This window comes from Topomyia yanbarensis, chromosome 3 (assembly GCF_030247195.1).
Source record: "Topomyia yanbarensis strain Yona2022 chromosome 3, ASM3024719v1, whole genome shotgun sequence".
Classification (NCBI taxonomy): domain Eukaryota; kingdom Metazoa; phylum Arthropoda; class Insecta; order Diptera; family Culicidae; genus Topomyia; species Topomyia yanbarensis.
Genome location: NC_080672.1, coordinates 104,360,404 through 104,421,351, shown reverse-complemented (window position 1 = coordinate 104,421,351; position 60,948 = coordinate 104,360,404). Strand labels below are relative to the sequence as shown.

Sequence of the window (60,948 nt, the reverse complement as noted above, 5' to 3'; positions counted from 1 at the left end):
GCCTATACACTCACTCTTCTGTCTTGCTTCGGGGTGGCTGGGTTTACCCCTTACGCGGTTGCCATTCGCTGCGCCAACCTACCTCGGCATGAACAGACCATTCACTCTCTTATTTTGCGCTTGGCCTTTTTCGCTCCAGCTAACCAATCACTAGTTAGCCGTGCCCGTTGTCTGTTGCTCGGTTCGCCAGATTACCTGTAGCCTACTGGCAATCTGGATGGTAGCAGCCGAGACTGCGTTCCACTTCTCCACCGTTTGACACATCCGCTGGATAAGGGTATCCGGGGTTGTGTCCCAGCCACAGACGTCAAGCATTGCTCTTCTTTCGACGTCGAACCGATGACATACGAACAGTATGTGTTCGGCAGTTTCATCTACACCTGGGCAGTCCGGGCAGACTGGGACCTCCGCGTGCCCGAACCTGTGGAGGTACTGTCGGAAACAGCCATGGCCTGACAGGAATTGTGTCAGGTGGAAGTGAACTTCCCCATGGGGTCTTCCCACCCAGCTCGATATGCTAGGTATCAGCCGGTGGGTCCACCTACCTTTCGAGGAGTTATCCCACTCACGCTGCCATCTGGCGACCGAGGTCACCCTGGTGCGCTCGCGGGCTCCCCTATTTCCACGTAGCTCAAAGCACTCCTCATCTTCCCGAATGACCAGCCCGACTGGCATCATGCTCGCTATCACGCAGGATGCATCGTGTGATACCGTGCGGTAGGCAGATATCACTCTGAGGCACATCACGCGGTAGGTGCTCTCCAGTTTCTGTAGGTAACTGGTTGCCCTCAGTGCTCTTGACCATGACGGGCCGCCGTACCTGAGGATAGATACGGCAACGCCTGCCAGTAACCTACGTCTACTGGCGCACACCTTTGAGCTGTTGGACATCATTCTCGATAGTGCCGCAACAGCAGTCGACGCTCTCTTGCACGTATAGTCGACATGGCTGCCGAAGGTCAGCTTGTCGTCTATAATGACTCCGAGAGACTTCAGACTTCGCTGTGAAGTGATCGCGACTTCTCCCACATGGATAACTGCATGTTGTGCCGACTTGCGGTTGTTGACGATAACTACCTCCGTCTTATGATGAGCGAGCTCCAGGCCTCTCGCGCTCATGCATTCCTCCACCGTGCTAATCGCGTGTTCTGCGGTTAGTTCTACCTCAGGAATTGACTCCCCGTAGACCTCCAAGGTTACGTCGTCGGCAAAGCCGACGATCTTGACCCCAGGAGGGAACTTCAGTCTCAGAACCCCGTCATACATGAGGTTCCATAGCACCGGGCCTAGGATCGAGCCCTGCGGGACTCCGGCGGTAATCGGAACCCTTTTCTGACCGGCATCGGTCTCGTATATCAGTACACGGTTTTGGAAGTAACTTTCCAGGATCCGGTACAGACCCACCGGTAGGCTAAGCCGGTGTAACGAGAGCGCGATGGCATCCCAGCTTGCGCTGTTGAATGCGTTCTTCACGTCAAGTGTCACTAACGCACAGTATCGAATACCTCGCCTTTTTCGTTGGATCGCTATCTCGGCAGTATTTATCACTGAGTTGAGAGCGTCCACTGTGGACTTACCCTTCCGAAAGCCAAACTGGTTGCTTGACAGACCGTCCGTACCTTCCGCGTACGGGGTGAGCCTGTTGAGGATAATCCTCTCAAGTAGTTTGCCAGTCGTGTCTATCAGACAGATTGGTCTGTACGCCGATGGGTCGCCTGGCGGCTTCCCGGGCTTCGGCAACAGCACCAGTTTCTGCCTTTTCCATCTATCGGGGAAACGGCACTCGTCAAGGCATCTCTGCATAGCTAGCCTGAACATGTTCGGGTTCGCTATGATCGCTGCCTTGAGAGCGTTGTTTGGAACTCCATCCGGCCCTGGAGCTTTATTCATTGCTAGGGATTTAGCCACTGCGAGTAGTTCTTCATTCGTCACTGGAGCCACCATTTCGACCGTGTCCGCACTGTCTCGTAGTGCAGGTGGCCAGGGGCTTGTGGCTCGAGACGGGAAGAGTACTTCGATAATCGTTGCCAACCGGTCCGGAGACCGTTCTGGGGGTGAGGAGCCCCCTTTGGTCTTGGCCATCACAATCCGGTAGGCGTCACCCCACGGATTCGCGTTGGCACTCTCACACAGGTTGTCGAAACACGCTCTCTTGCTGCTCGGGCGTGTACGAATAAGTATTTGTATACGTACCCGCCCGGGAAGTAGAGATTGATGGTGTAGCCTCTGGGAGGGGCATTAATTGCGAAATATGGGAGAACCCTTCGCTTCAGTCAATGAAAATTCTGGTATGCAAGCAATTGCGTTAGGCAACAATCGAGGAGTATAAGAAAACAACTTATTTCTCATTGGCCTCATTTCGAGCCTTTCGCCGGATCTATTCTTCCCTACATTGTTCTTTTGACCGGGGCTCGTCCAGCTGTTCGGATGAATTACCGACGTTGCAAACAATAGGGTTATATAGTTACCCATTGTAGAAACAAGGCACGGAGTGGAAAATGCAGAGAGAATCGTGAAAAATTTTCCTTTTGCGGAGAGACTCCGCATGAACTGTTAACATATCCCACATATAAATTAGACGGGGAAACATTGAAGCATTCTTTTGAGGTCCACTCCGAGAAGAAATGCTAAAGAGGGCCACGCCACCGGCCACGACTAATTTCTACGCTGACTAAAGAGCAAGATAAATTTTCGAAACAGAATCATTTTCTCTCCTGAGAGTCCTCGTAAACGCCTGAAAGTGTCCCTCGATGGGTGCTGTTACAAAACCGAAGTTATTATTTTCCTAAGTTTTACACAATGTATTTACATTATAGAAAACCTAGTTAACTTTCTTCCACAATTTTAACATTATTCTTCAGAGCCGCAAAAACACTATGTAGGAGCGTTTTAGGGATCAAAATGCGCACCTCAGCTGGTTCTAAGTAACTTCAACTTCCACGGTATGCCACGCGTTTGGCTTCACGATGATAACCGATCTATCTTAATGTATGACATTCGCGACAATTTCAATATCACCATCTTGAGTACGATGGAAATGACACGAACGCCAACTCCAACGCCAGCTCGGCCTAGCGCGTTAGATTTATCATTGTACTCGACCTCGCTACATTTTGTGTGCGCATTGATTCAAAGAGTTACGCGCCCACTATATCCGAAACAATCGAATCAAAACAAGAAATTCCTCCGTTGGAAGCGACAACGTTTTGACTGGCTTGATTCAGACAAACCGAAAAATCGTACCAGATTACCAGATCTGGTCGTGCGGCTAGTGTTATCCGATCCTGTATGCCTGTCATACACGTATTTTTAAAGCCCCGATAGATATCCGAATTAAGTTCTCTTCTCTTTTGGTTGACATGCTAACAGCTACCTAGAAATCTAATCCCAAGAGTTCCCGGCGGATTATTATGGACGAATAGGTCCCAATTGGATGCAATTCAGGCCAGTTCAGTGGATTTATGTACGTGGGGATAAAATGCATCAAATTAGCCCCATCCATATCATTCCAGTCCGTCCGATAAGGTCATGCATTGAGCTTAGCAAAACCTAGACACAAAAAGTTAGTTTTCTTTGTTATATGCCGGTATCAACCCTATTGAATTGGAACTGATGGAAAATTCTCTCTGAGAACCGAGTAGACCTCTGCATGTGGTTGTCTAAATCAACAGCAAAATATAGTCGATAATAAAAAGCACAACTGGAAGGCTCGTCTCCAATGCATTATGCAAGTTTAGTTTCTGTGTTAAATATTAAAACGATAAACGTAATGCTTTTCTGGATGCGTTTCTTTTTTTTATTGAGATATTGTTTGTGGCACTATAAACTGGATTCTAACCGCACTGCGCATTTGCTATTCTTCTATTAAATTCTTCTCATAGACTGGTTAGCTCGACTGGTCTGTCTATCAAAGTACCATCTCTATCACTTGAAATACATGTGTTTTGACAGCTCGCAGTTTTCAGTAGCAGTTTGATCACTCGCACTTTGAAAGTGCGGAGTCCAGGTTGGTGGGAAGTGCGCAATATCTGACGTTTAAAATGCGCACACTGAGATCTCGCATTTTTATACTACCGCCCTCCCCTTAAGCACACAAGCGGTTTGTTTTCCTCCCAATTTGCAGTGCAAATGATTTGTTTTCCTCCCAATTCAGGCACGTAGCCAGAGGGGGGGCTAGGGGGCTAAAGCCCCCCCCCCGAAATTTTTCAAAAATAAATTTAAAAAACCGGTGACTTAACAAAACTTGTTGCTTATTTGGTTTGAACAAATTATTGAGAAAAAGTTAAAGAAGGCTATTTCTAACCACCGAAGACAATGGTCACGAAATTCAGTGTGCTTTATGCTTTTGCTCGAGCCAGTGCGAAGCGAACAACAAAAAAGTAACTTTTATATTGTGTGCCTTGTCTGAAGAATACAAGAGACTGTTACTTTAATTGTAGCTGTAATAATCTGTCGAGATTAGTGATTAGCAGAAGCAAGAATTGGTGCTCCAGCCAAATGCGGTGATTATAAAATTATTGATCATTCGCATCCTGAAGGTGTAAATAGAGATTAGACTTTCGGAAACCGGCTCTATCCAGTTCTATCATGGCAGGCATTTAGCGCTCAACAAATTAGTGCAGACGAAACCATTCATTTCGCACAACTTAAAGCACAAGGTTGTGTGTGACAATGCTATAATTAAGATCCTTCTGTATATGGACTATGAGAAAATGAATGTTCCGCTACAAGATCGGATACCGCTTACTCGCAGATTAATGTCACATTTGGGAGAAATGGAATCTATTTGGAAGGGCAATTATTGAGGGCGAAAAGCAAGGAAGATATTCGCGAACATAAAGGCAGCAACTACGATGATGACACGGAAATGTACAATAGCGAGATAGAAATGAACTACTCCCCCCCAAGACATAGTTGGTGAGGAAAAAAATATTTCCTCGCCTCGTAAACAGGTTTCCACGTGCAATGGCTAAGCGCTTGCGCGAGATCTGTAGGACAACCACATAAACTCGTTATATTATTTTTATTGTTTACATAAGGAAATATATAAAAGACCCACGACCCAGTTTGTTATTTTTAAATGATAAGTTTTTGAATTGCGCACAATTTTGAATTTCTGTATTAGGTCAGTGCACACTGTACACTCTGTTCTCTGTACACTACTCTGCGCTACACAAAAAGTATTTCAATTTATCTGAGAACGATTGAGCCGAGAATAGAATTTTCATTTCGCGTCATTTTAACGCAATACCATTTTTATTAACGCTTCATTTCATTGTTACGAGTAATTCGTTCCGTACTAATACACTGTTAATCCGTAAATCCGTGATATCTTCGACAAACGTGCAAAAAAAATTCTTTTAAAAGTGGACCGGGCAAAAAGTGGTAAAATAATAGGCAATCACGAAGAGGGACTAAAATGTTGGGACTGATTGAATCTATAAGTCAATAAGTTGGGATAACAGTTTCGATTTCATGTCTTAAGTATGTGACAGTCTTTCGTTCCGTTTTTGCTCGTCTTGGAATAAAATGAGAGAGATAATCTTAAATAAGAGAGCAAAGAGAGGAAAAAATCAACCAATCTAAATCGACTCAAGATCACTCTTCTATCTTTACTATACACTCAACACGAGTTCTTTCCGAATTGCGCTCTGATCTTCTCATTTCGTCTTCGTTGCGTTAGGTGCAACAACTTTAATTGAAACTTTTTCCCAAATAGTGATAAAACAAACATGTAATCAGACAAACATTACAACTTTCTTCAAGAAATCATACATCTCTTCCAATCTTGATGATGATTGAAAAAAATCAAGAGCTAATTATTTTTATTCACAAACAAACCTATTACTAAACAGATTAGTGTTCATATTTGTTTAATGAATTGGCAAAGAGTTTTGCAAACGTTTTACAGGAAACGGATAATTTGCTGTAATTTAAAACAGACAACTCTAAAAGAAAGCCTCGGCAAATTAGGTGCAAGTGCGATGTGTTCTCTTCCATGTGTCGGAAGCAAGTGATGCTGAAATTATTATCTATGTTTATAGTCTCTAGTTATATTGGTGTCATCAATGTTATATTTACCAAATTTTATGTAAATTAGAAACATTGAGTGATCAGTGCTAAGTAATTTTCTTTCGATTTGTGAATAGATTCTGAGCAGTTTCGCTCAGTAGATTAAATTCTGGGTAGTTTCCATTAGTAGATTAAATCATTGAAATATATATTTGACATTGTCCAAAACCCCACGAATTCCGAAATAAAACCTTCAAATAAATAAATAAAACCAAAATGTTCAAATATAATATTTACTTAATCTAGGTAATCTTCTCAAGTTACAACGGTTTTGCAAGATTGTCAAAAGTCAATAGAGCTAAGGCATTCTTGCTTTGTAGTGAAATCAGTAGTTTTTGCACTCACTTTACATTTTGACTTTTACTATAGTTTTAGGGATCTAGGAAAATCAGTCTACGATATTTTTAATTCATAAGTACAATGATATAAAAAGTACCTAAAAAGAATCAACTTAAATAGATAAAAAGATAGTTATTCTGAGTTGCCTGATAATGTTGTCGAAGATAGTCTTTAACCCATTACCTATGAGAGTCAAATGAAAAAACATGTGTTTTTTTCAGGATTGCTTTGATTACGACATGATCAGTATCATTTAAATTGAAAATTTCATAAAGTCGAGTTAACGCAAACTTCGGATGAAGTCAAAGAGCTAGTAATAGTAGAAAGAAACCTGATCATGAAAATAGGAGTTGAACCTATTTTCTGCATCTACAAATCGCCTGCCTTATCAGAAGATTTGAAGCAAATTTCGACATTCACTTTGTTCGGACATTCTTTGCAACGGTAAACTTTGATTTCACACTGATATATTCCTATTCATGGGGACAACCTTGACGTTGGTTTCGTTCTTCTGATTAGCAAATGCGTGTAAAGTTTCATGAGACGGGTTTTTGGATATTTTTCTACTCATTCCAATTTAGCGTCTTCTACAAATTGTAAAGGTGTATCGAATGTGTAGCATTTTCAAGCAGCGTAGCATGCAGCGTAGCATTTTCAAGCAGCCCTTAATACTTTGAGCTCTTGACTATTCATTTTTGTAACTAGAGAAATTTCTAACTTGTAAATCAAAAATAATCAAATTTAATTCGTCGATGCACTATAGCCTTTCTTGTAACAGGCAACATATTATTAGAGTTTTTAGTGTCTATTGTCTTATTTTTGGAATTGTTTTCACTAAGAACTTTTCATAATTACGTTCAGTTTCCAGTGATTGTTTCAAGTCATCAGAATTAATACATTTATGCAATAATTTTTAAGCCCCTCCCGAAACAAAATCCTGGCTACGGGCCTGTCCCAATTTAAACGTCAAAACGGCACAATACCAACGCAGCTGGATAAGTCTATGTATTCAATTCGTTTATTTGATAAAGCACGTTTGCGTTAGCTTAAAGGTGCCAATTTTCTTTTGTTTTACATTTTAAATTACAACTAGGGGATTACATATTGATTTTAAAAAAAAATGAAACTAAGGAGATTTCTCTCCGGCATTTTTCGAGAAGCGAAAATATCTCCATTAAAATACTAAGGTTGTTTCCTTTAAAAAGAGTGGTGAATTGTAATTTTCTGAGTGCTACTTTATATGTTATAGCATTTAATATATTTTTCCTCCATATTTTCCCATAGTACCAATTTTAAAAAACTTCAAGAGAGGTGGGCGGGGGTCTAAAATTGTCCAAATGATGTGAAATTTGGCATATGAGCTTCCCTTGATATTTATCACAATATAAAAGGGGGGGGGGGGGGTGCTTTGAGAAATCAAAAATTAGCGATTTTTTACAATGCCCTATTGTCAATAAAACGAATTTCACTTGCTACTACTTCGCCGATAAGACGAAATTCGAGTGTATTTTTGGACATACTTTTTTAATTAATAGTAACGTTAAATACCGGGGTGGAGATAGCGTAATTGGTAAATCGATTGACTTTTACGTAGCTTATATGGGTTCAATTCCCAGCACCGCACATAGGATTAGAGATTTTTCTAAAGAGATTTCTCTAACCCGACAAAGAGGCGAATGATCGTAAGGCTAAAACTTCTATAACCAAAATAAAAAAAAGTTAAATACGGGGTGACTTTGATCACTCGAAACTTTTTTCGTAGATCGCTTATTAAACCAGAATAGTCGACCGAATCATTTTTATTTAGAATGATTTTTACTCTAGACTTATAAAATATTGATTTATTATACTTTTTGATTATATTGTTCGGTTTTTGGGTACAAAAACTACAAAAAACCGAAACTTGACTTTACCTTATTTTTACGAAGCTTCGTGAAGTGTCGATATTTTATAAAACAAATAAATCTCAGATTTTAGCAAAGGTAATAAATTACAAGAGAGTTTTTATTTTCCTTTAGATTGGGATATGCCAAATTTAGTTTTAAGAGTTTGTTTATTTTTAATATATTTTTTTGTAAAACTAGTTAACAATTATTTCAAATTATTTTAAGCTAAAATTCATAGCATTTTTTTATTGTTCAATATTCTAATATGTTAAAATGAATGAAACTTTTTGTACATTAATAAAGCACTGAAATAAAACAATTTTAGCAGTTTTAAAGGTTTTCAGAATCTTTTATTCTAGTTGGACACAAATTATACGAATATTGGTTACTCGAATTTTAAGTACATTTGAATACTTTGTATAATACCAATTAACATCTATTTAACAATGAGTATCTTTCCAGAATTAGTTTAAACAAACATTTGAATAAAAACATTGACATCGATAACTTAATGTGGGTGAACATGCAGGTTATCAAAGTCACCCCGGAATACGAAATCATTTTTTAAAAAATAGCTTCAAGCGGACAATTTTAGGTAAAATCATCCAATCTTGTTCTCCATACATCAGTACATGGTTTAAAAATATTAAACTTGAAAAAAATGTGTTGCGTCTAAAAATATGTAATGATTACTTCGAAAACTGATCAATGTCACCCCTGTTTACGGTACCACAGAAAACCGCTTTAGGCCATTGGGAATCACTTTTGCTGGTATGCGTTTTCCCAAAGCCATCGTGTGCTTTTGCTATTGTTGCGTCCTTTTTTTGTTTTTCGCGACGCGATTAACCATGATTTCCTCCGGAAATATAGGACCTAAAATATTGCTTCATAAACCAATATGTTTGTAAATTAATGGAAAAATATAAACAAACGCAAGATTTGGCAATTTTCAACATACAGTTTCTTTTTTATACGTGACGAATGAAACCACATTTAAAGTGACGTAAATAAAAACAAACTAAAAGAAAAACGTCAAAATCAAGACGGAATATTTACCTTGATGGAAATATGGTTGGCACTGGGTCAAAAAGGTTTAAATTGCAATTTTTGAAAAATTCTCACAATAAAACTATTCCACTTCTCGCCTAAATGACAGCATCAGCTTAGAGTTTCGAAAAAAAAAATAATTTCGAAAAATTAGAGGTTATACGACTTTGAATATCCACCCTTCAATATATGTGTCCAGATTTTGTCGTGAAAGTCGCCTTGATTTTGCAACTTTTTGTGTTACTAATCGATTGATTTTTATTACATCGACTTAAAAAATAATGTTTCCATTCATCACGTAATATTTTTGTGTTAAAATTAGTATCGGTACTTTACAATATAAAATTTTGAAAACTTTAAAACCAAAAAATAAAACTTTATTTTTTTCAAAAATCATCAAATTTAATCAATTTTGTTTTATTATTGTTTTGGGCTAGCAAAACTTTTTCGTTACATAGTTTGGTCCATATTATTTTTAAAACGATGAATAATCCGAAATAGTGACAAATGCTAAATATTTAAATATTCTGATAGTTAGTAATCTGTAACATAATTTGTTAAGCATTTTTTGAAGGCAACATTAAAAAAATATAGAGCATGTGTAAGAATTTGACGCTTAGTAGTATGCGTAGAAAAAAATGTGTTCAGCTTTGTCACCTGTTTATCCATATTTCAAAACTCTAAAAGAAGAATATCAGTCGATTTATTAGATAATTACGATTCAAATTATGTCACTTTTCAAAAGCACCATTCCGATCGGTTAATTGCTTTTCCACCAACTATTTCGCGTAATTTGCATCGTGGTGATCTAATAAATCGACTGATATTCTTTTTTTAGAGTTTTGGAAAGGTTTTATATGGATAAACCGGTGGCAAAGCCGAACACAATGTTTTCTACGAATACTACTAACCGTTTAATTCCTACACATGCTCAAAAAAGGTGAACCTTAAACAAGACTGCATCAGGTGTTTCAACCAGCGCACCCATAATGCTGAAAAGTTGGCGGTAGCTTACAGCTTGAGCGCTGCTGAGCATTGTTCATATCTCGACAAGCATATGATTAGGGCTCAAAACTCACATTTCAAAATTCACTTTGAGAAGAAATTCTGGAGAAATCGCTATTACCCAAGCACGGTGCTTAGCAATCAACAAAAGAGACTACTCGACAAACATATGATTACGTCGTAACAGCCAACTATCAAAATTCTCTTTGAAAGAAAATTCCGGACAAACCTTTACTCGCCAATCACAAATGCTGATAGTAAACAAAAGAGAAAAGTTTTCTCTTTCATTGGCTGCTGTGAACTGTGTTTGACCTATAACGGTTTATCCGGAATTTCCTTTCAAAGAGAATTTTGGCAGTTGGCTTTTATGCCGTACTCATATGTTTGTCGAATTTTCTTTTGTTTGTTATTAACGGCTGTGTTGAACGATTAACGGTTCGTCCGGAATTTCCCCCTAAAAAGTAAATTTTGACAGTTGGCTTTTGAGCCCTAATAATATATGTTTGTCGAGATATGGTGCATTTAAAGATACGGCAATACGATCGCTGTTTGCCAACTGAATTGAGGGACGTTATTTCAAAGCAAAGAATATAAGCGAAACTTATCAAATTACCGGAAAAAGTGATTCAGACCTGGGAGAAAGCCATGTGCAGGCTTTAGCTTCTGATCCGAGCCAGCCACATGAAGAATAGATTTCATGCAGTTGATGAACATAATGAAGACTGAAAATTCCGAACGATACCGACGATTGGAATGCATGAGGTAAGTGAATAAGCCATATTTTTGAAAGGTTGAAGTGGAGGATAAGTTATAGAAATTGTAGTATGCTATGTTGTAAGTCAAGGAACTCGTATCATCCCTGCATATTACGGTAGGTTATAATCAATCTATTTCGTTTAACAAAATCAATTATTCTGTTGCTTCTTGCGGTCTTTCAGTGTCACCGGAAGATAAAACTTCCCCTGTTGTTTGTTTGGATATGCGTCGTAACTTTGTCCCGAAGCAGTCCTGAGATTTTGTTTAGTTTGTATCGATTTCACTACTCACCCAATGACACACCGACACGCCATCTATGCAGTGGTTACCATGCGAAATGTGGTTCCATGTTAATAAATCAAAACTCTGCACGTGATGCGCCCAACGATTTGACGGGAGTTCACCGAAGACGGGTGGGTGGTAAAGTTTTTACGACTTTCAAGGTGGAAGGGAAAACTTTCTGCGTTCTTTCTGGTCGTCGCTTTGTGGGTACGTTGCGACTAATAATAGACAGCGTATCGTAAGAATCTTCGCACCAGAAGACCGCGAATGTAGCTTTTAACAGTGACCACAAAATCGGCCAATTAAACTTTCAAGGTAGTTCATAAGTGAATAAAACTTTGAACAATAGAGCCATATGAATCGATTCCAGCATAAGTCACCGACATGCGGGCGTGCGACACAACTGGACAGTCTTTATGACAGCATGCTTCATGTTGTCTCGTTTTACGATGACAAATGGCTGCGATGCTGTGTTGTCCGTGGAACCGAACCAGCTTGAGAAGTATGTCACTTTACATTATCTCACCACACAAAGCGCTCGGTTGTGGAGCATTGCTTCTACCAAATGCGGTATATGGAAATGACAATTTAGCCTGTGTACGATATGTACCTATCCAACTGAATTTTCGGATTGTTTACATTTCCCAAATTTTCTCGCTTTACAGTACGCTTGGTTGCAAAATGGAAGAGGAAACAAGACGCAATTAGCACACTAGAAATAATTACGTGAGTCAACATTTTAGTCGCATAGTTTGCTGCTTGTTGAACTGTGTGACCGCGGCTTTGAGTCGAAGTTGATCATATTAAATTTCACTTTCATTTCCTTACATTGTCAATTTAGATTTTGAACTGGTTTATGTGTTATGCGTTTATTTTCCCTTTTTACGGGTTCACAATTATCAACTAAATATGAGCAAGGGTGCCTAGCTATTCTATGCCTATTCGAAGACATTTATGCCTTCTTTTTGTTGATGTGACAGGGGTTGTCTCCGCACTGCAAGGTTACACTCGGTGAAGTATGAAATTATAGCTCTAATGGCAAATGGCTGGACTGGGTGTGTTGGATTTTCGACCTAGTCAAGCTGTGGTGTGAATTGTTAGCTACTGTAACTATAATGGCAAGGAATTTGTTTCGCTATGTCACATCTGCAGTAAGGTTGGCGAACAACAGAATTGCCTATGTGGGATCTCTGTGTAGCACCTAACTTAATGTTACAAGGTCAAATTTCAAATTGTCCGTGTTGTGTCTAACTTGTCGGAAACCAGGAATCAACCTCATGTACAATGTCTTCACATCGTATCCCTGTTTGGCAAGTGATTAAGGAAGAGATACTACCCAACAAAATAGGAGGAAAATATCAATACTCCCCAGACGGAATCAATATGTCCAGCTCAAAATAATTTAACAATTAAACTACCAACATCCCTGAAGGGATATTACAATTTACATAAAGTTTCATCCAATTAAACCCTAGTACGTTGCACTTGCTTTTTCCACCCTAGAACGTTGCACTGGGGTACAAACCTACCCCACGCGTTTGATCGTAATTTTCGCAGATAAAAATGCAAACAAAAGAAATGTATAATACATCATTCTCTTCGTTTTTTAATTGCGAAAACAGCTGTGTAAGTGAAAGTACGGAATTTATTAAATCAATGATACATAAATTGGTTTGAACAAAAAGAAAAGGAGTGAAAAAAATCGCAGTTTCGACTTTTTTCATAAAAATTGCTATAACTTTGCGAATTTTCAACCGATTTAAAAAAAAAAATTAAATGATTCTAAAAGTTGAAAGAATGGTCTAGAAAGGTATGAAATGGAATGTCGACATTTTTGAAAAAAAAAATGCAATTATTTGGAAGAGTGAAAATTTAAAAATCGGAATTTGGAAAATACCTCGAAATGGGGTGGAAATTGAAATGTAAAAAATATTTCTGACCCGTGATACTTTGGTAACACGCAACGTTACTGTTACATCTGTTACTGTGCTCAAATTATACTTGCGAGCCATTGTTATGATAAACTATAAAAATAAACAATAAAATAATAAAAATCAACGAAAATAAGAACGATTTTTTTCCTACTCCAAAATTAATTTAAATTAATTTAATAAATGATTAAAAACGATTATATAGTACTAATTATTACTTACGTGGTAAAACAACCAGTGTTTAAACTGGTTTTCTCACGCGTCACATTTCCACTGAAAGCACGAAACCTGACGAAACGCTAACGGCAACCGTAAACTGGGGTACAAATGAGAGGCTGAGAGCAAGAGTGGGTTAAAAATTCACTGCGAGCAAAAGAGGTATACGTTTTATTGAGAACAAAACCGGTTTAAGTACCAGTCAGAGCAGAAATGGGATAAAAAAACCTTAGCGCAAAAATGGGTTAAAAAGATATACCACTTTTTCCAAGATGGCGACTTCCGGTTACCACAAAATAGCGAGAACCAGTATCGATATGAGTGTCATTTGAAAGGGGGTGGAAAGAAAGAACTGAATAGCATTAATTTATATAACAGGTTTGGAAGCATTAATACCTACCAAATACCAAATTCGTTAATTTTCGGTATCTGATGACCACCCCCTTTCAAATGACATCCATATTGATGGTGGTTCTTACTATTTTGTGGTAACCGGAAGTTGAAATCTTTAATTTCAAAATGGCGGTAATTGTTAATTTTCGGTGTCTGCTGACCACTCCCTTTCAAATGACACCCATATCGATGGTGGTTCTTACCACTTTGTGGTAACTGGAAGTCGCCATCTTGGATTTCAAAATAGCGCTAATCGTCAATTTTTGGTGTCTGCTGATCAAGCTCTTTCAAATGACACCCATATTGATAGCGGTTCTCGCTATATTGTGGTTACCGGAAGTCGCCATCTTGGATTTTAAAATGGCGGTAATCGTCAATTTTCGGTGTCCACTGACCACCCACTTTCAAATAACATGGTGGTTCTCCCTACTTTGTGGTAACCGAAAGTCGCCATCTTCGATTTCATAATGGCGGTAATCATTAATTTTCGGTGTCCACTGACCACCCCCTTTCAAATGACACCCATATTGATACCGGTTTTCACTATTTTGCACACCAAAAAAATATAAATTTTATCACTGACGTAATTGCAAACATGACACAATTTAATAACCCGTAATTCACGAAATGACGAAACATTACCATGTTCCATTTAATTTTACATGAAACAAATACTTTACTTGCGCAATGACATAAAATTACACTTACTGCCATTCAAAACAAACACCATAGGCGGAGTAAAATTACATGATTTACGAAAATCAACGTCATGTAAAATTAAAATCTAACGTAAAACTGAATCATTTTTGATGCTCGTATATGTCAGGGTCAACAGACGTAAATTTACACGATTTTTTCTAGGTGTGTGTGATTACCGGAAGTCGCCATCTTGGATTTCAAAATGGCGTAAAATTTTCCATTTCCGATGTCTGCTAAGCTTTGCGGATACTATATCTCATTATGTCTAAGGCATCGAAACATTGACCAAAATTTCATTATCTATAAGTCCGAATAAGAAATATCTGATTCTTTTCTTAGCGCAAAAGTGGGTTATTATTCTATACCAGTCTTGCTCTGAAAATTTTGTCGAACCACTTTTGCGCGAATTAATATTTGACCCGCTTTTGTCTGAGGTTGTGATGAATATACCATTTCTGATCTAACAGAATATTTTAACCCACTTTTGCTCTGAGCAAAATTTTAACCCACTCTTGCTCTCAGTCTCTCAAATGTACCCCACGCCAACTTTGACACCTGCTTCCACGAAGGCTGGGTATTAGAGTGGGACATGGTTATATGGAAAAAATAAAATAAAAATTTGCTCCGAGTAACTTTTTGGGTCCCATTTAGATCCCAGAACAACTCTGCAAATTTGTAGCTCGATCGGTGAAACTATATTTTTGCACCCACGGTTTAAAGTGTTTATGGGATTTCGTATGGGAAAATTGTCTTTTGCAAGATAATTCTTCTCAGCGTCGCCCCCAGCCTCCAAAAGATAAATAGATGTCTGATTTTTATATGAAATTTGTCAAGGAAACAAAGTCTTGAAGACCACGAAACGATCCAATGCTTGTGGAAAAAGTTATTTAGCAAATACCGATTGATGTCCTGAAGATTGATGAAAATTTCACTTTTTATAGCATCACTGTCGAGTTATATACAAAATTTTTAACTTTCTCTTATTATGTACAAAAGAAGCCTTAATTTATTTCTCAAAACTCTTGCGAAGTGGCCAAAGAGTATAGATAAAAGATTTAGACACATTAAAAGAAGATCATAAAAAAAATTGCATATAATTGGAGAACGAACTGCAGTGGTGCTAGAAAAAACGAATATTTTATCAATCGTCAGATCATCAATCGGTTTCTGCTTAATAACTTTTTTCTCGAGCATCAAATCGGTTCATAGTCTTCTAGACTTTGTTTTTTTGTTAAATTTCCTATAAAAGCCACATAACGATTTATTTTTAGGAGGACATGGATGACTCATGTAGGAATTATTTTGTGAAAGGTGATTTTCCCATACAAAATTCCATGTAAACTTTAAACAGTGGGCGCAAAAATAAAGTTTCAGAGATTGAGCTAAGAATTTGCATAGTTGTTTTAGGACCCAAATGGCACCTAAAAAGTTGCTCGGAGCTGGAATCTATTTTTGTCCCACTCTACTGGCTATACCACGTATTTCCTACTCTTTCTAAAAACTTTAAATTGAATTATGGTTAGGGTCCCGTGTCGGTAAATGCCGAATTCTCATCTTCTCACCGCTCCACACAAGGCGTGGGGTACATTTGTACCCCAGTGCAACGTTCTAGGGTTAAGTTTAGACATTGCACTACACCTTCTAGAACGACATAGTGAGTTTTTTGTCGCGACTACGACTAACGCCCCTTTTCAAAATTTCGTAAGAAGCAGAAGATAGAGTTTTTGAAAGTTAGTAACATTAATTGTACTGAATGGAAATACACTATGTTTGCACTAATCAATAAGAAAAATGTTCATGAATTTTTCATTAGATTTATAAAACTGTATAAATAACATAAATAAAAAAATAATTTCCAGAATTTAATTATTAACTGTGCCATGATTGGCCAGTACTATTGGACGTGACGTATGGCGTGTCATTATTGTGCATGGAAAATTTTCCATAGAAAAAAGCATCAATTATTAACTTTTATTCATATCTTTGTCTTCATTTGGTCTATAAACAATCGGTGAGATGCATTTTAAGGGAACTGGGTCAGGGAATCTAGAAAAAATAGTTATTATTGGTTACAGTGTTGCCAAATATGCTATATCCTTTTTTAAACTTAAACTGATTTTTTCCTAATAATTCGTGTATTTTTGTTTTGAAAATGACTATATCATTGTGTTTCTCAGTTTTACACATAAAAACTTTTTATACATCAAGTTAACTTGAGCCAATCCCCAGACACAGTCATGCGAAGCAAAAAATAAAAATTTCTCAGCACCTTTCTCGTATATCTCAGTAACCAAGCAGAATGTCTAAATTCGCCGGCAAAGGATACAGCCAACGGGTACAGTCTGCTAAACAGTACACGAGAGAGTACCTTGTGGGTGGCATTGAGGATTGGCCTCGATAGTTATTACACTCGAGTTTGAGGCCCTATCATTTTGATCTGCTCTGAAATACTGGTTCGGACTGAAATTGAAGTATATGCAAGTCTTATTTAGCCGCAAATTGATTTATTGATCATATGGTAGATTACACGAATTATTTTAAAAATAAAGGCATTACCCTGATTATAATTGGTGACTAATACACAGTGGGCAAAAAGTATCAAAAACGCGACTTTAATCAATAGCATGATAGAACGTTAAGAGTGGTTATCGAATAATATATCCTTTTGTACAAATGTCTGGGGAATCGATTGCACGGATTTAAAATGACCGCAAAGTACGCTATCATGCTTGTTTTACCCTAATTCTCCTTTTGTCAGTGTTTATTTTTATTACTGGCTATACAACATGGAAGAAAACTGAATGGGGCAACCATAGTTAGTGTTTCTTATGCAAAAAAGTCCAAAGATTCTATAGAAGATAGTAGGATTGTCTTCATAAGGTCGAATACGGCTCATCCAAAGTAGTTAGTCGGTAATCCATCATTGCAGTTCATGGAATCAATGGAAGATATCTAGAAGGACCGCACATTTCAGAAAGAGGCTGAATGACATGTATTAATTCTTATATAAAACTGTCCGGGGAATCGGATGTAGATTAATAAAACGATTGCACGGTGACATTACCTTGGAAGCACACTAGTATTTTTTTAAGATTCTAGGCTGGGAGCAATTAATCCTTATGGGAAAGTTGGCTAAGACGGACACTGTGGGTAAGACGGACAGCTTGCGTTTCTCACAAACTGCAAAATTAAATAAAAATGTAATGATACGATAACGTTTCCAAAAGATTTCAAATGCTTCTAAAAGATACTGTAATAATCAAGTATGTGAAATATCAGATATACGAGCAAAACAATTTGGATATAATTATGATTCGAAAATTATGATTAAAACTTGATAATCGTTTACCTCGCGATATATTTCTAAGTGGGTATGAGGTACTGGGTATCATCAAGCCACACTAGATTCAATAGAGTTATCTAAATATAAAGACCTTGGCTCTTTTTAGTTTCTATTTGCACCAAGTTCTACTACAGGTCGGACTCGATTATCCGGGGATTTAAAAAAAATCTCACCCCGGACAATCGAATCAAACTTTTTTTGCGTTATTTTATGAATTTAATCTTCATTCGTGGAGAAATTGGAAATAAAATGATCAGGATAAATATTATGGTAAATGCAAATGTACCTATTTTGGCCCTAGTAGATTTTTCAGACTTTTCATTTATTATTAATATTAGTAGCGAGTTAACGGTTTGTATCAGTTGTTTATAGCTATTTGTGTAAGAATTTTAAGATAATTCTAGATTTTTAGTAAGGTGTGTCTTTTGCAATATAGGTCAAACTCGATTACACCGGGCTTCGATTTTCAAGGTAAATGATTCGATTACTCGAATACCAGAAAAAAAGTTACTAAGTAAACTGGGGGTCGTCTGTTTCTTGGTTCCAGTTTAATTTACGTGGTGGTGTTACATATCATAGCTAACATGTCTTTTAACCCTCATTCTAGTTAGAAGAGTGCGTGTTGCGCCCCCACAAAGAGATCCTTGTCCTTGTCCTTGTAACATCATTTAGTTGGCCAATGTTGTACCGGAATGTCAGGTAATAACTACGCGTGTAGTCTTCCCAAACTCCCCCACTCATACTTATCACTAGCAAAGGACTACAGGATACGTAGATGATGGGTTCCTGGCCGTCTCAGCGAGAAGTACTGCTGGCGCCCTCTTTACATAGCCTATCATCCATCTTTGCTTGAGCTACCCAAGAATTGAAATCACCTCCAGTGGCGGCCGGGTCTCTTGTCAGAATCTCGTTGACCATTTCTAGACCTACGTTTTTCTACCGCGTGTAAGGTCCCAAAACTATTTTTCCTTAGAACTGTTGGCGTCAAGAAACACGAAAAACCTGGTTTAATAAAGAGAGGTGCTTCTTTTGCAGTGCTAGAAGCTGCTCAATATTTTCCTTCCGATCTAGTCCTATTGCATGAAAAAGGTAATTGAGGGAAATCTAAATTAGAAAGTTTTAGCAGTTTTCAACAATACTGCCAGGTTAACAAAATATTCCAAAATTTCATTTTAACCATTAACAGAAACTATCCCTGGCAGCACTGCTTCAGCGGAACCTAATCAGATTAATTGTAATAACTTCTGTTCTACTGATAATATTTATAGCTTTTAATGCTCAAATGAAAGATCTTAGTCGAATTTATTAGCCTTACTTGTCGTTGTGTAAACCAAAAGTTATAGTCATTTAGAAACGTGGTTGTTTACCAACAAGAGGGGGTTAAAGATGCCATTAGAATTCTGAGCAGGAATCAATTGTTGAAGGGATAATAGGAGAAGAGCAATATTGTGTCAAAGTCCACTGGAACTCAGAGCAGGAGATTTACACCGGATTTCAATGAAAATAGGACCATAATTCTATCAGTATCTGGAATAAATCATAATCGTCAGCGGAATTCTATCTTGAGAAGGATTCCATCAGACATTTAAGAAGCTTTTCTCTAGAATCCTGCATCAAAATTCAGAGAAAACACCGTAGAAATACGAATAAAAATTCAATCGAAAATCTGAAATAGTTTCCATTGGGATGCTAAGAAAACTTGGATCAAAATCCTGGAAAGTATCCAAACAGAATCCTGAGAAGAAAGTCATTATTACCCCAAGAGATAGCCAGAAACCAACTAAGCAATGTAGGTATAATGACATTTTATGTGGCCTGCAGTAACTGATATGTGTATCACGAGAAAAATGTACTTTTAGTGTAAAATTAAAAAGTTGCATATTTGGCAATACTGGCGCTAAAAACTTTCTTTTTTTGATTCCTTAAACAAATCTTTCAAAAAATTATCTCGCTGATTGATTCTAATGCAAACAGTACCAGAGATATAATCCGAAGAAAAACAATTTTTAAGCAATTTGTTAAAATTTAGAGTATTCCCATGGACTGAGGGGCTGTTCAAACGACACAACAATTTAGGTTATTATATATTGGCTCTTATCCATGAAGTTAGTTTCCAAGTTTTGGTTTGTTCAGGTTAATTTGCGCGAAATAACTCGTATATAAGCTATTTTTGAGGTAGGTTAAAATTTAAGATGAGGTTAATTATAGACCACCCAATTGCCCAAAAAAATGTTCTATTGGCTGCAATAATCGAATTAGCACTATAATAAGACATTATATTTGAAATTTGATATTTTTTCAAAACACCCGGATAATCGAATCATTTTCCCCGGATAATCGAATCACGGATAATCGAATCCCCGGATAATCGAGACCGACCTGTACTGGAATTTAAATAGTTTTCATGTCAATAATCCACCTATCATTACAACTACTCAGGATTTGATTTATATAAGATGTTGATTACAATACGCCTCGATAGCGGTGTATCGAGGAGGCGAGGAGAGCTTATGTGAGCCTATTTTCTTTTCTATGCTTTTCCTCTCTTTACCAGCTCACAACCAACAATCAACCAAGGAAGAAAAAGATAATTGAGAAAGTATATGATATGTGTGGGGGTTGGCTGTTCAAGAATTAGTAGTGTTTGAAGTACTAATGTGTTTTTGTCATGTGATGATAGCTGAAGGTATCTTGTACCTGTCTAATCTATTACATGTCTCATCTATTGCCTTTTATCTCTTCTTTTCAAGTTTTATACTGCCATTCTACACCATCCTTCAGCTGGGTTAGTCAAAATCGTCACAAAATCGAATGCATACAAACGCTTGAGCTCTTCGCGACCACATAAGCACACCTACGCCCGCGATCTTGTAAACATATTTACAACTCGGTGATAAAGTGAACGTCTTTACACTCATAAATTCTCAAACGAAGTCACAAGCGGGAACCTACAAAAATGCCCGCATGCACGCGATCACGAATCGGTCACGTCCAGAAGTCTATCCTCGATCCTAGAAGCCTAGGTCCACGTCTTTAGCTGGACCTATTAAGAAAATACGCTCATACCTATTAGACAACACGTCTCGTGGCGACATGACCAGGAACCCTAGCGATGTAAGGCAACCCACTCTCTGCTAGCATCTGAACCATACACCGAAAATTAAATATCAATCTCACGGTTCGCGCGACCATTCAAGAACACACGCAAATATGTTACAAAATCATGTCAGCATACAAACGTTTTAGCCCTTCGCGATTATCCAACGATCTCGCAAACATTATAACACCCCGGTGATAAGGTGAACGTCTCAGCACTCATAAACTTATAAACGCGATCTCCCGTGTAAACGCGATCATGAATCGGGCACTTCCGGAAGTCTCCTCGGTACCAACAGTCTATGTCCATGCCTCTAATTGGACCAATTAAATGAAAATAAAGCTCTCATACCCATTGGACAACATGTTCCATGGCGACAAGACCGGGAACTCTAGTGAGATGGGGTAACTCGCTCCCTGTCAGAATGTGATCCGTACGCCGAAAACCATACTTCAGAATGACGGTCCCCGTGGCCACCCAAGAAAACACGCGAATATATGAATGGCCACAGGTATACAAAATCGAATTTATACACGCGAAGTCATATACACGCGAGCACACGCGACGAATACGTCAACATACAAAGGCTTAAGCTCTTCGCGATCATCTACGCACACCTACGCCCGCGATCGTGCAAACTTGATAACACTCCGGTAATATTGGGAACGTTTTAGTACTTACGAAGGTTTAAACGCGGTCTCAAACGCGAACCCGCAAACGCGCCATCATGATTCGGTCACGTCGCCCTCTGTTCTAGTAACTTAGATCCATACATTTAGTTGGACCACTCAAAAAATGAAGCTCATATCCAGTAGACCACACGTTCTATGGTGACATGACTGGGAACTCTAGTGGTATGGAAGAACCCACTTTCTTCTAGAATCTGAGCCGTACACGAAAAATTAAGTATCAGATTCACGGACCGCGCGCGATCATTTTAGAATATTGCGAATCTTTTCTTAAATCCACATTGCGACTTTTCAGCCATGCGCCACCGGCCCGTGCGTTGAGTTACGAGCCCATCTAGTTCGCATCAGTGCGAGTGAAAAAAAAGTTTTGACGTTTGTTTTTGTTTCGATCGCACTCGTGTGTATCCCATATAGCAAGAACTCGACGAAATGCTAGATTATCTCGAGATAGACAATATACGATGATATGCGAAACGCCCACGGTTATAAAATAGAATTTATACACGCGAAGTTACATACACGTTAGCACACGTGACATACGAACTCGCACGCGATTGAACGCCCAAAACGTACAAATGCTCGAGCCGTTCGCGATGATACACGCGATCGCGAACTCTACGCCCGCACATATTTGAACCGTACAATGAATATCACATTCAGAATCACGGCTCGCTGCAATTGGCCTTAAGAAGTGTTAAGTGGGCGAAATTGCCTGTCTCGTCTGCAATTGTAGTGTGTGATTCTGACGTGAAGCCCTTCCGAGAACCTAGCTCAACAAAATCTCAAATCCTGGTTTACGTGCAATTTGCGAGCAATGCATCCTTGCATGTGTCGAATTTACTATTTAACCTTAATGTGCCCGTCTTAGGCACCGTTCCTCTATATTTGTCATCACAATTACTAAGAAGGTTTCGACAAAGGAGCAGTGCTTACTTCTCTAAGCAACAATTAAGAGGCGCTGCAGAATCGTTCATCGTTGACACTGGAATACGTCGTTTAATGTTGACGCTGCTGGTTTCATTAGACCAGCTGCTCTGCTAAAAAGCAGCAGGTGTGGACAAGCACCAACAACAGTAAGATGAAGTAAATTGACGAAAGCCTACTTTTTTAAACCATTTAGAGCGACTTAGTGGGATGTAGCCTTTCAGCTTTAGTAGAGAGCGGAATATTCTTTCCTTAAGTTGTATCAAAGTTGGTTTGTATATTTGTAATGAAATGATCAAATTCAGTATTAAAAAGTTTACATTTTCCGTCGCCTCACCATACCCGGAGAAATAGATGTAAAACCCGGAGATCACAACCAAAATTCGGTTTCTCTAGGTCAAACCCGGAGAAGTGGCAACCCTAAATTGACATGACGTAGATTTTCTAAAACCAATATAATGACGAAACTGTATTTTGAAATAGCCGTATATAAATTTTACAGTAAAACTTTGAAAAGCATAATAGCCATATTTATTCAGCGAACATACCGACTGTGAAAGACATGTTTCTGAAAACCATGGTCGAATATTCAGATTATCATTCTTCCGAGTTGAAAACCTACAGTCTACTGGGTACACATAAAGTGACAACTTCCATTGCGTTGGGTTTAAGTTTGCGTTGATGACTCACACACACCACATAACAAGGTCCGTATAATTACATTCAATTTACTGTACGCAAACATACATCATATATGCGAACCGCAGAAGTTCTTGGCAGCGCCAGCAACTTGCAGATTTCGTACCTCCCACCCGGACGGTGTAACGTTTCTATCACAGAATGAGTTCCTTTCATATAGGTACAACAATCAAATTATCAAGTGAAGACAAAGCCCGAACGCCAACAACACTCCGGGTTGTCCCAAGACACTCGCGAATGTCTAGCATCAGCGCCTTCCGATTGCGATCATGGCTACCCCACAATGCACTAAAAAATAGTTACAACTTCTTTCGGTATGTACTGTCCGTTTAGGTAGTTCACGTATGCGCCCCAACTCAAAGTAGGCATACCGAATGCCTACCTATGTTTACAACATACGTGCGCGTGAAAAGACTTACATTGTTCCGAGTCTTTGATTACTATCAACCGACAGGTGCGGTGTCGCCGCCGCCGGCCCCCCACCCAGGTCCAAAGCCAGTTAACCCTTCGCAGGTGGAAAAAAGTTCCGCCAAGTGAGGTGAGTGGCGCGAAAAGCACTGAATGATGTTTGGAAAATTATTTACTGTCTAGCTGTCGAGCGGAAAGGAACGCGTCGCAAAAGTGCGGGAAATTAAGCTACGCGAATCGAATCGGGAACTGTGCTAGCCTATGCAGGCAGAAAATGGTTCAAACGCTGATAAAGAATGCGGCGCCAAACAATGAAAGTGAAATTATCGGCTCGCATGCGGTAGAATGTTCAGAACGATGAAAAGTGGATCCATTTCGCCGTACGAAGAGTTTGGATGAAAATTGTGTCAACTAGGCTGGCTGCACGGATCGAACGAGTTGTGCGGGCTGACAAGTGCAAACCTGATAGATTTCCATTTAGAGTATTATCGTTTTTTGATTGTGAACAGTAGTTCAAACCTTATAAATATGGTCAACCCAGCTGCCAGAGTAGTGATTAAATTTGTTGAATTAGTAAGTGCACGTTTTGAGGTTGGAGCTTCAATTACTACAAATTTCTCGTTAATATAAACTGTGTGGAAATAAAGCAGCGACGATAATGATGCAATTTATTGTTCTAATTTTCAGTTAGCGTGTGTTTCGTGTGTTATCGCTAAAATCATTACTGATCACGAAGCGCGCCGAGTTTTCGTGAGGAATCAGAAATTATCTAGGTAAGCCGACGTAATCATAACTCACGTATTGTAGGTATATTCATGTAGGTTCCTCGAATTATTAATTATGAGAATTCATAATGTGCAGAGATTGTTTCTAGTCTTTGGAAGAAAGATGATTAATCACCTGTAAATCTATGCGGTATCCTTGCATAATTAGTTGAACTAGAATTTAAACACAATTTGACATTTTGCATCTATGGAAGTGTGTCCGGAAAGCGTATCCTGAATTTCAGCTGTATCTTCTCAAAGGATCCAAAAAGGAAGTTTTGTTTTCTTACCAATTGTTGATTAGTTGCGAAATGTATTCTACTGAAATTGTACTACATACGTGATACGTCACACAAGGTTCATGTACATCAGACGAGTAAAAAACCAGGACAGTCGAAAGGGTACTGCTCAATCGACATTGCCTTTTTTCCGCATGTTTACGGCTGTTAAATAGTTCTGGGGTCTGGCAGGCAGAGTTTCAACAGTAAAAAAGTCTGGGAGTCTGGGAGGAAGAGCTCTGCCAGAAAGTCTTTCGTCGGAATTCGATCACCAAGAACTTTTTCGGATTTACACAAAGGCAGTTCTTGCTACACCACCATCAGCAAACGTTTCATGCTGAGATGGTCTGTGCAGGACCGGCGAGGAGTTTTCAGTACTAAAAACACGAAATTGACGTAAATCAAAAACATCAGCGATCCCAATCAGCTTCCCTGCGCTATGCCTGGCAATCTCCAATGACAACCATTACCTCTCGATTTGAGAGCTGCAAAACCTACCGTTGTTACCGAAAATTTCTCCGGTTAATCGATTGTTATATGAAAACTGGCGGACAGCTTGATGTGAATAATATCAGTTTGAGCCCTAGCTTGAAAAAATTGACATCCCTGCGTGAACTTGAAAAAAAGAAAATTCAATTCATACCCGTCGCGATGAATGAAAGGTTTGGTTCGTTTCCCTCGTCATTCGTTCTCCCGACACAGCGCATTCAGGTTCGGACATGTTCGGTGTCAGAAGCAAACTGAATTCTACCTATAAGAGGGATTATTGAGCAAAAGTGCACCATATATAGATTATGCAGTTTACTAATGCTCGAAAATGTAAAAGATGCCAGCTTCTGCCTTCAAACTGTCCACATAAAAACAAAAAAAAATGCTTTGGTTGGTGAAGGAATTTTTATTTCTTCTGCACTCAAGCATTCCATTCTGAATGAAGTTTCAGTCAGTTGAAAAGTTAATGAATGAGGGAGGTGGTGAATCTGAATTTTGGTTTTGGTAAATACAAGCAGAAATAAGTATTTTGAAATTTCGCGGAACTGGTTTGAGCGCGACGTTCCATACTCCCTGTTATGTAGGATGCTAGACTCGGCGGTTAGTCGCTGTTCAGCATCCAGGCGTGAAGGCATGTTAATCGTCCATTAGCTATTTCATTTATTTGACACGTCTCAATGCATTACCTGAGCCGTGGGTCTTTTAATATTATCAATGTGTAAACTACCCATGATCGCATAGTTGTCTCGTTTTCTATGGGATTTCCTATCTTTATGGGACTGATATGCGATCACGGGCAGTAAATAAAAATAAATAAATCGAATTTTATTGTATATCCATCGGATCTTGTGTACGTGATTTGTTACTTTGCGTAAAGATCTTATTTCTTGTTGAAGATCTATTTACTTCATTGCCTCTTGTTGCTTGTGGATCACTTAGTCCACTTTCTCTCGGTTTATCGTTTTCGTGCATGCTATCCTCGCTGTTAATGTTTTATGGGCTTTCACGATTACCTGATTCGAGTTGATTGTGAGGTTTACGGGTCACAATCAACTCGAATCCGTGTTCTGTGTTATTTAATTTATTATAGGTGGTGCTGGCAGTTGATTGGCAAGTAGTAGGCGCATCACAATGATCGGACACGCTGTGCGTAGGTTCTGTTGTTCCAGTAGTCGTTGATGCCTGAGCTGCAACTCCAGTGGTTTGTGATTTAGTTGCTGTTGATGAAGGGCTGTGTGATGGGTATGCTTGCAGTTGATATTGCTTCGTTAGAGGTTTGTGTACATGTTTTCTCGTAGTGTGTCTTCTTGTGTAACAACATAGGGCACGCAGGGTCCTCCATACGTGTACAGCGTGATTTGAGATTTGCTCACGCTTTTTGCATTGAATTGAAAGTTCAGATATGAAGGAATAGGTTTCGTCATTCGCACCTAAAAAAATTTCTCCAGGTTTCAAACTTAAAGGATTCCACCGTTACGTATTCCGACATGATGGTTGTAATAAATGTATTAATAGTACCCAGGTGTAGATCGTGCAGACGCATATCAATCTTATCATTGTCAATATAAACGGGTATCTTGGTCCTAACATTATCATGTTCAACGACGTATTGCATGTTGTCTTCTATAGCGTAGCTTTCCGTTTGGCCAAAGTTTTACACGTTATCAGTAACGAGTGCGGTGGACTTGTATAACGACGACTTCCGTTAGTCTAAACTCCATTTGCAAATTTGCTGTTGAATTTCGCTGTTGAGTTTCAAACATATTGAAATGAATGATCGATATCGCACCGATGAAAGTAACGGTGCTTTATTGTTCACACTGACTTGGGACGAATTTTATTATTCGATTGCTTTGCTTGTTTATAGTTTATGGCACGGTACACATAGACAGCAGACGCAGTTTATGTCACGGTACATATAGACAGCAGAGATCAAACGTTCGTTTGATTCACTGCACTATTAACAAGCAGAGCGACTGATTAGGTACTGGTATCGACCCTGTAGTAGTTCCATGATCCCTAGCTCGAGAGAGCGCTCAATGAAATTATTCCACGATAGTTGCTATTTTTCTTTTTATGGAATGGATTTCCAATAAGGCGAAAAAAAAGCCACTAGCAAGAGATCTCTAGTAGAAGCAGAAGCACCAAAACGCCGATATGTATTGTCAGAGGTACCAAAGGGAATTCTTCGGGTCCCGGATTGAAAGACGATTTAAGCCGAGAAGAAACGCTAGTAACCATTGTTTTATCAATATCGACGAGGCACACTTGAGAGATTAAAAAAACCATCGGAAGGTACAATTGAAAGATTCCACTATATTAGGCTTTGTTTGTCGCATTCCGATTGAGGATGAGTGTACGTGAAAAGCGTAGACGGAATAAATAGAAATATATTAGGCTTACAGGAGAAAAACCAGGACAAATAAAGCATTTTCGTCGACTTCCCAGGACACCAGAACAGTAAATGCAAAACCAAGACATGTCCTGGGAAACCAGGACGTATGGTCACCCTACCATCTAACAGACAAGTTTTGGAAGTATTTCTCTACAATTTGCGTTTTATGAAACTATCCGCAAAAGTAAGTACAAGAAATCCTTCAAACTCCTTCTCTAAGATGAACAATCAACCTAATTTGCGTCGATAGTGCTGCTATTCTAGCAGCAAATTCCAAGCTGAAAGCATCTAATTCCCCGGTAGCTGAGGGATGGCGCCCCCTCGATTTTTGTTAAAAGCACATCAGAGGGCTTCTTGACATGTACATGTTTCCAGTTAACAAAAAGGAAACAAATCGAATGTCGATAATTATCGGGGAATTTCGTGTGTGCCGGATTAAAACTATTCGAGCTGATTGTTTCAGATCCTATTTTCTTTCACTGAAAAACACTACATTGCAGACGGTTTAACCCTAAAAGGTTGCACTTGCGTTTTCCACCCTAGAACGTTGCACTGCACACTTAAAAATATTTACATCTCCCAAGATGCATATAAAAGGAGCGTAGCAATTCATTAAAATTTACATTCAAGAACATGTAAAAATGCGCTTTGTTCACAAATCTCCATCCCCATTCAACCGAGTTCTACATCAAAAGGGACACAATATTTTATTACACATGTCAAAATATGTAAAATTCCATTATAAGACAGCAAAATACGTCCAAATGTTGTTTACGTCAAATGTAATTTTCATTTTTTCTAATTGTGTGCGTTTTATCGCAATTTTCACAGGTATAAATGCAAACAAATGTGTAATGCATCATTTTCTTCGTCTTTTAATTTCGAAAACAGCTGTGTAAGTGAAAGTACGGAATTTATTGAATCAATGATACATAAATTGGTTTAAACAAAAAAATGTGAAAAAATCGCTGTTTTGTCCTTTTTTACAAAAAATACTATAACTTTGCGCATTTTCAACCGATTTGAAAAGAAATCAAATGATTCTAAAAGATGAAAGAATGATCTAGAAATGGTAAAAAATGGAATTCCGATATTTTCGAAAAAGTGCAATTATTTGGAAGAATGAAAGTTTAAAAATAGGGTTTTGGAAAATACCACGAAATGGGGTGGAAATTGAAATGAAAAAGATGGGTGGGTAATGTCAGAGACATAACCGGAGTGAAGCAGAATATACTTTAGGCTGTTAATGCGAATGCTACAATTTTGACTATCTTCTGATAGGTTATATTAAAACCAGCTATCTCGTTATTTCTAATGGAAGTACCGAAATATCGGTACACGTACATCGAAACCTAAAATATTTCAACAATTCATTTGGCAACACTAGAGAATCGTTCTATACTTGTACCGTTATTTCGCTATTTCCATTAGAAATGCCGAAATAACTTATTTTAATAAAATCTTTCAGAAATTAGTAAAAATTGCAGCATTCGTATTAACAAGTTAAAATGTATGCTACTTCATTTCGGTAATGTCGTTGACATTACCTACCCATCTTTCTTATCTAAAAAAGAATTGTTTTGAAAACCTAATAATTGCATAACTTAAGACGATTTAAAACTACATTTTTGTGAAATCTCGAGAAAAAACAAAATTACGTGTTAGTCCAACTAGCTTTTTGTCCCGTCGTTGTTGTGAATTATTAAAATTTTGAATATTTTTCAAAGCGTTATGATTGCGATTACAGGGGGAAATGTTGGTTGAATGATATTTATTAAATTTTCCCAATTAATGTTCTATAGCTAAACTATGATCATATTTCCTTAGGTGGCGCGTTTTATCCCATGTTTTCATAAATAATAATATGCTCGAACCTTAACCAAGTAGGTATCTCAGAGTGGAGTTAATGGAGATTTTCACTTGTGTAGCCACGATATTCGCAAACAAAATAAGTAAATTGCACATTGCGTCATTTAGCCGCACATAAAATAAGCCGGGCTTAATGTGGATACAATTAATCTGTTTTATGGAAAATGTGTTTATAGCATGATGATGCGTAAAACTTTTTCTCCGTTTGCACCGAGGACCGAGTATTTTAAGTTTCTCCTGGTAGTCTAAAAATGCTCTATAAACTCGTAAATAAACTTTCCGAAATAACTCGTATCAAATCATCAACAAAAAATCATAATTTCTGCATCCAATAAGCCAACACCAACTCCTTTACACAACGAAACAATCAGTACGCACTACGGCTTGTCGGAGGAAACACAGATAAATTCACCACGGTGCACTCTGGAACGCGCGCCGTGGTGAATTTATCTGTACAAGCACCTGACGCCACATATAATTTAAAGAACAAGAGAGCGCGGTTCTCGCACTAACCACCCCATCGCCAATCCATTTATTCAGCTCTGAAAAAAGAGCTTTCTGCTTTTTCTGTGGTGTGTCACCATTGTTTCTTCCGTGTATGCTTGAAACTGGCACGTCATTTCATTATTAGAATGAAATGCTATCAGGGTCTGACGGCAGTCATGGTATCTATTACATACCATCAAAGAATGTGAACTGACATGAAACGCAGCAGCTGCTAGGTTTACAACGTCAGAACACAAACTAACGAATTTTTCTTGTGTTCCCTTTTTATACGTGTCGCAGTACATTCGATGAAAAAGAGGCAGTCCCAGCAACGCTTGCTCTTTGAGCGCATTGTACCGACCAATCAGGAATCAGATAATTACTACTTTCATAAATTCCATTATTTTCCGCTATTTTTAGAAATTGTACATACTACCGAATTTGATACAAAATTGTTGTACATATTTCCAATCAGATAGCGTAATAATCTTATTTTTCCATTCAGTACAACGGCAGATATTCACGTTTGAAAAATCGGGTAAAATTCCGGCAAATTTTGAAACGGGACCCCTATATTGAAACGTTAGAAGTATTCTATTTCAAACATATTTCTGACCAGTAATACATTGGTAACACGCAACGTTACTGTTACAGCAGTTACTGTGCGCAAATTATACTTGCGAGCCATTGCTTTTAAAAAACTATAAAAAATAAACAAACAATAAAAATCAGCAAATATGAAAACGAGATTTTCCTCAACATCAAAATTAAATTAAATTAGTTGAATAAATGATTAAAATTATTTTATAACACTAATTGTTACTTATGTAGTAAAAAAAACAAGTATTTAAACTGGTATTGTCACGAGTCACATTTCCACTGACAGCACGAAACCTGACGAAACGCTAACAGCAACCGTACACTGGGGTACAAATGTACCCCACGCCAACTTTGACACCTACTTTCACGAAGACTATAAGCAAACTAGCTATACCACCTTTTCCTACTCTTACTAGAAACTTTGAATTGAATTATGGTTAAGGTCCCAGCACGATGAATGCCGAATTCTCGTCTTCACACGGCCCCAAAGAAGGGTACATTTGTAGCTCAGTGCAACGGTTTAGGGTTAATTGACAGAAAAATATGTTGTATTCCAAAATAGAATGTTGACTGTGCTTGGTTCTATCACAAAAAGAATCTTGTAAAAACACAAAAAAATGTTGTAAAAACTGCTCCCAATATTCAAATTAAGAATAACGCTAAATCGACCAATGTACCACGTATATAAATTCCCGGGACTCGGGTATTCCGGGAAAAGCAAAAATCCTGGGATTTCCGGGAAATAAATTCCCGAGTAGGAAGCTCTAATGGATACACGATCGTGCCACCAAGAACAAGAAGCAGGCAGAAATATCCGAATATAATGATCTCCACATGCAACAATAGATAACGCTCACAAGATGTGGACAGTTAGAAAAATACTTTTTATATCTTACATACTCCTTTAAGTATTTAAAGACTCATCGCTCACCGGAGTTAATGCATTGAACCGTGCCAAATAAAACCTTCCTAATTGTTGATGAACCAATTTATTTTGAAAGATTTCTAGTAAAAGCGCGAATGTTCTTCTATATTTCAGCTATCATCATAGGCAACTATTCCTAAGTCTAGCCATATTTGCAAGATCTCCGGTCAGCATTTGCCTCCTTCAATTTGTATTTGATACTTGCAATATATGGGGAAGAATTTAGTGCATGCATGTCCTTTTCAATAAAATCCATCGCGTTATAATGATTACCGAGGTGTCACTCGACTGTAATCCTGGACAATATTGGTAAGATTCTCATGTTCTGAAATTTTTACTTAGTTCTCGTGCCTAGCTGTAACCCAAATATTGGTTGTAAAGAGTGGTCGATTATTAATGCGGCACTTAAGATTGATTACTAAATCTGCAATAATTATCGAAATGATACCAAAGATTTACAGCAGCTCAGTAAAAATATTTTTTTCAGCTTATATACGTCGGTAAAATTTCAGGATGAGGTTGAATCAAATGTTTATAGTTATTGGTTTGGTGAATCTATTGCAAGCAAACGAAACCTAAAACCAAAACTGATAGTATAAAATCTCTTTGAACGGATTAATACTAATGAAACACAGTCACCAGCACAGGAAAAAATATTTTGTGATTTTAAATTTATTTTCATGCACATATTCGAAGCAGGAATATAAATTTAAAATTAAGCTCCACCACAAATACACACAACTTGTCGTGCTTTCCTCAACGAATTTTGCTATAATTTTACACGTTGATTGAAAATTACAGCTTCATTAAACGGGATACCAATACACTTGAATATACTTTTAATCAAATTTTGCTGTAAAATAAATGACATGTAATATCACACGAACAAAACTGTAAAATTACATACTTTTTGATGCTCCCATTGAGTGCATCGATTTCAACATAATTTTCAATCAAATTTTCGATTCAAGCTTTGTATGTTTACATTCGTATTGATTTACATGTCGTTCAAATTTCATTATTTTTTGGAGTGAACGCCCGTATCATTGCATGGATTAATCGAATTCCCTTTTCTAAACTTGCTTGTGAAGTATTCCAATGTGTATTTCATCGTCCTTATTGATTTAAATGAACCACATTCAATACATTCCATCAGTGAACCTCTTCTGTTGTTTATCGAATCCTAGAATCCATTTTGTAAATATTTTTTGTCAGTTGAGCAAGTGATTCGGAGGCGCCCCGGAAAAAAATTGTTTTGTGATGTACATCAGAACTTTTTAACGATTTTTATTTTTTTGCACTTTGGAGCCGAATGTCGCTAGCAAAAGTCAGCTGACATGTTATTGTGAAACTAATAATAATAACAATTTGTGAAGAACTCAATTAGTTACTAGTTAGTTACCTAAGGTGAAGAAAAACTGTGCCAAATTTTAAAACGATTGGTCCAGTAGATTTTGTGTTATGATGCACATCACATATTTTCAAGGTACCTCCAGAGAATCACTGTCGCCAGCCCTCAATAACTTTCAATACAAATTTAGGATAATGTTGTTAAAATATGAAATTAATGTTTGGAAATTAACTGAAAAGCCGCTAAAAACCGAAAATATTAAACTACCTTAATGGGGTACTTAAAGGGGCTAAAAAATATTGGTATCGCACAACATTTTACGGTTGTATTAGGATTTAGCAATTAGAAATTGCACTTCACTCTAAGGATTGGGTTCAAAGTTCGAAAATATGCGTAAAAATTTATAATCCATGCTTTAGTCTCAAATATAAAACAGAAAATTTTACTCTGCACACTCAATTCGATTCGGCAATTTCTCAACAGCCGTGCATTCAGCAAATTTAGAAACTAATATCTCAGTAAAGTAAGGTTCACTTTTACTGAGATCTCAGCCAAAAAATTGGTTACTGAGATCTCAGCCGTCGAGATTTCGGCAACAGATGCGAAAAAAGCTGAGATTCGGCAGAAAAAATTAAGTGCGTGTATTTTTGTATATATAAATAAAAGTGATTTTTCACACTTCAAAAGCGTTTGAAGCGTGTAAAAATTTTTCATCGACAATGTTTGGGTCAAACATTTTTATCACTGTCTAAGGCCCGGTTCTCAAAGGATTTTTTTGACGTATGAAATCAAATTATTTTATCCAATTGCATAAAGTAACTTACATTATGGTTTTTATTTATCATCGAAGTGATCTCATTGAATTCCGGATCCGATATTTCAGTTTTCATTCCAAAACATTCCTCTTTATTCTTTCCAGAGAATGGAGTCTGATACACAACATCACCTGGAGCACCGGTGGCAACGCATTTACCAATATTGTCTACGGCGGCTACACGATAGTCATCGCACTCATGCTAATCACAAGGTCAGCCATCAGCTAAAATACAAAAAAAAAATCCACATCCATAGAAATGATTCACATGTGTGACTAACGAAAATAATAAAAATTCTCATGCACTTGCTCTTGAACGACGATCAGTCAACCGACAAACGAATGGACGGACGGATGGATGGACTGACGGACGGAAGGCTGGGAACAATCGCAACAACAACGAGGGACGGGGTCCGCCCATGCACACGATCCACTAACCGAACAATTCATTTTCTCATTTTCCCACAAACAGGCGCTCATTTCCCTTCCCCGTTTGCGACGACGCTGGCACTGCTGGTAGCACGAGCTGTGCATTGGTGACGAACGGTGCATGCCAGTTCGTTGCGTATCGCTTGTTTACCGTAGGCGGTAGGCCATGCCATGCATTATAACAACAACGTTTGTTTTCGTTCAACTTCCTTCATTGAAGAAAATTGTTCAAGACTGTTGCGAGCGCCTCCGTGTAGTGTGACAAAATTTTCCGGATTTTAACGAGTATCGGTAGTGAAGCAGCGAATGGTGGTCACTTACTGGCCTACTCGCAAAAAATGTCTGGGGTGGATTGAGCGGTAGCTATCGTACGCATATATCGATAAGTACCGTGATTACTGGTCCAAAGATACTGCACTATTCTACGCTACGTGTTTATAGTCATGGTTTTTTTGCGAATTACTTCGTATAGTTTGTTGGTTCTTCCTCATTGTGTGTTTTATTGGTTGTTTTTTCATAGCACCTTGCGATCAATGATCGCTACTCGTAGTATATCGCTTTTTAATGTGATTTTTATGGGCTATTTTGCCTTATCTGTTTCAACCTTAGATAGGGAATTTGTAGGTAATGTGGAATACATGTTAAAGAACGGAACGTTTATTAGTTTACAACCATTTCATCGACGGGTACTAGTAGCAATTCTTTTAGACGAGTCTCACATTACTGAACTGAAGCGTGAATATAGGCAAGACCTGGTACTACATGATTTAAATAAGGCGAGAAAAACTTTGAAACGTATTTGATTTCATTAGTATTCAATCGTTACACGTATAGATAACTTGATAATCTGTAACTGTATTAATGTGTTCAACGATTAGTTTTCCTCCACCGTCACAATATTCTGATAGGTGGAGGAAAACAAATCGAATAGCTTTTCGGTCGGATTATTTGCATGGTGGATCGCGACAAACCGGTATTGTATGTCTCTGGAATAAGTCTCACAGTGACACCAGTGTCGTCACATTTAATTCTGTACCTGGAGTGAAAAAATCTTTTCCATCCGTACTCCCTTTTGAAAAATTCTGTACCAAATTTTTTACCAATAGAAAAGTTAATACACTCGTTTAAAAGACGATTCGGACGATACATCAGCTTCCGTCAACGTCAACGGAACGTCACCGTTCCGTGAGGGTAAGTTAAATACATATCTCTTGTGCTCATTCACACGTGCCGTAGACTCCAAAAAATAATGAAATTTAAACGACATGTAAATCAATACGAATGTAAGCATATAAAGATTGAATCAAAAATTTGATTGAAAAATACGTTAAAATCAATGCACTCAATTCGAGCATCAAAAAGCATACAATTTTACACTTTCACTCGTGTAATATTCATTTTGCAGCATTTTCGAATAAAAATATTTTGAGGCGCATTGGTTTTCCGTTTAATGAAACTGTAATTTTCAATCCACGTGTGAAATTGTAATAAAATTCGTTCAAGAAAACACGACAAGTCGTGTGTATTTGTGGTGGAACTTAATTTTACATTTTTATTCATGCTCCAAATATGTGCATGAAAATAAACTTAAAATTACAAAATATTTTTTCTGTGTACGTCAAAACGTTCCATGCCGTTGTTGTTGTATGTGAATGACTTTCAAACTTTACTTCGATATCGACTTTTTCTAAAAGTGACTTCCCAGTAGTATTTTTGATTTGAATTATTATCGCTCATCCTAACCCGTTAAAGAAAATCATCATCACTGGAATTTTCGTTTCTACGAAACTTTTCGATAACCTTCCATCACTTGTGTTAGTGCACGCTGCTCTGAAAATCTAACGAAATCGTTTTATGGCACCAGCGGGTCTCATTCCGAGCCATTTGCGCGATTTTCGACGGGTTAAATCTGTACAGAATTCTAAAAACTAACTTCTATTCCATAATTTTCAGTTCAACAATTTGAGAAATCGTGCTAACCGCAAGTCATGAAAAATAAACTGCGTTGTGGAGCGATGGTCACTACCCCGTTTACTAAAGCTATTAATAATTTTCAAATACTTTTTAATTTTTACAACCTTATTAGGGAAAGTTGTTTAATAAGCATTTGTAATATTGTGTAGGAAAAAAGCTGAAAATTTCTGTATTTTCTCAGTCTGCAACATATAAGTCCTTAAGTATACCAATTAATTTAGGAAGCCCTTTTAACATAAACTATCGTACGAATAGGAACAGGTTCACCAAAATGTTGGAAGAAGTCGATAAAATAACCCTTTGAAAACTACCAAAAAATTGGTGTAGTTCGATGCAATTGAAAGAAAATATCCTCAGAAAATGGGATGTACCTATTAATGTGGGACACAGTGAATAAAAAAAACAGTAAAGACCCGTTTTTAACAGCCTCATGGTGTGTTTTAAGCTAACATTGACTAAATCGGGACATATTTCTTTCCTTGTTTATAATAAATTGAAGCTGTTAAAGTATTCTTCCCTTCCCTTTATCTAGTCTGATAGATATTTCTGATTATATAATATAATTAAAAATGTTTTTTTTTTATTTTTGCACATTTGCATCTTTAAGTTAAGAAAAATCTATTCATGAAAGGGTTTACTAAAATTCAGCCTTGTTCATCTGCTAGAGCCCTTAAAAAATATATTCATATGAGACTCAAAAAATCGGGGCTAATCAAATGGGATCTTCACTGTATTGCAATAAATAGGCAGTATTCGAAGAAGTCTTTTGTGGACGAGTGTAGAACGACTTTGTTTCTACTTACTTAGGGTCAGCGGCGTAGCTAGAAATTCGGTTTGGTGGAGGTTTGGTGAAAATCGAACTTAATCTCCAAATAGCATAATTCCGAAACCGTCATATATGAAGTTTTAAAATCATGGACAATTAATTTTTCAAAAAATAGTAACATAGTTCGTTTCTTTAGCGAATTTGTTGAGACTATCATTTAAAAAACTTTATTTGCAGGAATGAGTACTACGTGTAGGGAGTATATCGAGTTTTAAAATGATATTTACGAAATGTTCCTTAATCTATTTTTTTTATCTTAAGCAACTTTTTGTTGCAAGCTTCACAAACTCAAGGTTTGGATTAAATGTAAAATTTATTGTTTATAAATAGTAGACGACCATGAACAGTAAAATCATAATAATTTATTTTAAAGCTACAAATAGCCTAAAATATGTTGATACCCTGAACACACGGAGCCTTCATGTCTCCAACAAAGTGGTTTGGTTTGTGAAATTCATCGAAGATACTAAACCTCCGGAATTGGCGGTTGCAAAATGATGTAATCTTGACCTTCAATTACTGTTTGCGAACATTTATTTTACCTATTCATATAATTGGTAACACAACAAAAATTAAAAGCTCATCAAAATTGATCAGGACCTGCTAGAGTCGAACGGAAAACGCCATTTTTCATAAGTTTTACTCCACCTTCGGAAAGTGTTATCCTCGTTATTAATCATATTACGTTTTCGTCTCAACTTTACGCATTCCCAACTTCGCTTTCTATTAAAAAGACCCTAATCCATATTAGAGTACATCCATTCAAAAGTGAGCTCAATATGATAGGAAATCTGAGGATTATGATTGATTTCAGAGCTCTGGAATGAGTGTGTATTGGAATGTTTTCAGGCAGGTGTTTGATATTGATGTGATTAGACAACTGTTAGATCAAGACCAATAGATCAGTTACAGGTCAAGATCCATCAATTCAAATATTTTTTTGGGTGGGCGGCAAGGGGTGGGGTTGAATCCTGAAGCCTTCTCTTAGCCACGCTATTGCTTGGAGTTATTTATATAGCTTTTCATTTTCTAAGATATGTTTCAGATCGATTCGATGTTTGTGACTTGGATACTTTGCAGTCATCAGGTTCGCGCAAATGAAAATTTTTGCATCGATAAGTGATCAAGTTCCATGTAATGGAATAACTTGGAATGGTTCGGCGGTTATTTCTGGCTATTGTAGATAGAAAAAGAAAATATGAAATTTGTTTTATCGTAATAATATTTGGCTAATTTAAATGCTTTACTACTATATTGAAAATAAATAGGCGACAAAGGGTAATTCACAAACAACAAGCTATAACTTTTAAAGTATTCAAAATAGATATTTGATGTATTCAGAAAAGGTATTCGCAAAAGTAAGAGCTACAAATTTGCTGAAGACATCATTTCAATACAATCACTTCCAAGAAAATTTATGAAAATATCTCACTCGTAAGAATTAATCAGCAAAAAAATAATACCAAAAGAAAGGGAATATTACGTCCATCAAATTCTCAGAAGATACTATTGACCTAAAATTAGCCGTTTTGGCGTTAAAAATAGATTGTCTGTTGTTGGTCTTATTTGTGGCTAAGGGAAATGATAAAAATCTTTCGTCCATATATAATGATAAATATCTCTTTTGATAAAAGACCGATTTCATTAATCTATAACTCGTTCGAAAGGTATTCGTAGAGGCTGTCCAAAGATATATAATGTGTTTATCTATGTCGTAAAGTTCGGCAGATAATTGAAAAAACTGCAAAAACACCGTTTTTACACTTTCAAACATTCTTGGAAACTAAACATCAGTATCAAAAACAAATTAATGGCGTTCTGTCTGGGTGACGGGCCTTTCATTTAAAATTGGTTTGGATAAGATCGGTTCAGCCTTTGCTGAGAAACACGAATGAGAGTTGGTCCGTTACATACACACACAGACACACACACAGACATTATCGCAAATCGTCGAGCTGAGTCGATTGGTATATAAGACTCGGCCCTCCGGGCCTCGGAAAAAATCTTGAAAGTTTGAACGAATTCTATACATTTCTTTTCTAAGAAATGTAAAAACGTTTTTTTGGAGTTTGCGGCACTAAAATATTTTTTACGCGATCGTTTTTCAACCGATTTTAATTTTTTTGAGTGATTTGGAAAGAAAAAGAAATGACATTTCCAACGATGTTCTTTTGTTAAAAGTACTATGCGGTTTTGGGACAACAATATGAAAATTGCCATTATTTTACTATTTTTTCATTAAAAATATGAGAATCGCTCAACATTTTTATTAGTAAGCGACTTTGGTTTTTTTTTAAATTGACGAGAACATTTAATTCCGTATTCAACGACCTATTTATCGAGGGGTTTCCAACGAGCCAAAATAGTGACACTTAATCAAGAATTACTTCGCTTTTTCGAAATAATTCGGTAATCCGTCGATTACTTTGGTAATCAATAATAAGCAGGGTAATTGTCTGTATTTTTAAAATAATTCGCGTAATCAACCATGAATACTATGTAATCAGATAATCATAAAGTAATTTATTACTACAAGACTCATTCTATGTTGATTTTCACATTTTTGCTATCATTTTTTTTAATATTTTTTGGTTAATTCACATATGAATTTCTCATTACATTTTACTTGCGGTTTAGGGGAACTGTGCCTAAGACGGCCACCTTATGGTTAAATGGCAAATGCGACTCATCGATTGATGCAGTGCTCGCAAATTGTACGCCAAGCGTGATTTGAGATCATATCTCATCAACACAGTAACTGATACTAGTTAAATTTCAAACTAAAAGATAAAATGGTTGTGAAAATAAAGAACAAAATCGTCATTTCAAAAGTGCTATGGGTAAGATGGGCACCTGGCATGGGTAAGATGGACATGTGGTGTTGATAAAGATGAAGATAGGACAAGGGAAGAGTGAAAAGCTTCGCAACTAATAAATTTAGTTTTCTGTCGGTATATCACAACGTTTCGAAATTTAAAAATAGCCCAAGGGTGTACAATTTAACGGCATTTTGCAGTATTTCACCCAAGAAATATGTCCATCTTTCCCTGTCCTATTGTGTCTGTTATATCCAGAATGACACAAAATTTAAAAAAAAATTCCTTGATTATGGACGACTCATTAAAATTTCTGTTTTTCACCAGTCATGTGCTAAATAACGAGTACATCATGTCAAACCATTTCCCGAGATCAAACATTATTTGCTGGTGTTAAAAATTATACCCATTAGCGTGCCCTTGATAAAAAGTATTGATTTGCTTAAATATCTGATAATTCGCGTATTAGATAACAGCATTATCTTTCCGAATTATTTGATATCCTCTAAAAATGATATATGACCCATTGGGTATTCTCTCTTAAAAATTTGGGTAGAAGTAGTTTAGAGTGAATTGTTTACACTCTATTTTTACCGCTGTCAGTTTTTCGAAAATTGTTGCCGTTAGATTGAAATCTGCATGTGTTATAAAAAATACGCACGTGGAATGCATGGCGGTTTAAAACAAAATAAGTTCAGCGTGGCCATAGAGATTGCGGGAGACCTTTCTAGAGACTCAATACTAACAATTAGGTGGATAAAACAGAAGTCGATTATTGTTGTCCTCTACACCAGACCCCTTAACAATTGAAACTAGAAAAACACTTTTCAGCTCTTGGTAGGCGCGCAAGATATTCTTTGGAAAGACATTCACATGGGGGATCAATTCTTTGCAATTCACAGCGGGGTCATTCACAAGAGCGACATTCGGGGAATTTAGTAATAGAGTAGAGATCAGAGAATGATAGAGAAAAGAGAAGAAATAGCTTGTGTTTGGATATCTATCGCCAAACGCATCCAGAACCCAAAGGAAATAATTTATCTGAGATCTGGCGCCACAATACTCGTCTCATGACCAGACAACATGTTCGATGTCATGATAATCCTTCGCCACAAGTTCAAATATCGTTCTCTACAAGCCCAATATGCTGGGAATGGACATCCAACGTATAATGATTTGGCATGGGCTTCACTCGAATTAAATTACAACCCATATCTATCCCCTTGAAACAGGCTTTCGTGGACACTTGTGGGATTATAGAATGTTGCCACCTCCCTAAGTCTCTACTGCTCCACGAGATTTGCCTTCTTTCAAGTGTCCAGTGAAGAGAAAATCACATGTAAAATTCGTTGAAGTGAACTGATCTTCCATAAAAATCACTTTCTAATGAACTCACCTTAGCTATAGTTTGTGCCTTCTCATTACCCGGAAAGGAACAATTAGAAGGGGCCAAAACTAAGGCACTAATCTGGTATGATTTCTCAGAAAAAAAAATCAGGAGTTTCCGTGATTCCCTAAGAAAATCTAGGAGTGCTTTTCACGATCTTAAACTATCCGTAACGAAGAAATAATGGTCTACAGGCAGGGTGTCAACGATCCCAAGGATATCCCAAATCACGACTGATTCTGAGACATAAACTGAAGCAGTTTGTGGAAAGCGGTTAATTTTGATTGAATGTGCTGAAGCCAGGAGACTCGTCGAGTTTTGATGAGCCGGAGCACCCCACTATATTCTGATTATTGAATTGAAAAAAACTTGGAAAATTGATCCTATGTTGCCACTTCTAATTCAGATTTCTAATGTGGTTTTCGAGTCCAACCAGATGACAAAATATTTTACCAGCGATAGTTTGACCTATTAAAAGGAGCTGTACTTATGCTGAATAGTGCTTCCTTGAAAACACGGCTAGCTTTGTTTTGTTCAAGGATACCTTGAACCCTGTTGAAAATTGAAGCAGACAAACTATCCACAGTATCTTGCAGATCGATGGCTTTGGATCCTATTACGGAGACCACTCCATCATCTGCAAGTGGCATTAGCGTGTTAATATTTACAAGATATTCATAGATGTCGTTTACAAGCAAATTGTACAAAAGGGAGCTAAGAGGAAGACGCATGCCGCTTGCCTTTTTTAATTTTATAAGAATTGTTAAAGATTGTGTGAAATGATAAAAAAACAAGCAGACCACAGCTTACTATTTATCCGAATATTCGGTTTGAATTTTTGGTTGGTTCACATGGTTTGGATTTCTTGTACTGAGAATAATCCAGCAGAGCTAGAATGTATTAAAGGTGTATGTAATAAAATAGCGATAAATTTGCTAAGCATGAACAGTTTCCGCTTAAAATAATTGAATAATCTGAAGTAATTCCAACAAGAACTCGCTTTGTTTCTAAATAATCCAGTGTAATCGAGGAATTTTACAGTAATCGAAGAAATTAATTAGTAATCTGTTTTTCTAAGAAGTAATCTTTATAACCATGAAGTAATCTAGGTAATTTTTTTCGGGAGTGACATGTAATCAATGCTGTTGGAAACCCCTTGCTATTGATGATCAAAATCGGTTGAGAATTGGCAGCCATTAAATCATAGTTTGGATAAATGAGAAAAGCACAATTGCACCACTAGGTGGATTAAAACAGTTTTTTTTTATTTTGAAGATGCATATTTTGACTTTTCAACTTTTACTACATTTAGCTCCTTCTTTTGAATTCGGGCCTGTTTTGCCGCGAAACCAACTTGGCGTTCAGAGCGAGTGATACGTTCACCGTCGAGTCGAGTAGCGCATCTTTCAGCTTCACTCCCCAAGATAATTCACATCACCTCCATAGCTTGTAATATCGGTTGAAAATCCTTGGTTGAAGATGCTGACTGCTAAATAAGTCGCCCTCCCATGAGAGGTTTGAAATACTTTTGAAAATTTCTTAACATCCTGTGCAAGAAAAATAAAATAAAATTCGAGCTGTTTTGACTCTAGTGACAGGTCGTTAACCCTCCAAAGGTCGCGCAAAGCGCTCACTGAACGAGCAGTCGCTGGTGCCCTAAGGGCCGATTTCTTCACCCTTGCTTAACTTTTAAACCAGGTTCACCAGTACGTTTTAACCTGGATTAAGCGTTAAGCGAGGTTAAAAAAATCGGCTCTAAGACGATTTTGCTAGATTTTCAGAGTGTCGTGCACTCAGTGCACTAGCGCGAGTGACGGAAGGTTAAAGAAACCAAGGAAGAAACTTTGCAAAGGATGACTGAAAAGGGGTGTAAGTCAAGTTGGTCGGCATCTACAGATCGGTTCACGTTTCGATAAGTTTCGATATTAGCAGGATTTATGAGTAGATCAGTTACACAGCAAAGGTCAGTCAATGAGCTAGCAACGGGAGTTAAGCAGGAAAAACACGAAGTCAGAAAAAATCGTGATATCGATGTCTGGAGAAATTCCACCGCCGATGATCTCTTCGTCTCCGTGGCTCACGAAAATGGACATATCGGGAGAAATACCGCCGCCGAGCAACTCTCAGTACCAGTTTGCAGATAAATTGGAATCAGTAGCGCCGAGAAAGACAAGAAACCCTGCGAAAGTGGTTGTAAAGAGATGTGAATCATTATGATCGGAACCTCCGGATCGGTTCGTGTCTCAACAGGTGCAGTAGACCTGGGCAGTTAATGAATAACTATAAACCGCGAAGTTTGGAATGCAAACAAGAAAAAGCAGAAATAGAAAAAAAAACGATCAACTCAAAATAAAAACAGCAAGAGCACAAGCCCTATTGAAGTAAAAGTTGCCCCGGATCAGAGTGGTTTTTTAATAATTTTTGGTTGCTTAATCCATTTCAGCTATCAGTTTTGAAATTCCATACTTCTTTTGTTTAACGATTTTTATGTAAAGTTGGTCGCTAAAGGGCTAATTTACATGTTAATAATAGTAGCCAATCACATCGGATATCAGAAATGAGTTAAGCGGCTTCTTTATATGAATATCTTAAAAGATATAGACATAAAAACTTCGGTGCAAAAATGTCGCAAGATGTGGCCTATATATTTTGAAATTTTGAGCCAGATTCATAACAACTGACTCATGGGAGATAATTTTAAAAAATTGTTAGACGTATAATGATAAATTACTGACATGACATTCAATGTCTCAATTGCTTTTTCTTGATGCAGAACAAACGTAAATAATTTCTGCACAAAAAACCCAGATCTATAGTTTAACAGATTCATTCTTCTATCCAAATATGTCAAAACTACTTCAATCGGCCGTATAGTTTTTGAGATATCGCCTTTTGAAGTTCGAAGACACGAACAATTCTAATGAATTGAATTGAACAGAAATTCTCGATATCACTTACCTCAACGACATATTAAAAATTCGCTTTTCATCCGATTATCGTTAAATTTTGAGAAAAAGTTTATTCAAATTAAGAGAAAAAATAAAATAAATATTTGCAAAAGCATTACAAGACATTGGTTTATGGGGTTTTGTAACTTTTCGTGCCACTGTGCTCATGGATGAGGATTGCGAGAAATACGAGGTTTAGTCGGCAGGCTTAATAACTACAGACCAATCGCTTACTACCACGAACCAGCAGGGGGCAGTGTCTGCTGAAAATGTCTTCTCGATAACAAACATTTTCCCAATTTATTTAGATGAATCGATTAGTACACATGATTAGTCCTAGAAAAACATTTACATAGCTCGAGGGTTTCTGTATATCTTTCTTTTATAACATAAAAAATCAAAACCCTCCCTTTAAGAATTTTCAGCGCACGGACCTGATGGACGCCATCGCATGATTGGTCAAACGAGTCATTCTACTTCTTTCACCCGATCAAAACAAACATAAACACCACACATTGCATCACTGCCGATTATGAGTGGAAACCCATTTCTGCCACAATATAATACAACGCTTTCGAAAACATCAGAAGTTGATGACTCATTAAGCGACAAATATGCCGAACATCAGACGCCTGTGTTAAACCTAAGAGAAGAGACGACAACAGGCTTCTTGCTCTTCTTAATTTTATCTACCAGGCCCTGTCGTAATTTCAAAGACAACAAGCATCCATCGTTGCCAGATTCCATTTGCCTGTTTTTTCACAATTGCTGAAAATAATTGTACACCCAAAACGCGAGCTGTATGAATTACATGCGAATAAGCATGATTCTAATGAGAATTTTGCATTGTAACTGGTATAATGCATAGAAAGCGATATTGCTCCGGGACAAAAATGCATTAAATAGCGATTACACCACAGAAACTTATACAAACCCACAGTTGGGAATGTATTAGTGAATTTAACGATATCGGAGTATTAGTATTGAAATGACTCCTCACTAATACACATGTAAAGGACATCTCCACTCGGATACTTGTACGCTCTGAAAATACTAACACACGCTCAAGGACTTGTTCCATTTCGTCTTTCTACTGATCACATGCTGCATATTGGAGAGAACAGTTTATAGCATCATCAAATTGGTGGGGTGTGGGTGATGATTATGTGTTGATTTTATATCGAGCTTTCGGAGTTCTCTCAACCCTAAATTTACCTGCGATATGCGAGTTCTGGCCACTAGATAGGTTCATAAATGTTAATAATGATTAATGATTATTTAAGCGCACTATACATAGGAGAAAGTTACCTATATGGGAACATTGGGATAACAAATTTCAACATTTGTCTGATAGAAGCCGTCCGCCAATCATTTCTGGCATTCCTCATATCAACAGTACTTTCAGGTGATATCATATCAGTATTTTGCAGTAAAAGTATTTAAGTTTAAAGTATCATAAACTATAAAGGCAGTGATGACATGGTTTTACACTTTTGAGCAGCAGTGGCAGTTACTCATTTCAGTTTGTATTATTTCCCGAACATGCGAATCCAGCGCACACAGGTAACTGGCATCCCTATCTCTACATACAGAGTTTGACAATTAGGTTTTACATCAACCGACATAACCCCAAAAAATAAGCCGGATGAACTTTGTTTGACAATTCTCGGTGGTTTGTTTACATGGGAGTTACATGAGTTCGAATGTAACAGATGAGCACGCGTTGCACTCGCATTCACGCAATTGACAAAGTGAACAAACCACCGAGAATTGTCAAACATGAACTTCATTCATCATAAGTTCTTTCGTGTCGTCATCTTGTAGAACTCAATAGAGTTCTATGCAAATGTTTTCGCTCACACTACTTGGAGGTTTGTTTTCCTCCAGCTGTCATATGCAAAACTATCAGTCAATTTAAACGTTTGAAATCGCTGGCCAAAAGTATTTATGATAGTGTTTAAATGATCTGTATCACGTTGAAACTTATTTCGGAGACGTACAATACCGGCTATGCAAATAATCCGACCGAAAAGTTATTTTCGATTTGTTTTCCTCCACCTATCAGAAATTATGACAGGTGGAAGAAAACAAATCGTTGAACAAACTAATACAGTTACAGATTGTCAAGTACTCTATACACGCCACCGAAAAACTACCTAAAATTCAGTACTTTTGACTCCATTTCGTGGTATCGTGCAGGAAGGTAAAATTAGGTAAACCGTGTTGAAGGTAATTTCCATTTAACTACGGCAAAAATAATAATTCAACCTTGAGTTTAATTTACTTAAATTTAAGTTGAATTTACCTAATTTTGAGTATACCCCAAACAACTTAAAAGTACCTTACTGCACGGAAGACCCCGACTGAGTCGAATCTCTCGTTTTGTTTTTGACAACACTAATAAGTGCGAAAGCGACGCACAGCTCAAAAGTACCTAAATTTAAGTTAAAAGAACTTATTCTGTAGGTTATTTTACGGTTGCGTGTAGGTAACATCTTTTTTCAACCGATCAATGGGGGTCAGTTTGACAACGTCAAAATCGCTTGAAATGTCATCAACAAATAGCAGTATACAATAGAAAACAATGCACAGTTTTTTATGTTGACTACGCCAATATGACGCCATGTCATCCTCTTGAGTGCACATCATTGCCCTGGTCAACGATCATCGCAAATCAATCTGAGCACAAATCATTTTCTTCCACTCTTCTCTGAAGCATAGAATGAGAGAGCGATGATTTTACGGCAAAAGTCATACGCAATGGGAAAATAACGCGTATATCACACACTCTCGTAAACGTAAACTGTTCAAACGTTTAGTATGGTTGGAATTGAGCTGTTTGCAGACAAATAAGCGTAACTGTGTATGAAGACAGAGTTCTTACAAACACCACAGAGGTATTCATGTATAGAATACACCACTCAGACTCAGCAAGCAAAACCAACAAATACTTTTACATGCGGGCAGATAATATGGTAGCGTGTATTCTCAATCAATTTATTTCATCATGAATCAAGCTGTGTTGGTATAATGCAGTAACTATGCTTGGTCTACAATGCGAAGAAGGCATGATTCTAATTCGGAATATGCACGAAAGGATGTAATGCCTTTTCTGCATTGGGAAATTGTTTTGGGTGTACCTCAAATATCGATCCTCTGTCAAGAATTCACAATACTAGCTGCATTTAAAAATCAAATTTTATGTTTATTCGTGTCTTTCTTAACAATACACGTAGTTATATCGTCATTCAGGGTATTTATTCAATTTGCATTAAATGTTCATGTGTTTGAAAAGTAGCCAAAATAAATTCAGCAGCACTGTTTTTCATTCCGGTTGAAAATATTATGAACGCTCTTGACTATCAAAACGACCAATCAGAAGCTGGTTCAATATTGAGGTTAGGACTAGAGTTCCTATATATAGAGTTAGGCGGACACAAAAGCCGGAAAACTGGCAGCTCTTATTCCAGGAAGAAAACACTAGCAACCCATGCAAATGTTCAAGCTCTAGCTTAATGATTTCATTCTCGTCGTGAGTCCGAACTTTACATGTACGAATAGAAAACCAATTCGAAGATCTGATGTTATGATTTCATACTTGTGCGAATATCTCTTTGTGTTACAAAAAAGATCTTGATCTTCTCGTTTCTCTACACTCGATAACACAAGAAAAGAGTAAAATAGTTATGACCATAATTACAATACCTTTTCCATATACATCCAAAGAGAACATGTTATGTGACGTCATGCTCGATTGGCTCCGCCTTTTGACGTGTTCAATTGGCACCGCTCAGTGTCTCCGCCTAACTATGAATATAGTAACTATAGTTAGGACTGGATCAAATTGGCTACGCGATTGTCTTCTCTTCTCTTAGGCCGATGACAAGCTGAAGCGGAAAGCGAAGCGTTTGCGGACGCGTCATAGTGTTTTGCCGCGTTCGCCCCGCTTTTACTATGACAGTATTGCGCGTTCTACATGCACACACCAAAGAGATAGGTCAAACGCATTCGCTTCGCTTACCGCTACCGCATCGCAAATCGCGTAAGTATGTCATCGGCCTTAGTGTTAAACCAAAGGGGGCCGCGCCATTTTGAGGTACCTGTCTAAAAACGCTATCACATCCAATGCAATGCTAGTAACACCCACATCAAATTATTTTTGAGAACTCAAATAGTAATTGAAAACAAATTACTATCTCTCAACTTTCTAAGTTAATGGCAAGTTATCAAAAAAAATGACTTTTTGCATGAAAAATGCCAGAAAAAAATCATGGCGCTCAGTTCGGTATGGCTTAACGCAGGCCAGACGTGATTCCTGCCTATTTTATCAACAGTCAGGTTGGATATAAGACATACGTTAATAGTAGACATGCTCGAGTACAGCCAATCCCAATGATGATCATATTCGAATTAACAACCACCCGCAGACTCAGACTTAATTATAACGAACAAAAGCACCGAATATTTTGCCGGATCGTTAAAACAAAAATTAACTAATTATATTTACTTCACAGATGTGTGGACGCCAAATCACGACCGAATCTGTTCGAGAAAATCGTTCTTTCCTTAGGAACGCTATTGTTCTTCGCTGCCGGTATGTATGGTTGACCTTCATGCTCAATTCATTTGGAATTCCATTCAAACACATAAATAAATACAAAATAATTCTACCAGCGCACTTGCTTCGACATTTACGATTATCTACTAACCGTGGCATACTTCTGTCTGTTTCTTTACTCCCCTCCCAATCGCTCAGGTGGCCTGGTTTTCGCTTCGATAGACCAAGTACATCCGGACCTCCATGACAACGCAATCATTCTCGGTTGTTTATCGTTTCTGGTAGCGATACTGTTCGTAATCGATTTGGCCGATCCGTTGGCCAGAATGACCGCCCACACGACTCAAACCGACAGCTCCTCTCTAGCCGGTGTATCTCGGACGTCGGAAATCGAAAAAGATTCCTTGAAGAAGGACGTTTCCACCGACACGGAATCACCGGTGTATCTAATTACTAAGGATCGATACCGCGACATGATTGGGCCAGAGCGGGCACAATTCTACAACGAGAATGGTCACGATCATAGACAAAGTTACCACGATAGGAATGAATCTGAAAGACAGAGCTACCGGGAACGACCAGAACAGCGTCGCCACAGCTACCTGATCAGAGACGAACCGGAACGACGCAGCACGGAGTCCATTGTGGAGCGTAAGGTGCTCCCGTCGGTTCAGACTCCTGTTTTCGCCCACGTGCGGGCCCCAGAAGAAAGTCGTCGAATAGCGGGAAAAGAAATCCAATATCTGCCTCGGTACGATTACCGAGACCGGCGGGAATATCGCGATGCCGGTCCGTACTCCAGTCGACAGCAGCTTCACCAGCAATCATCTCCGAAAGCACCGTCCTATCACGACAACGAATCGTTCGTGGATGAAATATCGCCCTCGCGAAGAAGCACCTACGTCCCAGCGGACAAGTTCGACAACGAAATAGTTCAGATTAGCGCACGACCTAGACCTCCACCTCCGGCAAAGCCAAAAACTTCGCCACATGCCCATGGTTCTGGTGGTTCGGGATCCAGCAGCAGTGGCTGTCACTGCTCCCACGGGAGTTCTCCACCCAAGCGGAACGGTGTTCATCAGCCGAAAGATGAGCCCGACATCCCAATTAAGCCCGGGTATGTGGCGAATGCCGCACGAAAGTGGGACGATCGACTGCGCAGCAAAAGTCAACCAATCATAGGATTGAACACGATGGTCTAGATTGTAACAGTTTCTTTTATATTGATTAGTTTGTAGTTAAATAAACGTATTAAGTTTTCATCTGATAAAAATGCTAGGTAGTGCGAAAAGTAAAAAGTTTTTTTATACAGTACAAACAACTTTATTGATTATTCATTTGATCTCGATTTTAGTGCGGCGAGAATGTGATTCTGTGCACAGGATTTTACAAACTGTTGGTTAGTTGACATTTTAACGATTATTTATCGATGTATGATTATTTTGGTTGATGCGAGTTGAAAATATTTTTTTTTCTAGTCAACGAGTTTAAACAAACCTACAACAGGGAGTACTATAACATGACTATGTCAAATGATTGGCACTAAAGATGTTAATTGTCGCAAAATGGTGGCGGTTATCTACAGCTATCGATCGCAGGGTGTTTCAGCTTACATATAGGTGCGTTGACTAGCAGCAAGTTCCACAGGCAGGGTAGGGCGGGCACAGCTCTCCACATGGAGGGGGAACGCTGGGTGTGCAAGGATCATCTGGAAACAAAAACAATATTTCCGTTTAGTAAGAGAATTGTGAATCAACTCCCTGCTTCAGAATCGGGAAAGCCTTCCGCGCTCATGACTCGGAAAGCCTTCCGAGCTCCGAAGGATAAAGAGTTAACTCACAGCATGGCATACAATTGGGTGTTGGAGCTCCACACGGTCCGCAGTCACCTTGAGGAACACAACCGCAAGGGTCGCACACTGGAGGACAGCTTGGATCGCACACTGGACCACAGCAGGGATCACAAACCGGTCCACATGGGCCACAAGGTCCACAAGGGCCACATGGTCCGCACGGTCCACATGGTCCGCAAGGTCCACATGAGAAACAATCCATTCCACACGGGTTGCAGCCGCTTCCAATGGTGCTCACACGGCATCGTTTAGGGCAAATTGGGTTGCTCTTGTTGCCCATAGTGACAAAGCGGAAGCGCCGGGCATAGGTCGACGGGCAGCATGTAGCTTCCGGTTTGGTTAAACAGCATGGTTTTCCCTGAAGAAATAAATAGACGTTTGTAAGAATAATAAACATGAAGCCAAAAATAGAACTACCATGCATTGAGAACGGGGACAATCGTGTTGAAGACCATTACGTTTCAGGCACTCGCAGGTGTATATCAGCACTCCCCCACGCAGTTCGCGGCTTTTGCAGGCTCTGGCCGGTACCTGGTAGAAATAAAATAAATATTAGTTATTTATTGATTGGTATGAATTAAACTAGAGAAAAGGTAAGGTACAAGGGTGGACTGGCGTGCGTGAACTGCGCGAAAAATTGATCTACTTGAAGGAGCGGAAGGAGCCTGTTCAAACCACCATTTTGTAACACCTTTGTACACTTACCTTAACTCGTCTCGTTCCCACAACTGCTTCCTAGCATCGCTTGGCCGGTCTATCACACGGAGAGCATGCAGGCGAATCGGCAAAGCCAGTGCACGTTGGTATGCAGCAATAAGCCGGTGGTGGAGGAATCTGGATCTGCTGTGGTTTCGGTTGGCACACCATTGTTGTGCAGATTTCTTTCGGTTCAGTAATGGTGCGTGGAGTACAGACGATTTTCGGATCTGGCACGATGCGTTTATAGTACAGGATTTTGGGATCCGGGACCACTCGCTTCCGATAGATAATGCAAGGTTCTATGTAAGTACGTGGCTGATAGATGATTTTAGGCTCAACGATTGTTTTGTTGCGGGGAACCACGTGCTTATCGACTACGGTGCGGCAACAGTTGATAAGTTTTCGCTGTGCAATGACCCGTGGAGGCTGCTGGACGGTGATGAAACGAGGACCACATTGCACGGGGGGACAGACGCTCATGCACTGGGGCATGCAGTTTAGGTCATGTGCCGCATAGGTCTTAGGAGCGCATGGATCACAAAGGCTTCCGTTGGCGCAAGGAGGTGGACAGGAACCCTTTTATTGGATAAGGAGGGGGTTGTGATTTGTGGGTTGTTTGCATGCAAATGAAGCGTATGAAATGAGCATTTAAAGATCCCCGCTCCTCCAACTTCTGCCCCGAAACGTACCTAGTAGATTCGTTGAACCCCGCAATACATTTCTTCGTAGCGAATATCCGGAATGTTCGGTTCTTTACGGCGCAAATTCCAGCTGTGGTGCAATGTAGTGGTGCTATCGAATACTATCAAGGGACGTTTCCACCAGTTGAGATAGGAGGCGGAGCGGGGCGTCTAACAATGATTATAATACAAGGAGTTTAGTAAAGAAAATTCTAATGCTTGTTATGAGGAACAAGGTTCAATCTGTTTTTTGCGAATTTAAATAAAGAAACTCGTATTTTCAACTATCATTAGGCCGATGACAAGCTTACGCGATTTGCGATGCGGTAGCGGTAAGCGAAGCGAATGCGTTTGACCTATCTCTTTGGCGTGTGCATGTAGAACGCGTAATACTGTCATAGTAAAAGCGGGGCGAACGCGGCAAAACACTATGGACGCGACCGCAAACGCTTCGCTTTCCGCTTCAGCTTGTCATCGGCCTTAGGCCGATGACAAGCTGACGCGGAAAGCGAAGCGTTTGCGGACGCGTCTGAGCATTTTTGCCGCGTTCGCCTCGCTTTTACTATGACAGTATTGCGCGTTCTACATGCACACACCAAAGAGATAGGTCAAACGCATTCGCTTCGCTTACCGCTACCGCTTCGCAAATCGCGTAAGCATGTGATCAGCCTTAGGGTAAACTGAGAAGTGATTTAATGACCATATGAAATAGTCTATAAATAAACCAGGCATTTCTACATAAAATTAACAGCCTCTTCAACTTCAAACATTCGTTCAAGAGACTGATAGAGGCTGATGCTATTTTAAGATCACAGTTTTGAGCTTTTCCAGAGAGAACGATAGATTAAATAGTACCCTTGTTCCGTTGTTTGTGGTTCTAAATTTCAGCTAATTCTATGAAGCTAATGTGTAGGGGCTTCGTAATAAAATAACTCAATTTTCAATGAAACCACACAAACTATTCGCTCGTATCATTTGGAGGAAACAATTACACTACGAATCACATTGTTGCGATTGGTGAAATGTTTCTCCATTCGTTTACTGTTCGACCTAAAACTGCTGCACTAGGCAAACAGGCAGTTTTCAAGATGGCGCGATGCAACCTCACTGCAATGCCGGAATACGAAACGGCATTGAACCAAATACTAATACTATTTCATTTTTCGATTACAAAATAGTATCGATTTGAAACTTTTGTTACTGACTTTTCCCTCTGGCAAGCTCTTCTTCCTAGCTACGCACTGATTGTATTTCATAAGTGAACCGTCACACGACGAGGAAAACTGATCGACTACGGTTCAAATCAGCTCTCCTATTCGTGTAAGGACCCATCTGTTATTTGCGCTATGAACGAGCTGCCAGAGAATGTCAATTACACGAACATTCACTAATTAAACTGTTAACAAATTGATTCTAAATTGTTTTGCCAAATCCATAGGTGCTTCGGAATCTGGGAAGCACCAGGGATAAGCAATGTAGGAAAAAAAATCAACTTTAGTGATGATGACGCAGACACAAATAACAGAAATGGTAGCGATGCTTGGTGCAACAGGAATGGGAATAGTGATCACATTTGTGACACGAGGAACAGTGACATCTTACGCAAGGATAGCAGGGATAGCAAGGATCACAGGGAGAGCAGCACGGGTCGCACATTTTCGCTAGACTTGATGGTTTGCGCGCGGGTTTCTGGAACAGGCAAATAGAAGGAAAAAACTTGCATCAGTATCAATCCAGCTAATGAGCACCGACTGTCCTTGATTTGAGAAATAGCTGAAAGTTTTCTGCGGAATACTTACAAGGACTATCGATTTTCCTTCCACACAAAAATCCGAATATAGGTTCGTCAGCGAAAAATCCTTGAAATATTTCAGGAACTCCTGCGTAAATTCCCAAACGATCTTCAATAAAGTTGTCTTGCACTAAATTTTCAATCAAACGGCTTTTTTTTAAATGTTATAAAAAATTATAATCTTTTTTTCAACACTTTAAATTTTTTCTTCCGCTGTCCGTTCGCTTCAAGCCACAAACCGAGAATGATCCTCGGAGGGCAAGAATTTTCGCTCGTCTTGGAAAAAACTGTTATTTCCGGTTGCCATGGGCACACGTGCGCGTTCGCACGATGAGAATTCGCGCCGCGTGTGAGGAAAAGCACAGCTGCTCGATTTGTACTTGCTGCGCTAGTTTTGATGCGTCGCGACATTGAGGTGGCGCTGTAACTGCACAAGCTACGCGTGCTTTTTGCTCAGGTTCGTTTCCAATGCATGCACTGTAATCAGTCGGTAGCGCACATTTAGGCGAAACCTGCTGATCGGTTTATAGCAGAACAGGTTGAAAGATGTTTTCCCGTGATAATAAGTTTAAGTGAATTTTTTTTTCCATTAGGTCCAATTTGCAAATGAGAACCCTCTTTTTTCGCTTTCTCTTTCGATTATTACTGCGAAACCATAAAACTTTTTAAACATTTATCAGTATGTTTCGAAAGACCAAGGTTTTTACTAGCTTATTATGCATACAGTTGACGGGAGATCAGAAAGGTGACCGAGTAATTCGCGGAAGAGAAAGTAAACAAAGATAGGCTCTCTTTTGCAGATTGGACCTATGAAAAAAAGTCTTCAAATGTCCTTTATTACCTTGGTAGCCATAGGAATTCAGCTTTCGCTTTTCTTCAGCGATGCAACATATTTTTTTGAAATGTCTGTAGAAGAATAATTCAAATGTCTGTAAAAGTCTGTAGATGGTTGTGTAAAGCCTAATTTCACTAGAATGTTACTTTGAAAATGGATTAGAAATAGAATACTGTTGTGAAGGAATCAGTTTTGACGTTTGAATCGGGAGGAAAACAAATCGATTGCACGGCGAATTGGGAGGAAAACAAATCGCTTCTGGGCTTGAGGGGAGGGCGGTAGTATAAAAATGTGAGATATCAGTATATTTTAAACGTCAGATATCTCAATTCTAAAACACTCTTTTAAAAGTCTAGATGTCTGACTACGTCTGTAGGAGACTATCAAAAGCGAGGGATTGCCTTTCCTATGATGATTCTCAGGGATAGACCGTTCCAACATCAAATTATGGTCTTGTCAAATTTTGGTCTTGTCAAACTGCAAATGACGTGAAAACCCAAGATGATACCAGATAAGGTATAGGCATACGTAAAGCGAGAGTTTTGTTTTTACCGTTTTTACAATTGGCAACATCTACATTGCGTAAATACTGCTTTACTTCCCATAAAAAAGAGGTTATTAAAATAGAAATTAATTAAAACAATGTTTTGAATATAGAAACTAGTGCTTTCATCCTTTATGAGGTTCTCAAGGCGTTTTCCACCAATAATATTATTGTACACACATGCATACACCTTATGCAAATTATCTTGAATCTGTTTTGCGTTTGTCAAATCTGCCACTCTTCTTATTCTTATCCTGACACGCTCTTCTTCCGTTTGGGGCAGACCCTCGATCAAAAGTCTGTAAAATCCAGACATGTCTGTAAATCTGGCAACGCTGTATATAACTAGTAGGGGAAAGTACGTCATCATGATTTCTATAACATTGAAAATTTTTCTGATAGACATTATTGCCCGTTTGGAAGGTGAAGTATATTTTTCAATATGTAATAATAGAGCCATAGTACTCAAGGGAGGGCAAGGAATTGAAGGAAGAATGTTTAGAAAAGCGTGGATTAGGGTCATATGAGCAAGCTTAGAGATTCCCGGCGACTTTAACCTTTGTCTGCTACCGCTGGAGTCAGAATATTTTGGCATTAGAAATGCGAATCACCTGAGTCTGCGGGATGTTCGGACGAGCTTAAAATAACTTTGTACTCCATGCTGTCGGAACCGACATTTTTGTTTTATTACTGTACTTCAACTGCTCGGTAAGAGTGTAGCAGTGGCTTTACCTTTTCGCTTTGAACACTGTTCTCTGCACATTCAAAGAGAGAGGATCGCACACGAAATTGTTGATGCCGGCTGCGGTGTAAATTAACCGCAATAATTGTCGTTGTTTGTGACTAAAGATATTGAATAGATTAAAAATATTAAAAAGTGTAAAATAAGGAAAGAGAAGCAGTACCGCTCGCTACTGATGACTGTACTAGGGGCAGTATTTTTTTTGTCGTGTTAGTGCTTTGCACGCAGGCTGCCGTACAGCGCTGGGCGTCTTGCAGTAGCGAACAACAGCAGCATCGTATGAGAAATGAGAATGTAGCCAAAAATATTACAACCACGTAGAAAAGGTAGGCATTTTGCATCCTTGGTGACGCTAATTAGTGTTTTGTGGTGCGCAAAAGCCATTTGTTTGTTCCTTTAGCATTGCGTCATTTCTCCCCATATAGGGTTGCAACCCCTCCGGGTTTGACCCGAAGTCTCCGGTTTTTGGGAGCGATCTCCGAGCTTCCGGGGTTTACTTCAATTTCTCCGGGTCCGATGAGATGATGGACAATTTTAAGTTTATAGTGCTTTATTTATTTTTGTGCAATATATTTAAAAAGTGTAAGTAGTGTTTTTACCATCTCTACCAGACATCTACCAAGTATTTCGGATCTTCAACGAAAAACAAGGAAATGAATACAAAATAAACTTAGTTACATTACAACTACGCTGATTCACAGATGGTAAAAAGATATTTTTGAACGAAGATTTCAATGTGGCATCCCTATTTGTTAGCGGTTGCAAGCGTAACCTGCATGATGGCAATCTGTGCTTTCGTTGCGCAAAGACGAAGACTTTCTTAGAAACAAACTTACGCAGATCGATGGAAAGCACAACGAAAGTTTATTATTTACGTTCGATCAATTTATTTCCACTTCACGTGATTTATTTCCACTCAGCTTATCCTATTTTGATTCTGCTAATAAGTACATACTACAAAGCCTAATTATGAATGAATACACTGCCACTCGAAAAACCGTTGCAAAACGCATGTGAGTCCATATATAAAATTGTTTTCGATTCCTGTTGTGCTACATTTGTATGCGTAGTTTAGGAACGTTAAAATTATCGCAAAATACAACTAGAAAGCTTCTTCACCGGTCCGGTTTTTTACCTCACACAATCGAAAAGTTTTTAAAAGCTGATCTTGTGCTATAAAGATTTCATTCCAGATATTAGTCGGTCACGGTTTTCTGTTTTCTTTATTCAGATCTTCTCAAATAAGTTTAATCGGATTCGGTCACCTACTACAAATGAAATGACCTGATAACAAGAAGGTTTGGTTCAATATGTAACATTCGATGTTGATTGGTTATGCTTAAACTATTCGTAAAGATTATATTTGGTTTATTATTGCTCTAAATGTACTAAGAAAATAAATATTTTACATTAAGTAGTATAGTCCTACGTCTACAGTTCGTGCAACCCCATACGGGCTGCCCCTTGTAGTTTTTCTTTCATTTTAACTTTTTTTCATTCTATTGGTGAAGTTTTTAATTTGTATTAATTTATAGTTCATTGATTAACATTGATTAACATTGAACAGCCATTATTAAGTCTTTCCGTAACGATACCTCGCTCAGAGATTGGGCCATACGATTGTAGGACCCCTTGATCCCGCCAGCAATGATTTTGAATGGTAACCGCATTGGATGGAATTAAATAGTGTACCGTTTCAAACTCGTGTCGGGTATCCTTTGGAAAGACAGTCCACATTAGCACACCCCGCGTACATACAGCGTCCGACGAATCTAGGGTGTTCCCTCAAAAAAGACTTGTAGTTGACGCTAGGGTACTCTTTTGCAGAAATACTTAGAGCTATGCCACTCATTCCGAGTCATGATAAATCATTATGCTCTCTTGATGCAGGAGTGTGACTCTTTCTGAAGCAATAGCTCTCATTCTAGAAATTCTGCGATAAAGCACGGTACGATATGGGGTTGTCAGAAAATTAATCTAACTCACTACACGATCTTTGTTACAGCTTCAAGGAGGTGGGCTGCTTTACTGCCCTTGAACACATATTTATGCCGCTGGTGTTTCTACGAAACCGAGTATACGAGCGATGATATTGGCAATCATTTTCACTATTTTTTAATTAAACTCAAACACGTTCGTTGTCTATTCTTTTATCAACGTTACATTTATTTTGAAAAAATCAAAATGGGACCGACATGGCCTTAGCGAAGTATTTTGGCGCCTTTGGCGGAGTCCCAATTGTGCGCTTCTTTGTTGTTTACGTTGGCTTTCTTTTTCGATCGATTTCCGAATAATATTTAAGTGTGTACCTGGGAATGCACTCCTGTTTTGACTTATTTTATGATTTATTCTCACTTGGTTTATAAAGCAGATCAAGATTTTAGCGCGACCATAAGGTTTGTGCCCTTGGCGGAGGCCAACCAGGTCAACCGAATGCTACGGCCTTGGTTCTTGCATCCGACGCGTTTCTAGTGCTGTACACATCACTTCTTCATTCAATTTAGTCACAAAAATATCGAGGCAAATGTCCATTCATAATCTTAAATGAACATCATTGTCAAGTTACAAATTATTTGCTTCATAATGAGCCATCGTTTTTCATACAGCCTAATTTAGAGGAAGATTACCAGTTAGATTTTAAAATTATTTACATGATTCTGACCATGATTCATTCTGATGGTCTCCATTGTTTTATGGTACCTGGAATTCGCCATCTTGAATTTCAAAAAAACGTTTATAACCAGTATCCGTTGTCAGCTGATCACCACTTTTCAACGTCACCCATATTGATGGTGGCTCTCTATATTTTTTTTGAAACCCGAAGTAGCCTTCTTGGATTTCAAAATGGCGGTAATAATCAATTTTCGATGTGTACTGGCCGTCGCCCCTCAAATGACAGTCATATTGATGATGCTTTCTCTATTTTCTTGTGACCGGAAGTCGTCATTTTGGATTTAAAACAGCGTTAATCATCCATTTCACACACTAACTGACCACCATGGTGCACCGCCTTTCGAATGACACCCATATTGATGATGATTTTCACTGTTTTTTGGTAACCGGCAGTCGCTATCTTGGGTTTCAAAACGGCATTAATCATCAACTTCCGTTAACTAATGACAACCTTTTCCTTTCCTTTTCAAATGACACCCATATTGATAATGGTTTTCACTGATTTGTGATGAATAAAGTCTAAAGCCCACGGTGTATTTATTAGAACAATTTTATGCAAAAAAATTCAGCATCTCTGAAACTTCGGAATATGACAGAATGGGCTTTCCCCTTTCATTTGAAACTAAGATCAAAATAATACGTCGGGGGGTCCAGAGCAACTTTTTTTTAAAGTTTTTTTCGTAACAATATAGGTTTTACTACTGGAGATAATTCATATTTCTGTCTCGAGATGGTGCTTTATACATTCGAACAACACTAAAAGTGAGAATTTAATAGAAAATTTAATTGTCTACAAGTTTGTTGACAACTAAAAATTGAACTGAAATCATCCGGAAAAGTAGTTTAAGATTTTAACAAAGTTATATCTAAGATAGTTTCACACGAGGCCTAGTGGTTTGGAAATATGTTTTCTCGCACTTATTATATTACAAAAAAATAATTGGGTTTAGTGGCATGAAAATATTAGACGGGATTCATTACGTTGACATTTCTAATTGAACTTCTGAAAATTAGGATGTTTGACAGAGTCAGAAAACTATTTGTGCTTTTGGTTTGTAATCTTTCCCGATAGGTTCGAAGGGACTACCATTAATCGGAAGGTATTGCTTGGTTACAAGGGTTTCAGGAATCAGAATATATTGGCTCAAATGGCACGTTCCCCGTACATAGTCGGGGATTTGTGCCTTGCCGTGTGTTTTCATCATTTCCTGAGCGGAAGGAAAGGACAAGGAGGTGTGGGGAAGTAGACTTGGAAGGGTGGGAAAAACAGCACAAAACAAAAAATAAACAACAGGTAAATTAAACTCACAAGTAGTTCAACTTGCCTGCGAATAAGCCTAAAGCTCTTTACCACATTGGATAAGAAACTTTAGTATGTCTCTGAGTTTCAGTCGACCAAACATGGTTTCGTCTATATAAGGACGGCTGAAGACTCGTAATCGCAATTGCGCTAGCGCTGGGCAGTTGCATATCAGATGATATGAAGTTCCGTAGTCGGATTCACAAAGATCACATGAAAAAGACTCAGCGCGCTGAATAGTTGCCATGTGATAATTGAGTTTGCAGTGGCCGGTTAAAGCCCTGGTCAGCATGCCGCAGTGGAGCTTCGAAAAATGTAAGAGATTTTTCGAAACCACTGGGCATGGTTGTTCTAGAAACGCCTTTGTTTGGCGACACGTTTGTAGATTTCTCCAATAATTGCGGTGCTCGGACGAAGCCCAGGACCGTATTTTTTCCCTTATCCAACTTGTCGAAATTGGCAGCGCGGGCTCAGGACCAACGAAGTCAATCGCTGAACCCGCCCTGGCCAATTCGTCAGCCCATTCATTTCCAGTAATACCGCAATATCCGGGCACCCAGACAAGGTAGATAGTGTTGACAATGCTTAGTTCTTCGATTTGGGTTCGGCACGCGATCACTAGCTTGGACCGGGATTTGTCTGAGCTAAGGGCCTTGATTGCAGCCTGACTATCGGAGCAGAAGTTTATAACTCTGCCGGACAAACTCAGTTGAAGGGCCGATTGCACCCCGCACATAATCGCAAAGATTTCTGCTTGGAATACAGTACAGTATCTACCTAGTGAGTGAGATTGTTCCAGTCTCATTTCACGACAGTAGACACCAGCACCAGCACGTCCCTCCATCAGAGAACCGTCAGTGTAACAGACTACTTGCGTTTGTTGTTGTCTTTCCATAAAGCCAGACAACCACTCCTCTCGAGAGGGAATCTTAACATGGAATGTCCTGTAAGGAAAACTACAAGTGAGTGTAATGTCGCTGGGAGCAAGAATATCTTCACCCCATGTAACCATTTGTGACCACAATCGTGTATGACTGGTAGCAAGATCAACAGGATTACTGTTCCAAAGCCCAGTAACCTGCAGTCTGTATGCACATGATAGTGCTTCTTGTTTTAAGTGTATGTGTAATGGTTTG

The 60,948-nt window shown here is 38.5% G+C and overlaps 2 protein-coding genes across 2 annotated transcripts; one reads left to right on the top strand and one right to left on the bottom strand.

The window, feature by feature from the left end:
• Nucleotides 1-23,982: 23,982 nt before the first annotated feature.
• LOC131690021 (uncharacterized) lies at nt 23,983-50,182 on the top strand. The gene is made up of 5 exons (XM_058975459.1): nt 23,983-24,359; nt 24,474-24,559; nt 33,863-33,970; nt 48,652-48,731; nt 48,894-50,182. The coding sequence occupies exons 1-5, from the start codon at nt 24,315-24,317 to the stop codon at nt 49,895-49,897; spliced, it is 1,323 nt and encodes a 440-aa protein (XP_058831442.1). The 5' UTR covers nt 23,983-24,314; the 3' UTR covers nt 49,898-50,182.
• Nucleotides 49,995-53,976, bottom strand: LOC131687119 (keratin-associated protein 10-7-like). The gene is given in 7 exon segments (XM_058971166.1): nt 49,995-50,403; nt 50,536-50,905; nt 50,965-51,078; nt 51,253-51,822; nt 51,939-52,097; nt 53,529-53,615; nt 53,726-53,976. Coding segments are annotated over 6 exon segments (1,347 nt in total). The 5' UTR covers nt 53,583-53,615; nt 53,726-53,976; the 3' UTR covers nt 49,995-50,323.
• Between the last annotated feature and the right edge of the window lie 6,972 nt (nt 53,977-60,948).

Bases quoted from the DNA above. Each gene is read 5' to 3' on its own strand.
- LOC131690021 (XM_058975459.1), top strand. From the start codon at position 24,315: ATGGTCAACCCAGCTGCCAGAGTAGTGATTAAATTTGTTGAATTA. The intron at 24,360-24,473 runs GTAAGTGCACGT...TCTAATTTTCAG, and splicing joins TGATTAAATTTGTTGAATTA to TTAGCGTGTGTTTCGTGTGT. The intron at 48,732-48,893 runs GTATGTATGGTT...CCAATCGCTCAG, and splicing joins GCTATTGTTCTTCGCTGCCG to GTGGCCTGGTTTTCGCTTCG.